This window comes from Rana temporaria, chromosome 1 (assembly GCF_905171775.1).
Source record: "Rana temporaria chromosome 1, aRanTem1.1, whole genome shotgun sequence".
NCBI lineage: Eukaryota > Metazoa > Chordata > Amphibia > Anura > Ranidae > Rana > Rana temporaria.
Genome location: NC_053489.1, coordinates 115,059,183 through 115,131,271, shown reverse-complemented (window position 1 = coordinate 115,131,271; position 72,089 = coordinate 115,059,183).

Here is a 72,089-nt window from a genome sequence, read left to right as displayed (position 1 = left end):
ATGGGCAGGAGTTGCCATGATGTACAGCAGTCTTAATAAGAGTATATAGAGTGTGAAATAACTGCTGACATAGGTGTATTGACTGGGCGGCAGCAGCAGCAGCAGAAGCAGCAGTAGTAGTATTAACAGTAGTAGTTGATACAGAGTCATATCACATGGGCAGGAGTTGCCATGATGTACAGCAGTCTTAATAAGAGTATATAGAGTGTGAAATAACTGCTGACATAGGTGTATTGACTGGGCGGCAGCAGCAGCAGAAGCATCAGTAGTAGTATTAACAGTAGTAGTTGATACAGAGTCATATCACATGGGCAGGAGTTGCCATGATGTACAGCAGTCTTAATAAGAGTATATAGAGTGTGAAATAACTGCTGACATAGGTGTATTGACTGGGCGGCAGCAGCAGCAGAAGCAGCAGTAGTAGTATTAACAGTAGTAGTTGATACAGAGTCATATCACATGGGCAGGAGTTGCCATGATGTACAGGAGTCTTAATAAGAGTATATAGAGTGTGAAATAACTGCTGACATAGGTGTATTGACTGGGCGGCAGCAGCAGCAGCAGAAGCAGCAGTAGTAGTATTAACAGTAGTAGTTGATACAGAGTCATATCACATGGGCAGGAGTTGCCATGATGTACAGCAGTCTTAATAAGAGTATATAGAGTGTGAAATAACTGCTGACATAGGTGTATTGACTGGGCGGCAGCAGCAGCAGAAGCAGCAGTAGTAGTATTAACAGTAGTAGTTGATACAGAGTCATATCACATGGGCAGGAGTTGCCATGATGTACAGCAGTCTTAATAAGAGTATATAGAGTGTGAAATAACTGCTGACATAGGTGTATTGACTGGGCGGCAGCAGCAGCAGAAGCATCAGTAGTAGTATTAACAGTAGTAGTTGATACAGAGTCATATTACATGGGCAGGAGTTGCCATGATGTACAGCAGTCTTAATAAGAGTATATAGAGTGTGAAATAACTGCTGACATAGGTGTATTGACTGGGCGGCAGCAGCAGCAGCAGAAGCAGCAGTAGTAGTATTAACAGTAGTAGTTGATACAGAGTCATATCACATGGGCAGGAGTTGCCATGATGTACAGCAGTAGGAATAGGAGTATATAGAGTGTCAAATAACTGCTGACATAGGTGTCTTGACTGGGCAGCAGCAGCAGAAGCAGCAGTAGTATTAACAGTAGTAGTTGATACAGAGTCATATCGCATGGGCAGGAGGTGCCATCATGAACAGCAGTAGGAATAGGAGTATATAGAGTGTCAAATAACTGCTGACATAGGTGTATTGACTGGGCAGCAGCAGCAGAAGCAGCAGTAGTATTAACAGTAGTAGTTGATACAGAGTCATATCACATGGGCAGGAGGTGCCATCATGAACAGCAGTAGGAATAGGAGTATATAGAGTGTCAAATAACTGCTGACATAGGTGTATTGACTGGGCAGCAGCAGCAGAAGCAGCAGTAGTATTAACAGTAGTAGTTGATACAGAGTCATATCACATGGGCAGGAGGTGCCATCATGAACAGCAGTAGGAATAGGAGTATATAGAGTGTCAAATAACTGCTGACATAGGTGTCTTGACTGGGCAGCAGCAGCAGCAGAAGCAGCAGCAGTAGTATTAACAGTAGTAGTTGATACAGAGTCATATCACATGGGCAGGAGGTGCCATGATGAATAGCAGTAGGAATAGGAGTATATAGAGTGTCAAATAACTGCTGACATAGGTGTATTGACTGGGCAGCAGCAGCAGAAGCAGCAGTAGTATTAACAGTAGTAGTTGATACAGAGTCATATCACATGGGCAGGAGGTGCCATCATGAACAGCAGTAGGAATAGGAGTATATAGAGTGTCAAATAACTGCTGACATAGGTGTCTTGACTGGGCAGCAGCAGCAGCAGAAGCAGCAGCAGTAGTATTAACAGTAGTAGTTGATACAGAGTCATATCACATGGGCAGGAGGTGCCATGATGAACAGCAGTAGGAATAGGAGTATATAGAGTGTCAAATAACTGCTGACATAGGTGTCTTGACTGGGCAGCAGCAGCAGAAGCAGCAGTAGTATTAACAGTAGTAGTTGATACAGAGTCATATCACATGGGCAGGAGGTGCCATCATGAACAGCAGTAGGAATAGGAGTATATAGAGTGTCAAATAACTGCTGACATAGGTGTCTTGACTGGGCAGCAGCAGCAGCAGAAGCAGCAGTAGTAGTATTAACAGTAGTAGTTGATACAGAGTCATATCACATGGGCAGGAGTTGCCATGATGTACAGCAGTCTTAATAAGAGTATATAGGGTGTGAAATAACTGCTGACATAATTGTCTTGACTGATCCAAAGGAGTCATGGGAGAAAATCATGTGGTCAGATGAGACTATAATATAATTTTTTGATCATAATTTCACTAACCGTGTTCGGAGGAAGAATAATGATGAGTACCATGCCAAGAACGCCATCCCTAATGTGAAGCATGGGGGTGGTAGCATCATGCTTTGGTGGTGTTTTTCTGCACATGGGACAGGGTGACTGCACTGTATTAAGGAGAGGATGACCGGGGCCATGTATTGCAAGATTTTGGGCAACAACCTCCTTCCCTGAGTTAGAGCTTTGAAGATGGGTCGAGGCTGGGTCTTCCAACATGAGAATGACCCAAAGCACACAGCCAGGATAACCAAGGATTGGCTCTGTAAGGAGCATATCAAGGTTCTGGCGTGGCCTAGCCAGTCTCCAGACCTAAACCCAATAGAGAATCTTTGGAGGGAGCTCAAACTCCGTGTTTCTCAGCGATAGCCCAGAAACATGACTGATGTAGAGAAGATCTGTGTGGAGGAGTGGGCCAAAATCCCTCCTCCAGTGTGTGCAAAGCTGGTGTAAAAATAAAAGAAATTTTTGACCGCTGTAATTGCAAAGAAAGCCTACTGTACCAAATATTAACATTGATTTTCTCTGATGTTGAAATAGTTATATTCAGCACTGTAAATACATCAGGTCCGGGGCTTCATCAGGGAATGCATGGCAAGGGACCCTTCAGCGCCCTGAACCGACGACGGGTGCCAGAAAGTCACCGCCGATCCAGGACTCATTCATCTTTATGAATGTGAGTCTGTCCACGGACTCTGTGGACAGACGGGTCCTCTTGTCCGTGACCACCCCACCTGCCGCGCTGAATGTCCGCTCAGATAGTACGCTGGAGGGGGGGCAAGACAATAACTCCAGCGCATACTGAGCGAGCTCGCGGCAGGTGTCCAATCTGGCAACCCAGTACTCCATGGGGTCGTCGGTGCTCATACTGTCAGAAGCACCGACGGACGCCATGTAGTCTGCCACCATGTGGGCCAGCCGCTGGTGGTGACTGCTGCTGCTGCTGCTGGTGGTGGTACTGGGTCGCTCGGTTTGGAAGAACATCCTCATCTCTTCCATTAGGTCCCCTGCTCGGCTGCAGCTGGGTGCAGCCACCTGCTGGGTGAGATGAGGGGGGACAACTGGAGGCCGGGGAGTTGCCTGCTCCAACCGTCTGACAATGGCTGCCTGCAGTTCCTCCATCCGGTGCTGCCTCCGGCTGGCTGGGATGAACTGCTCCAGTTTCCCCTTGCACCTGGGATCCAAAAGGGTGGCCATCCAGAAATCATCCCTCGTCTTGATGGTCTTAACCCGGGGGTCCCTCCTGAGGCATCTGAGCATGTGGGCAGCCATGGGGAAGAGCACAGCCCGCTGTGACTCCTCAATGCTGGCCAGGTGAATGAGGTGCGACTCTTCTTCCCTGAGGCGCTGCTGGTCAAACTCAGACATGCCCAACCCCCGGACTATCGGTGCCCCCAACACCGGCTCTCCCTCCTGACCAGGCCCTGACTCCGGGACGACACCAGCAACCACCTCCTCCTCCTCTTCATCATCATCCTCCTCCTCCTCCTCCTGGTCCTGGCCCTGGTCTCGGTGGAGCATTGCTGACTCCTCCTGCTCCACCAAGGCACTCTCCCCAGCCTCGAGCAGGCGATCTAGTGTCCTCTCCAGCATGAACAGTATTGGCAGCACGCTATTGAGGCCAATTTGCTCACTGCTGACCATCTTGGTCGCCTGCTCGAAGGAGGACAACACTTGGCAGACCTGGTTTATCTGCCCCCACTCCGCACAGGCGATGAAAGGGAGTTGTGGTGAAGCCCTCTGAGTGCCTAGTTCCATCAGGTACTCCCTCACCGCCCTTTGCTGCTCCCACAACCTCTTCAGCATGTGGAGGGTGGAGTTCCACCGCGTCACACTGTCCACAATCAGCCTGTGAAGGGGCAGATTGTACTTCCGCTGCAATTTGGACAGGGACGCGGTAGCGGTTGGGGAGCGCCTGAAGTGGCTGGCAATCCTACGCGCCTTTGCCACAATGTCACTCAACCCTGGATAAGTGCGCAGGAACTTCTGCACCACCAGGTTGAGGACATGTGCCAGACAGGGCACGTGCGTCAGACTGCCAGCATGGAGGGCGGCGAGTAGGTTGCTGCCGTTATCGCAGACAACCATACCTGGCTGGAGCCTTCGGGGTGTCAGCCACTTCTGGACCTGAGCTTGAAGTGCTTTCAGCACTTCTTCTGCAGTGTGTCTCCGGTCCCCTAAACTAACAAGCTGGAGCACGGCCTGACAGCGCACGTGCCCCACACTTGAGTAGCTACGGGGGCGCTTGCTGGGAGGCTCAGCAGCTGCGGAGACAGTGGCTTGAGGGAGACCAGCAGTTCTCCCCTGGACACCCCGGGGCGGCACCACAAGATCGGTTGCCGACGATCCCTCACCGACGCCTCGGAGGGAAACCCAATGGGCCGTGAAGCTGATGTAGCGTCCCTGCCCATGCCTGCTGGTCCAGCCATCCATTGTCAGATGAACCCTGTCGCTGACAGCGTGATCCAGCGACAGGGTTACATTCTGAACAATGTGCTGGTGTAGGGCAGGGACACCAGTCCTGGCAAAGAAATGGCGGCTGGGGACACGCCATTGGGGTTGGGCCTGCTCCAACATCTGCCTGAAGGGGTTGCTGTCAACTATGTTGAAGGGCAGCAGATGTTGGGCAATAACCCTTGCCAGGAGCCCATTGAGGGAACGCACACGTCGGTCTCCAGGGGGGAAGGGAGTGGTGCGGTCAAAGGCGTCTGAAATCGACGCCTGGCGCCGGACGGCAGTGCGGGACACAGACGTGGAGGGTGCTGTGGAAGTAGAGGTCTGGCTGCCGGTACCAGTACCTCTACTAGAGGGAGCGGGGGGGCATGACCTGCTGGAAACAGATGAAGATGTGGCAGGGGCTGCTGTACCCTGCTCACTTGTGGTGGTGGCGCTGCTACCACCACCACGCTTCATCTCCTCATACAACGCCCAGTGGTTTATCCTGAGGTGCTGGTTCAGGGCTGTGGTACCCACCCGAGCCAAACACTTCCCTCTCTTCACCCTCACTTTACAAATCCGGCAGATGGCCACGGTAGGGTTGTCTGCCACCAGGGTAAAGAAATTCCAGACAGGTGACTTCAGCACCGCCCTCCTGTCAGATGGGGTGACGCTTACTTGCACCTGCTGGGATTCGGTGCGCACAGGTGGAGCTGCCTGCTGCTGCTGCTGCTGCTGCTGCTCCTCCTCCTGACACCTCCTGCTGCCATCACCAGTGGAGACCCTGACGATGGTCTCCCTGGTGGTGACCTGGCGCACCGTTTCACCAGGGTGCCTACCTTCCCCGTTGTCACTGACGTAGTGAGCCGACGCGTCAGATGGCAACCATGATGGGTCACCCTCTTCGCCCCCAGAGATGTCAGACCAAGGGCTGAGATGTGTTGGTCTGAGGGAACCACGTGACATGGAGCCTCTAGCCTGGCTCCGCTGTCCCCTCACCCACGCCTGGGTCTGACTAGGTGCTGCTGTTTCCTGCACCAAAACAGCAGCACCAGTTTGAAGGGATGTCTCTGGGATACTGCCAGCAGGTATCCCATCCTCCTCATCCATCCCTTCAAAAAGGTCCTGACCATCAGGACAGAGCTGGAGGTCTGCCTGATGCATGGCCTCCCCCAAGAGATCCCTATCACTGTCGCTGTCGAACAGTAAGATGCTGGACTCTTGGGGGCTGGGGGGGGGTAGTACAGGCAACGGTGTAATGGTGGTACTACTGTGAGTCGGGACCGACGACTCAGTGGCACTGCTGTGCCCCATGTAGTCCACCACTACTTGAGCCTGAGATGGCAATATCGGGCGGCTGCCCGATGGGAAGAACTCCCGGATCAGGCGTACTCCCCTTGCACCCGATCCTCTACCACTAGTAGGGGCACGAGAGGTACCCCGTGCTGGCAGCGATCCAGCACTGGGAGTAACTCCCCTACCCCTACTGCCACGGCCACGGATGCCGCTCATAATTGCTGATATGTGTGTGGGGGGGTTAAACTTTATTGGGGGGGAAAATGTGAACAAAATGTGTTTTTGTGTTTTTTTTACAAGACAGGCACGCAGACAAAGACGTACACAGACAGCTACTAAACTATAAGAAAAGTAGTACACCAGACAAGGACTACAAAATTAAAGAAAAAATAAAAAAGCACTAAACAAACACTAACTTTTTTTTTTTTTTTTTTTTTAAACACAAAACACAGACACTAAACACACACTAAGCTAAGCTAGATGAAATAAATGTACACTAACAGTGTGTACACTTACTACACAAAATTTAACTAAACTGAACACAAAACTTAGCTTTTATAAAAGCTCTTTAGGGAAAACTAAACAAAATTTGAACTGAGATGCCTATCAAATATCACTGAACAGTGAACCTGCAAGATCTGACAGTAACACAAGATGAACAAAACTTAGCTTTTAGAAAAGCTCTTTTATAAAGCTCAGATCAATATGTGTTCTGAAATCTCTTGCAAATATAACTGAACAGGGAGGATTGCAGGATCAAACAGTAACACAAATGAAAAAAACAGCACAAAACAGCACAAAACGTAGCTTTGAAAAAAGCTCTTGGGTCTATTGCTTTGAAAAAAGCAGTTGATATACTGGAAAAGATCCACTGGAATCACTAAATAGCAATGCTGGTGATGATCTAAATCAATCAAGAACAAAGACACAGGAAACCAGGAAACCAGGAACACAGAAACAGCCTCCACACTCTATAGCAAGCTTCTGAATCTGCAATGAAATGGTGCTGGGAGTGAGCTTATATAATGTCCATGCAGGCAGGTTCCTATTGGTTGCTAACCTGTGACGAGTGTGGAAGGAGAACTCTGATTGGCTCTGATGCAAAAGGGCGGAGCAAATAATCGCGCAATATTCCTATTGCCGAATATTCGCATTGCGATTATTCGGCAATATAAAATGATCGCTTCAGCTACTCGGCCCAATGGCTCTAATCATACCAGCAATGCTTTCAGACGTCTATGGAGATCACTAGGATGTGATCTGTTTTAAAAATGAAACTGTAAAAATCGCTCTGATGCGGAAGATCGGGGCGAGGAAAATAATCGCGCGATATTGCGTTTGCCGAATAATCGCATTGCGATCTTTCTGGAAAATTCAATGAACGCTTCAGCTACTCGGCCCAGGGTCTCTAATTATACCAGCAATGCTTTTAGACGTCGATGGAGATATCTAGGATGTGATCTGATTCAAAAAAAAAATTGTAAAAAATCGAATATTCGGAATTGCGAATATTCACCGCGAATTTCGAAATATAGCGCGATTTCTCGAATATGCTATATTCGAGTCGAATATTCGCAATGCGAATATTCGTGAGCAACACTAGTGCTGATGACTCAGCAATTCTCTTTTTCAATCTTCCTTGTAAGGGTTTTTGCTGTTGAATAAAGCCCATTTCAACAATTTCAGGTGTGTTGGTGGTTCCAGGTCCGGGGTGGGTCACCTCTGTACAGGTCAGGAGGACCTAAACAAATCCTACAGCAGACAATAAGATTATTGTAAGTGAACAAAGCAATCATCAGCCCAAAAAAATGGCTAAATGTGCAATGTGGATCTCCCAAACTGTTTAAAGGCTAAAAGTTGTAGACCTGCTTTAGCTTTCTCCAAACATAAATCCATGTGGATGTACTGTAAGAAGAAATCTGAGCCATCAAATGATAATACTACACTAGATTATGTCCATTTGTATGCTGGCCTTATATACAAACACAGTTTTCAAAATGGTGGCCCTGACATAAATTCCAGTCATATGTCATCATTATTTTGGCTGCTATTTTTGTTGACCTGTTAAACGATTGTGTTATTTCTTTCTTTTTTTTAACTGATGCACCTGCAATTTAAGCACTAACTATTTAGCCTGTTTGTAACTCAGCTGTCTTTTATTGGCTTGATAAATCAAATTTTAAAGCGCTAATTAAGACACCTCTTTTACAGCTGACATATACTGATAATTGGCAATCAACCTTATATCCCTCACCTATACAGCTGTGTCGTGTGTCTTAATTTGTGATTTAATCACTTCATTGTTGAAAACCTCTTTCATGGGGACTGGGCAAGAAGCACCGCCAATGGCACCACCCCAATGAGCAAAAAGGAAATTCCTGATGCCCACCCAGAATAACGCCCCGGGCATCCGTGTGATCACCTAATTCCAATCAAAACCCCCCATTTGTTATCCCACAAAGGACACCATTTAGTGTGTAGAAATGGAAATTTCTTTCTAACTTGAGAAATTTTCTCAAGCTTGTTAATCAATTTAATATACCTTGATTATGGAGCATTTTTTTTGTGTTATTAAGACTTGCATTGATTACTTATATTATAATCTTCCTCCCAGATGGGCCAATAGTGGGCGTTATTGTGCCTCTCCATGTGATTTCACAAATTATCCATGTCTGTTTATCCCTGTGGTCTTGGAGCCAAATATCCACTGGATTTTAAAAGCAAAATGCTTATCAACACTCAGGTAATGGAGACCTATGAATAATGCACAGGCCTTTGCACATTTGAGATATAGGCAACAATATTGTGATATAAATGCATGCTATTGTCAAATTATAAAATGTTGTATGTATTTTGTCAATACATACAACATTTTATAATTTGACAATAGCATGCAGCATATGATTTTGCTTTTAAAATCCAGTGGATATTTGGCTCCAAGACCACAGGGATAAACAGACATGGATAATTTGTGAAATCACATGGAGAGGCACAATAACGCCCACTATTGGCCCATCTGGGAGGAAGATTATAATATAAGTAATCAATGCAAGTCTTAATAACACAAAAAAAAATGCTCCATAATCAAGGTATATTAAATTGATTTCTCAATTTATAGTGATCATATATGCAGTATCTGATAAAAGTTCTCCTGAAGAAGCCATCATTTCATTTGGCGAAACATGCAGAAATTAGAATCAGCTGCATTTGTTCCATGTATTGTATGGTAATTTATGATGACAACTGGTTGACTTTTAGATGTTTCTAAATAAAACTTTGCTATATGTTTATATATTACATGTGGCTGTTGTGTTTTGCCAACTTAAAAACCCAATATTTAGTTCTCTTGTTATGTATTTATAAAATAAAGCGATGTGGTGCTGATGACTCAGCAATTCTCTTTTTCAATCTTCCTTGTAAGGGTTTTTGCTGTTGAATAAAGCCCATTTCAACAATTTCAGGTGTGTTGGTGGTTCCAGGTCCGGGGTGGGTCACCTCTGTACAGGTCAGGAGGACCTAAACAAATCCTACAGCAGACAATAAGATTATTGTAAGTGAACAAAGCAATCATCAGCCCAAAAAAATGGCTAAATGTGCAATGTGGATCTCCCAAACTGTTTAAAGGCTAAAAGTTGTAGACCTGCTTTAGCTTTCTCCAAACATAAATCCATGTGGATGTACTGTAAGAAGAAATCTGAGCCATCAAATGATAATACTACACTAGATTATGTCCATTTGTATGCTGGCCTTATATACAAACACAGTTTTCAAAATGGTGGCCCTGACATAAATTCCAGTCATATGTCATCATTATTTTGGCTGCTATTTTTGTTGACCTGTTAAACGATTGTGTTATTTCTTTCTTTTTTTTAACTGATGCACCTGCAATTTAAGCACTAACTATTTAGCCTGTTTGTAACTCAGCTGTCTTTTATTGGCTTGATAAATCAAATTTTAAAGCGCTAATTAAGACACCTCTTTTACAGCTGACATATACTGATAATTGGCAATCAACCTTATATCCCTCACCTATACAGCTGTGTCGTGTGTCTTAATTTGTGATTTAATCACTTCATTGTTGAAAACCTCTTTCATGGGGACTGGGCAAGAAGCACCGCCAATGGCACCACCCCAATGAGCAAAAAGGAAATTCCTGATGCCCACCCAGAATAACGCCCCGGGCATCCGTGTGATCACCTAATTCCAATCAAAACCCCCCATTTGTTATCCCACAAAGGACACCATTTAGTGTGTAGAAATGGAAATTTCTTTCTAACTTGAGAAATTTTCTCAAGCTTGTTAATCAATTTAATATACCTTGATTATGGAGCATTTTTTTTGTGTTATTAAGACTTGCATTGATTACTTATATTATAATCTTCCTCCCAGATGGGCCAATAGTGGGCGTTATTGTGCCTCTCCATGTGATTTCACAAATTATCCATGTCTGTTTATCCCTGTGGTCTTGGAGCCAAATATCCACTGGATTTTAAAAGCAAAATGCTTATCAACACTCAGGTAATGGAGACCTATGAATAATGCACAGGCCTTTGCACATTTGAGATATAGGCAACAATATTGTGATATAAATGCATGCTATTGTCAAATTATAAAATGTTGTATGTATTTTGTCAATACATACAACATTTTATAATTTGACAATAGCATGCAGCATATGATTTTGCTTTTAAAATCCAGTGGATATTTGGCTCCAAGACCACAGGGATAAACAGACATGGATAATTTGTGAAATCACATGGAGAGGCACAATAACGCCCACTATTGGCCCATCTGGGAGGAAGATTATAATATAAGTAATCAATGCAAGTCTTAATAACACAAAAAAAATGCTCCATAATCAAGGTATATTAAATTGATTTCTCAATTTATAGTGATCATATATGCAGTATCTGATAAAAGTTCTCCTGAAGAAGCCATCATTTCATTTGGCGAAACATGCAGAAATTAGAATCAGCTGCATTTGTTCCATGTATTGTATGGTAATTTATGATGACAACTGGTTGACTTTTAGATGTTTCTAAATAAAACTTTGCTATATGTTTATATATTACATGTGGCTGTTGTGTTTTGCCAACTTAAAAACCCAATATTTAGTTCTCTTGTTATGTATTTATAAAATAAAGCGATGTGGTGCTGATGACTCAGCAATTCTCTTTTTCAATCTTCCTTGTAAGGGTTTTTGCTGTTGAATAAAGCCCATTTCAACAATTTCAGGTGTGTTGGTGGTTCCAGGTCCGGGGTGGGTCACCTCTGTACAGGTCAGGAGGACCTAAACAAATCCTACAGCAGACAATAAGATTATTGTAAGTGAACAAAGCAATCATCAGCCCAAAAAAATGGCTAAATGTGCAATGTGGATCTCCCAAACTGTTTAAAGGCTAAAAGTTGTAGACCTGCTTTAGCTTTCTCCAAACATAAATCCATGTGGATGTACTGTAAGAAGAAATCTGAGCCATCAAATGATAATACTACACTAGATTATGTCCATTTGTATGCTGGCCTTATATACAAACACAGTTTTCAAAATGGTGGCCCTGACATAAATTCCAGTCATATGTCATCATTATTTTGGCTGCTATTTTTGTTGACCTGTTAAACGATTGTGTTATTTCTTTCTTTTTTTTAACTGATGCACCTGCAATTTAAGCACTAACTATTTAGCCTGTTTGTAACTCAGCTGTCTTTTATTGGCTTGATAAATCAAATTTTAAAGCGCTAATTAAGACACCTCTTTTACAGCTGACATATACTGATAATTGGCAATCAACCTTATATCCCTCACCTATACAGCTGTGTCGTGTGTCTTAATTTGTGATTTAATCACTTCATTGTTGAAAACCTCTTTCATGGGGACTGGGCAAGAAGCACCGCCAATGGCACCACCCCAATGAGCAAAAAGGAAATTCCTGATGCCCACCCAGAATAACGCCCCGGGCATCCGTGTGATCACCTAATTCCAATCAAAACCCCCCATTTGTTATCCCACAAAGGACACCATTTAGTGTGTAGAAATGGAAATTTCTTTCTAACTTGAGAAATTTTCTCAAGCTTGTTAATCAATTTAATATACCTTGATTATGGAGCATTTTTTTTGTGTTATTAAGACTTGCATTGATTACTTATATTATAATCTTCCTCCCAGATGGGCCAATAGTGGGCGTTATTGTGCCTCTCCATGTGATTTCACAAATTATCCATGTCTGTTTATCCCTGTGGTCTTGGAGCCAAATATCCACTGGATTTTAAAAGCAAAATGCTTATCAACACTCAGGTAATGGAGACCTATGAATAATGCACAGGCCTTTGCACATTTGAGATATAGGCAACAATATTGTGATATAAATGCATGCTATTGTCAAATTATAAAATGTTGTATGTATTTTGTCAATACATACAACATTTTATAATTTGACAATAGCATGCAGCATATGATTTTGCTTTTAAAATCCAGTGGATATTTGGCTCCAAGACCACAGGGATAAACAGACATGGATAATTTGTGAAATCACATGGAGAGGCACAATAACGCCCACTATTGGCCCATCTGGGAGGAAGATTATAATATAAGTAATCAATGCAAGTCTTAATAACACAAAAAAAATGCTCCATAATCAAGGTATATTAAATTGATTTCTCAATTTATAGTGATCATATATGCAGTATCTGATAAAAGTTCTCCTGAAGAAGCCATCATTTCATTTGGCGAAACATGCAGAAATTAGAATCAGCTGCATTTGTTCCATGTATTGTATGGTAATTTATGATGACAACTGGTTGACTTTTAGATGTTTCTAAATAAAACTTTGCTATATGTTTATATATTACATGTGGCTGTTGTGTTTTGCCAACTTAAAAACCCAATATTTAGTTCTCTTGTTATGTATTTATAAAATAAAGCGATGTGGTGCTGATGACTCAGCAATTCTCTTTTTCAATCTTCCTTGTAAGGGTTTTTGCTGTTGAATAAAGCCCATTTCAACAATTTCAGGTGTGTTGGTGGTTCCAGGTCCGGGGTGGGTCACCTCTGTACAGGTCAGGAGGACCTAAACAAATCCTACAGCAGACAATAAGATTATTGTAAGTGAACAAAGCAATCATCAGCCCAAAAAAATGGCTAAATGTGCAATGTGGATCTCCCAAACTGTTTAAAGGCTAAAAGTTGTAGACCTGCTTTAGCTTTCTCCAAACATAAATCCATGTGGATGTACTGTAAGAAGAAATCTGAGCCATCAAATGATAATACTACACCAGATTATGTCCATTTGTATGCTGGCCTTATATACAAACACAGTTTTCAAAATGGTGGCCCTGACATAAATTCCAGTCATATGTCATCATTATTTTGGCTGCTATTTTTGTTGACCTGTTAAACGATTGTGTTATTTCTTTCTTTTTTTTAACTGATGCACCTGCAATTTAAGCACTAACTATTTAGCCTGTTTGTAACTCAGCTGTCTTTTATTGGCTTGATAAATCAAATTTTAAAGCGCTAATTAAGACACCTCTTTTACAGCTGACATATACTGATAATTGGCAATCAACCTTATATCCCTCACCTATACAGCTGTGTCGTGTGTCTTAATTTGTGATTTAATCACTTCATTGTTGAAAACCTCTTTCATGGGGACATTATTTTGTCCATTGCCTAGAAAGAGTTAGCGCAAACAGAGCTGGCTGCAGATATTGAGCAGAGGGGGCGGTACCCTTACCATGGCTTGCCTTATTACAGCACTGCATATTCCTGTTATGCAGAAAATAAGTGTCTCTAAACATACCAATCATGTGAAGTATTAAAGTGGTTTTAAATAAATCTTCCTACATAAGTTGTACCTGTTTACCTGTAGCGGTCTATTCTCTACAGTCTTGTATTTCTCAGCTTCAGGAGGCAGGGTGAGGGATCTGATGTCACACACTCTATAGAGCTAGAGTAAAGGATTCTGAGACACAGAAAATCGAAACCCTAATTGGAGGGAATGAACACACCCCCCTCCGCACAGTTCACAAGAATCAATGCACAGCCAAAGCTGTCAATCCCAGGCTGTATGCTGGAGCTCCCCATCCCCCTTTACCTCTTATGCCTTGTAGACACAAGTGGAATTTACGACGGAAAAAGTCAGACGGAAGCTTTTCATAGGATATTCTGTCTGTGTGTATGCCCCATCTGACTTTTTCCATTGGAAATTCCGACTGAATTAGATAGAGAACATGTTCTCAATTCTAGCAGAATTTCCGCTCGCCTGGATGCAATTCCGACGGACTAAAAACCCTACGGATGCTTAGAATCAAGTCAACGCATGCTCGTAAGCATTGAACTTCATTTTTATAGGCTCGTCGTAGTGTTGTACATCACCGCATTCTTGAAGCTCACAATTCGGTGTGACCATGTGTATGCAAGACAGCTTGAGCGGAATTCTGTCGGAACTCCGTCGGAAAAACAGTCTGAGTTTATTCCGACGGGAAAAACGGTCGTGTGTACAGGGCATTAGAGTCTGGAAAACCTGTCAGAAGTGAATAATGCAGACAGCAGAGGAACTAGACAGAAGAGAAAAATCACAGTGAATGCTTTGGATAGAGGCAAGTACACACTATAGAATGACATTATTTTTTCATGTTTTATGTCAGAGGTTTACAACCACTTTACGACAAGTATTCCAGCTCAAGTTTGTTTAATATCTTCCTGTAGGATGACTTTATGGTGGCTGTTTACTAAAACTGGAGAGTGCAAAATCTGGTGCAGCTCAGCATAGAAACCAATCAGCTTCCAGTTTTTAGTGCCAACGCCTAATTGAAAAAGCTGAAGTTAAAAGCTGATTGGCTACCATGCACAGCTGCACCAGATTCTGAGTGAACCAGTTTTTGTAAATCTCCTATTTGTCAAAGTACCATAGGCTCTGCAGTCCACATGAAGAATTACTGCTTGCAGGTAGCGAGATACCATGGGATATGTAGTTCTTAGAAATGGAAATTAAACTGTATAAATGACCAAAGGGGAAGCTGCAAAGCATTCAGGGAATACTGGCAGTTGTGGAAAGAGATGGCCAACAGACAGGCAGTGCTCACAACAATAGAGACTTTTCCAGTAAGCTTATATTGGATTGTCAAAAGTAACTTGTGTTTGTATTGCTATTACAGTGACGATGAGTTTGCTTTTGTAGCACCAAATTAAAGAGCATGGGAGGGGGATTTGGCATTGTTGCCCTGGTTACCAAGGGACCTAGCATTGATTGCAGAAAACCTCTTTGGCATCTAAAGACCCATTTGTATGTACCAAACACTTAATCCACTCCCAGGCAACTTTTAAAAGGTGAATGATAACAGCCTCCAAATTTCTCTTATAAGGTTTACTTAGTCCTGATTCACATTTGTAATTCTAGGCGTATTGTTAAAAAACCTGAGCACTGTGGGACACTGGGAAGCTTGGCCAGATGATGGAGGTTGAAAAATTAGGCAGGTTGGTAACTGCTCAGCAAACTTGTCTCTCCCATGAGCTGAAGGGGGCAGATAACTAGGTTTGGCAAGCCATTGCATTTCATTACCTCCCCAGGACACCGCTTCTGAGTGCAAAGAGCATGGATAATGAACAAAGCAAAGTAATCCACAGCGGCCAATTGGATTTAGGTTTACTAAAGTCTGACCAATGAAAGATAACTTCTGATTGCTACAGGTTAGAACACATTGCTGTTTGCCACAGAGCTTTGTATGTGGGTGCCAAGCTGGTTTTATAGACAGAGCATGATTTTTTAAGAACTAAGATTTGTGTTAACTGATATGTTTTTCATAACTAGCCAACAGAGCGCTATAGATGCAAATGTGGCCCATTAGTATTAGGGACTTGAATTTAACAACACAATAGTGCCTATAAAGACCAAGCACACATCCTGTGTGCATTGGTCCCTGACAGTGTGTTTATAAAACTAATGTAAGGAACCATTCTAAATATCAAATTTTAGTTACAGCAAATAGACCTGGTTCATGTGTGACAGGTCATTAATAGAAATTGTAGATGTATTGCCCTAGTTCTCACAATACATATACTGTATATACAGTATCTCACAAAAGTAAGTACATCCCTCACATTTTTGTAAATATTTTAATATATCTTTTCATGTGACAACACTGAAGAAATTACACTTTGCTACAATGTAAAGTAGTGAGTGTACAGCTTGTATAACAGTGTGCTGTTCCCTCAAAATAACTTAACACACAACCTTTAACCACTTAAGCCCCGGACCATTTTTCAGCTAAATGCCCAGGCCAGGTTTTGCGATTCGGCACTGCGTCGCTTTAACAGACAATTGCGCGGTCGTGCGACGTGGCTCCCAAACAAAATTGGCATCCTTTTTTCCCCACAAGTAGAGCTTTCTTTTAGTGGTATTTGATCACCTCCGCGGTTTTTATTTTTTGCGCTATAAACAAAAATAGAGCGACAATTTTGAAAAAAATGCAATATTTTTTACTTTTTGCTATAATAAATATCCCCCAAAAACATATCTAAAAAACATTTTTTTCCTCAGTTTAGGCCGATACGTATTCTTCTACCTATTTTTGGTAAACAAATCGCAATAAGCATTTATCGATTGGTTTGCGCAAAATTTATAGCGTTTACAAAATAGGGGATAGTTTTATTGCATTTTTATAAAAAAAAAAATTTTACTACTATTGACGGCGATCAGCGATTTTTTTCGTGACTGCGACATTATGGCGGACACTTCGGACAATTTTGACACATTTTTGGGACCATTGGGACCATTTAAATTGCATTGTTTATTGTGAAAATGACAGTTGCAGTTTGGGAGTTAACCACAGGGGGCGCTGTAGGAGTTGGTGTTCACTTAGTGTGTGTTTACAACTGTAGGGGGGTGTGGCTGTAGGACTGACGTCATCGATCGAGTCTCCCTTATAAAAGGGATCACTCGATTGATACGCCGCCACAGTGAAGCACGGGGAAGCCGTGTTTACATACGGCTCTCCCCGTGCTTGAGCTCCGGGGAGCGATCGCGACGGAGCGGCTATAAATGAATAGCCGCGCCGTCGTCCCGGATCACTCCCCGAGGGGATCCGCCGGCCGCATGCAGCGGAGGGGGTCCCGATCGGACCCCCCACCCGCTAGAAGGCAAGGACGTATATATACGCCCATCTGCCTGTCCGTGCCATTGTGCGGACGTAAATAGTCGTGCGGCGGGCATTAAGGGGTTAATCTCTAAACTAGGGATGAGCCGAACATACCCGGGTTCAGTTCGCACCAGAACGTTCGAACAGACCGCGGGTTCGCACGAACATTTAGAACCCCATTGAAGTCTATGAGACTCGAACGTTCGAATTCAAAAACGCTAATTTTAAAGACCAATATTCAATTTAATGTTGGAAAACGTCTTTTAGAACCCGGGTCTTGCCCCAGGGAACATGTATCAATAGAAAAAAAAGTTTTAAAAACGGCCGTTTTTCCGGAGCAGCGATTTTAATGATGCTTAAAGTGAAAAAAAAAATGAAAAATTCCTTCAAATATCACACCTGCTGTGTGTCTATAGTAGTGGCACGTGTTTAGAAATGTCCCTGCACAACATGAAATTATTATAAGAACAAAGTAATTTAATACTGCTTGCGCACGTGCTGTGTGTCAACAATATCTCGATTATTTTAGGGGTGGTGGGGGGGGCCATTATTTTTTTGTGAAAGCAAAATTGTAGAAAAAAGGGTACCCCTCAAACATACTGTAATTGGAGCGCAACAAAGAGCCACGTGCAAAGTATTGCCCCTGGATACAGGGGCACAAAAATTTGTCCGTAGGCCACGTGCAAAGTATTGCATCAAACATTGTTATTAGACGCCCCTGTTACACAGGGGCACAAACATTTGTCCATAGGCACAACACAACACTGCAACCCCTCCCAATATCTGTAATTGGAGCGCAACAAGGAGCCACGTGCAAAGTATTGCATCAAAAATTGTTATCAGGCGCCCCTGTTACACAGGGGCAGAAAAATTAGGCCTTAGGCACAACACAACACTGCAACCCCTCCCAATATCTTTAATTGGAGTGCAACAAGGAGCCACGTGCAAAGTATTGCATCAAAAATTGTTATTAGGCGCCCCTGTTAAACAGGGGCAGAAAAACTAGGCCTTAGGCACTGGTGGCGGAGCACAGAAAAACAACATTTCTTACTAGCTATCAGCAAGAAAAGTGAGGAGAAGGATATTCCATCAGCAGCATAACAGGACAGTCACTCAGCATCAGCAGTCTCAAAGGGATCTGACATTTCAACAAAAAATTATTATTCAGTAACATCAGCATCAGGTGCTTGGTAGCTGGTGTTGATCCAAGCCTGATTCATTTTGATGAAGGTCAGTCGATCAACAGAGTCGGTGGAGAGGCGCACCCTGTGATCGGTCACAAAGCCTCCAGCAGCACTGAATGTGCGTTCTGAAAGAACACTGGATGCAGGGCAAGCCAGTAGCTCAATTGAGTACTGTGCAAGCTCTGGCCAGTGATCCATCCTCAAGACCCAGTAAGCCAGAGGATTTTCCGTGGGGAAGGTGTCCAAGTAGGATCTTGCCGCTAGGTATTCCCGGACCATGTAAACCAGACGCTGGCGATGGTTGCTGGAACCGGTCAGACCTTGGGGCTGCGGACTAAAAAATTGTCTGAACGCATCGGTCAGATGGCCACCTTCTCCACCGCTCCTTCTCTGACTCACCGAAGCCTCAGTAAGACGTTGTCCAGGGCCAGGTTTTGCTAATCCCCCCGGTTCTGGGAACGCATTGCACAGACCCTTCTGCAAGGCCTCCCGCAGAAGTTTCATCTTCTGCTCCCTCTGCAATGGCAACATAAGGTCTGCTACCTTACTCTTGTAACGTGGATCAAGGAGAGTTACCAGCCAGTAATGATCCCTCTCCTTGATAGCACGTACACGAGGATCCTTACGCAGGCTTTGCAGGATCAGGGAGGCCATGCAGTGTAGGTTTGCAGAGGCATTCGGGGCAGAGTCCTCTGGGTCACTGAGGACGACAGGATCCGCAGCCACCTCATCCCAGCCACGTAAAAGTCCACGTGTTCCTTGGGACTGTAAATGATCCCTTGAAGACTGCTGCTGTTGATGCTGAGTGCTAGGCTCCACCTCCATGCTGCTGATACAATCATCCTCCTCCTCCTCCTCCTTTTCCTGTGTTCTAGGTGGGCAAGCAGGAACAGTGTCTGGATAAAGGGGGCCTTGAGAGGTAAGGAAGTCCTCCTCTTCCTCCCTCTGTTCTGCCTCAAGGGCCCTGTCCATTATTCCACGTAGGGTGTGCTCTAGATATGTGCATTCCCGTTCGTACGAATGTTATTTTCGTACGAAAATGTTCACGCGTACATACGAAAAAATTTAAGCACCAAAATATGAAAATGACGGGATTACGAATGAGTCGCATAACGAACAACCGCAAATACGAACTAACGATCCGACGAAAATACGACAAAACGGCAAAAGAACGAATATGACATCTATAACAAAAGACTTGCATTCTGTATTTTGTTTGAATCCTTGTTCTGTTCGTATTTTGATTTTCAGTCGTATGTTCATATGACATCTAACAAAAGATTTTCATTCTGTATTTTGTTTGAATCCTTTTTCTGTTTGTATGTTCATATGACATCTTATAACAAAAGATTTGTATTCTGTATTCTGAATTCCTTTTTTCTGTTCGTAATTTGGTTTCAAAATACAGAATGCAAATCTTTTGTTATAAGATGTCATTTTCGTTTTTTTGAATGGACAGTGAGTGTAGTTAGTTAGTGAAGCAACTTCTCTTTTGTGCTGAGTACAGTAGTACAGTCCGTTAGCGGATGGAGCATCCGCTAGCGTCCGCGTCAGTCGGGATCCGCTTTTCCGAATGGAAGAAACCCTATTTTTCTTCCGTTTGGTGGAACGGACCGGATGCAGACGGACATGCGGTCCGTCTGCATCCGGTCCCCCATAGGGGACAGCGGAGCAGAGACAGGGCGGTCCCTGCACTGTGTGCGGGGACCACCCTATCCGCCGACAGCTCAGCTGAGCTTTGGCGGACACACGGAGCGGCACTGCAGCAGCTGGGGCAGGGAAATTTGTCTGGTACTATCAGTAGATTGCCCGCATGTACTACCACTACTAGGTTGTGACACACCTATTTCTACAACTTCAGTGCAAGCTTCAGAGAGGACTGGGGGTCTAGTGGGGTTGGAGGTCACAGAAGGGCAAGGGGAGGTGCGCTTTGGTCGTTTGTGTGGGTCTTTCTGGTATGCTTGCCAACGAGTTGCATGGCAGCTCGACATATGTCTGGACAAGCATGTGGTGCCCAAGCGGGTGATGTTTTGGCCACGCGAGATACGCTTGAGACATATGTTGCAAACAGCAAAGGTACGATCTGATGGACATGTTTCAAAAAAGGCCCAGACCAAAGAACTTTTGCTGTACCGTTGAGACACAGTAGTGCCACGTAATGCAGTTGGTGTGCTGCCCTTAAGCTGAACCCTGGAGGGCATCCTGCCTCTTTGGAGATGTGCATGTGCCTCGTCCTCCTCCTCCTCTTCCTCCTCCTCTCTCCTATCAGGCACCCAGGTAGAGTCAGTGACCTCATCATCCCCTCCCTCCTCATTATCACTGTCGACAACCTGGCAGTATGCTCCAGCTGGGGGAACATCACTCCCAGATTGTTGTCCCTCTCTGCCACCCCCTCTCCCTGGGTTCACATCAATGCCTTTCTCTATCTGTGTTCCGTCATCGGAGTCTTCAAAACGATGCGCATCTTCATGCAGCATGTACCCAACACTATGTTGAAACAGTTCGGGGGACTCCTCAGGAGGACACGGTGGGACTAGGGAAGGATTGTGTGATGTCATTGTGCAGAGGGAAGAGGACGCCTTGGCAGTTGCTTTGCCAGACAAACTATGATCAGTCTGTGTGAGAGAGGATGAGGAGGATGAGGACGGCTTGGTCATCCACTCCACTAATTTCTCTGCATGTTGAGGCTCAACACGGCCAGCTCCCGAAAAGAAGGATGAGCGGCCACGGCCACGTGCTGAAGAGAATGCACCACATCCACCACTAGCGTTACCTCTAGATGCAGAGCCTGCTTGCCCTCGTGACTCTCTGCCTCTCTTTGTCCTTCCAGCCATATTTATGCGTTCAGGTGCTATGTAACAAAACAGACGCAGTCACACCAACTGCGTTCAGGTGTTAGTAAACTGCACACACGCAGTAAGAGCGACTGCGTTCAGGTGCTATGTAACAAAACAGACGCAGTCACACCAACTGCGTTCAGGTGTTAGTAAACTGCACACACGCAGTAAGAGCGACTGCGTTCAGGTGCTATGTAAGCCGGAACACACTACACGAGGCCGCCGTGCAGGCTGCCTTTTATAGTGTGGAGCATGTACTAATCCCCCTGAGCCATAATTGGCCAAAGCCACCCTGGCTTTGGCCAATTATGGCTCTTCGTTTTTTGCGCGCTGTGATTGGCCAAGCATGCGGGACATACAGCATGCTTGGCCAATCATCAGCGCTCAAAGCCGCAGTGAATTATGGGACGTTTTGCGTCACTCGAATTTGGCGCGAACGACCCGTTTTGTTCGAGTTTGTACGAACATACGTTCGTATCGAACGCGAAGCTCATCGAAGCTCATCCCTACGTAAAAAAAATGGCCGAATTGGGCCCAATTAGCCATTTTCCCTCCCCGGTGTCATGTGATTTGTTAGTGTTACAAGGTCTTAGGTGTGAATGGGGAGCAGGTGTGTTAAATTTGGTGTTATCGCTCTCCCTCTCTCATACTGGTCACTGGAAGTTCAACATGGCACCTTGTAGCAAAGAACTCTCTCAGGATTTAAAAAAAAAAAAAACTGTTGCTTTACATAAAGATGGCCTAAATTGTCAAGACACTGAAACTGAGCTGCAACACGGTGGCCAAAACCATACAGTGGTATAACAGGACAAGTTCCACTCAGAACAGGTCTCGCTGTGGTCGACCAAAGAAGTTGAGTGCACATGCTCAGCATCACAGCCAGAGGTTGTCTTTTGGAAATAGACGTATGAGTGCTGTCAGCATTGCTGCATCAAATTGGTTTGCATGGCTTTCATCCCAAAAAGAAGCCTCTTCTATAGATGATACACAAGAAAACCCAGTTTTCTGAGGACAAGCAGACTAAAGACATGGATTACTGAAACCATGTCCTGTGGTCTGATGAGACCAAGATAAACTTATTTGGTTCAGATGGTGTCAAGTGTGTGTGGCGGCAACCAGATGAGGAGTACAAAGACAAGCGTGTCTTGCCTATAGTTAAGCATGGTGATGGGAGTGTCATGGTCTGGGGCTGCATGAGTGTTGTTGGCACTGGGGAGCTACAGTTGATTGAGGGAACCATGAATGCCAACATGTACTGTGACCTACTGAAACAGAGCATGATCCTTTCCCTTCGGAGACTGGGCCGCAGGGCAGTATTCCAACATGATAACACTCCCAAACACACCTTGAAGAGGAACATTGCCTTGCTAAAGAATCTGAGGGTAAAAGTGAAGGACTGGCCAAGCATGTCACCAGACCTAAACCCTATTGAGCATCTGTTTGGCATCTTCAAATGGGAGATGGAGGAGCACAAGGTCTCTAACATCCACCAGCTCAGTTATGTCGTCATGGAATAGTGGAAGAGGACTCCAGTGGCAACCTGTAAAGCTCTGGTGAACTCCATGCCCAAGAGGGTTAACCACTTCCTTACTGGGCACATATACCCCTTCCTGACCAGGTCAAATTTCAGCTTGTGGCACTGCGTCACTTTAACTGACAATTGCGCGGTCGTGCGACGTGGCTCCCAAACAAAATTGACGTCCTTTTTTCCCCACAAATAGAGCTTTCTTTTGGTGGTATTTGGTCGCCTCTGCGGTTTATATTTTTTGCGCTATAAACAAAAATAGAGCGACAATTTTGAAAAAAAAATAATATTTTTTACTTGTTGCTATAATAAATAGCCCAATTTTTTTAAAAAAATTTTTTTCTCAGTCTAGGCGATACGTATTCCTCTACATATTTTTTTGGGGAAAAAAAGAAGCGTCTGGTTTGCGCAAAAGTTATTGCGCTTACAAAATAGGGGACAGAATTATTATTATTTTTTATTATTTTTTTTTTACTACTAATGGCGGCGATCAGCATTTTTTTCATGACTGCGACATTATGGCAGACACATCGGACACTTTTGACACATTTTTGGCGCCATTCACATTTATACAGCGATCAGTGCTATAAATATGCACTAATTACTGTATAAATGTGACTGGCATTGAAGGGGTTAACACTAGGGGGTGAGGAAGGGGTTAAATGTGTACCCTAAATTGTGTTCTAACTGTAGGTGGAGGGGGGGTGACTGGGGTAGGTGACCGATCTATGTCCCTATGTACAAGGGACACAGATCGGTCTCCTCTCTCCCCTGACAGGACGTGGAGCTCTGTGTTTACACACAGAGCTCCACGTCTTGTCCCTGTATCCGCCGATCGCGAGTCCCTGGCGGACATCACGGCCGCCAGGCACTCGCATCTCAGCGATGCGGCGAGCACGCGCGCGCCGCCGTCGGACGCGCGCGCAGGCCATCTTTTTACGGCCTGTTAGAGATTCAGAACCACCCCGCGGCCGTATAAAGTCGTACGGCCGTCGGGTAGTGGTTAAGGCAGTGCTGGAAAATAATGGTGGCCACACAAAATATTGAAACTTTGGGCACAATTTGGACATTTAGGGGTGTACTCACTTATGTGACATTAATGACTGTGTTCAGTTATTTTGAGGGGACAGCAAATTTACACTGTTGTACAAGCTATATTGTAGCAAAGTGTAATTTCGTAAGTGTTGTCACATGAAAAGATATAATTAAATATTTACAAAAATGTGAGGGGTGTACTCACTTTTGTGAGATACTGTAGTTCCAAAACTTTATTAAATAGAATAAAATGTATTTTCAATGATATATAAATATACAGTTAAAGAGGATCTGCTAATGATAATACTGTTAATAATGGTCCAGATTCAGTATGCAATTGCGCCTGCGTAACCATAGGTTACGCAGCGCAATTGCTTACTTGCGCCGGCGTTATGAATGCTCCTGATTCAGGAACATCGTAACGCCGACTGCAGCCTAAAATCTGCGTGGCATAAGGCTCTTATGCCACGCTGATTTTAGGCTGCATTCTTGCGTTGGCCGCTAGGGGGCGCTCCCATTGTGATCAGCGTATAGTATGCAAATTGCATACTAACACCGATTCACAAAGTTGCGCGGGCCCTGCGTTCGCAAGTTACGGATTTTCCGTACGGCATCTTTAGCGTAAGTCTGCCCCTTCTAATAGTAGGGGCAGCCAATGCTAAAGTATACTGCCCTTCCCGCGTCGCGACGTTCAAATTTTACGTCGTTTGTGTAAGTGATTTGTGAATGGCGCTGGACGCCATTCACGTTCACTTTGAAGCAAATGACGTCCTTGCGACGTCATTTGCCGCAATGCATGTCGGGAAAGTTTCCCGACGGAGCATGCGCTCTACGCTCGGCGCGGGAGCGCGCCTAATTTAAATGATTCCCGCGTGGGCGCAGGGCAAAATCGTTGCCCTGTGCCTCCGCAAATAAAACGAAAATGTACCTGAACGAAAACTTCAAAACATTTGTTAAAGTGGACCTGGATTCAAAAAGGGAAGATTTGTTATTTTAAAGGGAAGTTTTGTTATTTTGAAGGGAACATTTTATTGTGATTAAGCAATACTCTGAATCATCTACTTCTTGTCTCAAATTCCTACTAGTAGAGCACTTCCTATGTCTTGGTATTAATGTGCCTTGGGCCTCATGACTATATATCTGCAGTGTGGGATCATCTAAGCCTAAGGTACTACTGCCTTGACTTGTACATGACGGAAAATGTTGCATTGTTTCGTGTTCATTTGTAAAATACATAATTCCATTCTGTTATATTCGTTATGTTACGTTAATTTGTTTTTGGATAATTTGTTCTTTCTGTGGAGTATAGATATTCATTATAACAAATCGATTAATTCTAATGTCTAATTGTTTTGTTTTCGGATATTAATTTTTTTGTATGTATATTCCTGATAACGATTTGTAATTTGGAAAGTCGTTTAACTTACTCTGTTTGATTTACTCCATGTCAGTAATCCAGCCCCCAACACAAAAGGAATCAATTTATGGACTAGAAAACTGTAACTCGGATGGTTCAATTCCTTTCTACTTGCTCAGTTATTAATAGAATAAAAACGAATTGATACGATTTAATTCAGATCATTCGTTATGTCATTACTAGTCGACCTGCTGTTTCTTTAGACTATAAAGGAACCATGCCAAATTAATCTGTTATTTTCATTATCATTTCTTTAGTATTAGTTAAAATTAAATTAAAATTAAAATTAGTTAAAATTCATAATATTTTTTTTCTTCGGATGCTCAGATAAACCCGAATGTCCGAAAGATGCAACATTTGCCCAAATTTCGAAACAAATTGCACATGTCTACTACTGCCTGTGACTGATAGTCTCAAGAGATTTTTAGTGAGATCTAGTAATGTCACTAATGTTCTGCTCACTGTTCTCCTTGCTGGAGAGAAAGCTGCAGCAAGGAGAACAAAAACTGATTTTTTTTTATTTTTTATTTTACGAATCTGTGCTTTCTGAACCTCTGCTGCTTCTTAAAAATTCCTCTGCCAGTCATGAATAGTGATGAGCAAACCTGCACCAGGTTGAATTTTTCTTGAGTTCAGTGAATCCTGTTGACAATCTGAAGAACTTGAATTTAGCAGTGAATTCCATTGAAGTTTATAGGGGCAATTCTGTTAGTAAAATCTGGCCATTGTCAAAAAAAAAGCATGGAAAGCTGGGTCCTACATTTTTATAAATTAGGTTTGGGGTCTGGGGTATGTTAAAACTGTATGTGGTGCTATGGAATATTATGATTTTCACTGACAGCCTCAGTAGCAATATACTCTGGCAACACATAGGCCCCGTACACACGATAGAATCCATCCGCAGATAAATCCCAGCAAATGGGTTTCTGCGGATAGATCCTATGGTGTGTACATGCCAGCGGATCTGTTTCCGCGGAGAAATCTCCTCTGGGATGGATTCCAGCAGATCGGATATTTGCTGTGATGCACAACAAATCCATCTGCTGGAATCCATTCCAACGGATGGATCCGCTCGTCTGTACAGACTTACCGGATCCATTCGTCCAAAGGGATTCCCCGCACGCGTCGTAATGATTTGACGCATGCGTGGAATTCCTTATATGACAGCGTCGCGCCCGTCGCCGCGTCATAATAGCGGCGACGGCGCGACACGTCATTGGCAGAGGATTTCAGCGCGGATTTCAATGCGATGGTGTGTACACGCCATCGCATAGAAATCCTCTGAAATCCTCGAGAGGATTTATCCGCGGATACGGTCCGCTGGACCGTATCTGCGGATAAATCCTCTCGTGTGTATGGGGCCTTACTGTAAATGGCAGTGGAAATTGCTTATCTTAGCTTAAGTTACAAAAGCTTTTTTCAGATCATTTTAGCAGTGACATCAATTCAATGAAATAAAGGCAGCAGCTCGGCATTGTCCATATCATATCAATCATCAATTTTAGCAGTGACACATGCTTTTTCCTTAGTATAAATGGAACATCTTTGGTATATGATCTTAGTTTGTTGCCAACACCCCTGAAGAACAAGGAAAGCGAGGAGTCCCCCGGTGTGGGGCTTTAAAGGCAACAGTAATTAAAGTAAAAATAATATATGCAAAATAATTTTATTATTGAAGAAGAAAAAGACATAAACAGCATAATGATTAAAAACAAATGACGTCAATAAAAGAAGTTGAAAAGATAATCCACAGAGTGAGTACAAGGCCCGCTTTTTCCTTAAGCGGTTATAAGCCTATTTTAGCACGTGGATAGAACTTGGCTAGTGGATTGCTGCAGCTGTCCCTGGTATTTTTAATACCAAACTGTACTGCCACTGGACTTTTTCTAAGACTAAAGAGATGGCAGACTATAATGCAGTGCAAAAATTGGCCAGTGGTAGGACATTTTGAATAAGAGATGATTGGCCAAAATGTACTAGAGACACAAGGCAGAGGCAGGTGCTTTTCTTTTATGAATGTCAAATCAAAGACGATATAGCTCAGCTGTGTAAAATTGGCCAACACCATCAGTTTTAATGATTTAGCAAGCATTAAAAAGGAACTAAAGCATTTCTTAAAAAAAAAACTGCAAGAGAAAGGCATAATGAATTACTTTCCTGAGATCGAAGCCCCCAAAGCGACTCTCGTTCCTCACCTCCACCGCTGCCATTGATACCCGAGTTACTTCGCATGTGCGCTGGAGCTGTCAGTGAGGGCACGATCGCCCTCACTAACAGCACGCTCAGTGCGCCTGCGGTGTTGTCTATGGCACGCATGCGCCGTAGACATCGGTGCAGGCTTTTCTGCAAATATAGCCTAAACCGCAAAGGTTTAGGAGATATTTGTTGCACCTACAGATAAGCCTTAATCTAGGCTTACCTGTAGGTTAAAGTGGTCTGTATGGGTTCCCAGACACTTTAAAGAGACTGCAGCTGATAAAGCAGTGTAAAAATTGTCTAGGGCAGTTTTAATGAACAAGGCTACAGTGTACTTTAGAGAATGGCTGCACAGGTAGGTGTAATCCTACAAGAATAAAGAGACTGATGATGACAAAGCAGTGAAAATGTGTCCAGCACAGGACATTTTTAATCAGAGGAAGAGGCCTAAACAGTATATTTTTACTAAAGGAATAGATGGGTGTGGCAAATATGAGTGAGAGAGTGGGAAGTAGTTAAAGCGGAGGTTCCATTAGAAAAAAAATAATAAAAGTCAGCAGCTACTAACACTGGAGCTGCTGACTTTTAATAAGGACACTTACCTGTCCTAACCGCCAGCGATGTCGGCCCCTGCCGAGGCCGATCCTCGATCCTGGCCGCTCCAAGCGCCGCCATCCACAGTAAGGGAAACAGGCAGTGAAGCAGTACTGCTTCACTGCCCGTTTCCTACTGCGCATGCGCGAGCAGCGCGGCGCTTTGTAAATGGGCCGGCTGCTTTCTGGGACACACACAGTTCCCAGAATGCAGCGCGCCCCATTCACAAGAAGACACCGAGTGTAGGAGGAGGAATAGAATCCGCCGCGGAGGATGAAGAGGCAGATTCGGCACTTCTGCATAGCAACAGCTATTTAGGGTAAGTAAAAAAAAAAAAAAATTCCATTTATTTTTCTTTTATTTTTTTTTAGATTTCTAGTGGAAATTTTTTTTCAGGTGGAACCTCCACTTTAAGATGTTTAGATGACATTCTTCTTGCAGTTTTTTTCAAATGATACAGCAATGTGCTGCAAACAAACGGTAGCTCCAAGAACAGATGGTCAACAACGAGTGAATGCTTTGAGCATCCAAACTTCAAATAAAGGTCTATAAAAACAAAATAAAACCAATTTTCAGAGAAAAAGAAAGAAAACTCAAAAATGTTCCCTCCCTCTGAAATAAAAGACTTAAAAACAGAACCCAATATTAGAAAAAAAAAAGTGGGCATATGCCCAAAGAACTAGCAATCAGATTTACATATACAGCGCTAATAAGGAATTTGTGGTTAAAGCCTAAATCTAGGTTTGATTGAACTTTAACCACTTAAGGACCACCTCCTGCACATTTACGTCGGCAGAATGACACGGCTGGGCACACGCTCGTACCTGTACGTTGCCTTTAAGAGCCCAGCCGTGGGTCGCGCGCAAAGCTCCATGACCGCGGGACCTGCGGACCCAATCGCCACCGGTGTCCCGTGATCGGTCACAGGAGCTGAAGAACGGGGAAGGTGTGTGTAAACACACCTTCCCAGTTCTTCTCTGTGGCAGTGACATTGATCGTCTGTTCCCTGATATAGGGAACGACGTTTAGTGACATAACGCCTACAGCCACACCCCCTACAGTAAAAATCACTCCCTTAGGGCACACTTAACCACTTAGCGCCACCTAGTGGTTAACCCCTTCACTGCCATTGACATTTTCACAGTAATCAGTGCATTTTTATAGCACTTTTCGCTGTGAAAATGACAATGGTCCCAAAAATGTGTTAAAAGTGTCCGATGTGTCCGCTAAAATGTCGCAGTCACTAAAAAAATTGCTGATCGCCGCCATTACTAGTAAAAAAAAAATATTAATAAAAATGCTATAAAACTATCCCCTATTTTGTAAACGCTATAACTTTTGCTCAAACCAATCAATAAACGTTTATTGCGGGGTTTTTTTTACCAAAAATAAGTAGAAGAATACGTATCGGCCTAAACTGAGGGAAAAAAAAGTTTTTTTATATATTTGTTGTGGATATTTATTATAGCAAAATGTTTGCATTCTTTTCAAAATTGTCGCTCTATTTTTGTTTATAGCGCAAAAAAATTAAAAAGCAGAATTGATCAAATACCACCAAAAGAAAGCTCTATTTGTGGGGAAAAAAGGACGCCAATTTTGTTTGGGAGCCACGTTGCACGACTGCATAATTGTCGCGACGCAGTGCGAAATCGCAAAAAGGGGCAAGGTCCCAAGCTGCAAGAACAGAGTGCTTTATACTGTATATAGCTAATGCTAGTTCATACAGCACTGACAGCAAGTGCATCTGTTAACCACTTGAGATCCGCGCTATAGACGAAATACGTCCGCAGCGCGGCTCTCAAGTGCCAAGTGGCCGTTTAAAAACGGCCTTTATGTGCATTACCCGCGCGCGCCACTGGGTGGCGCGCGGCGGGTAAAAACTGTCCCGACGCATCGCCGAAGACCCGATGCTTGTACCTGGCGGCCGCGATGTCCGCCGGGTACACGCGATCGTCGGTGACACGGTAGGTGACAGCAGGAACGTGGAGCTCTGTGTGTAAACACAGAGCTCCACGTGCTGTGAGAGGAGAGGAGACCGATCTGTGTCTCTTGTACATAGGGACACAGCATCGGTCCCCTCCCCCAGTCACCCCCCTCCCCCCACACAGTTATAACACACCCAGGCTACACAGTTAACCCCTTCCTCACCCCCTAGTGTTAACCCCTTCACTGCCAGTCACATTTATACAGTAATTAGTGCATTTTTATATCACTGATCGCCGTATAAATGTGAATGGCGCCAAATTTGTGTCAAAAGTGTCCGATACGTCCGCCGCAATATCCCAGTCCCAATAAAAATCGCAGATCGCCGCCATTACTAGTAAAAAAAAAAATAATAAAAAAAAACATAATTCTGTTCCCCATTTTGTAGGCGCTATAACTTTTGCGCAAACCAGTCGCTTATTGTGATTTATTTATTTTTTTTACAAAAATACGTCGAAAAATACGTATCGGCCTTAACTGAGAAAAAAAATAGTTTTTTAAAAAAAAATTGGGATATTTATTATAGCAACAAGTAAAAAAAATATATATTTTTTTTAAATTGTTGCTCTTTTTTTGTTTATAGCGCAAAAAATAAAAACCGCAGAGGTGATCAAATACCACCAAAAGAAAGCTCTATTTGTGGGGAAAAAAGGACGCCAATTTTGTTTGGGAGCCACGTCGCACGACCGCGCAATTGTCAGTTAAAGCGACGCAGTGCCGGACGCTGAGATTTCGCCTGGGAACGAAGGGGGTTTATGTGCCCAGTAAGCAAGTGGTTAATAAAGGAAATAGTTACGGTAATTTGGACCAACTTGCCCACATAGCTGCGTCATTTATTCATAGAGTCCTAAATGAATGAACTACAAGTTAGATCTTCCACCACTACTGAACTGCAAGTCCCATCAATGAACTGCAAGAGCCCCCTTATTTGGCCTTTCTAAGCCAGCTGGCCATGGTTCAAAGGCCATTCAAAGCATTTTGGTTTAATTACAGATGAAATTGCAGTAGGAATTTCAAAATAACAGGATTCGCTGCAAACCCAAGGTCAAGGCAAACCCAAACTTCATAAGATCATGATGGTCATTAGGAAAGGCAGCACGTGCAAGGATTTTTGTCTACTTAGGAGGTCTCCCAATTTGAATATGGAGGAAGAGGGGTACGTTTTCAAAGAATACTTGCAGTGGGGGGAATACTATGTGCTAGGGGGTGCTTTGGGAGGAGAGAGAAGGAAGGTTGGACATAAAATCTGTCTGTCTATATTGTATAGGAGAACAGCAGAGCTGGGAAGGAGGAAGGGCTTTAGTCCTTTCTGCACGGTGTGCTTACTGTTCCGTGGAATATTAGGGAAGAAACAATATCAAGCAAGTGGACATTGATGGTCAGACTTTCAGGCCAAGGAAGTATGGTTTTGTAAAAAAATATATAATTTAATGGCATATAGATAAATTAAACAAGATATACAGAAGATAAAAATAAATACAAAAAAAATAATCATAAATTGATTAACAGCAAGTGACCACTGTACATTCCTCGGAAGTCGCCAACGCACGTTTCGCCGTGGGGCTTCTTCAGGGCGAAGATGAGGAATATAAATTTAGCAGAGAGATAGAGACTTATATGACTGATGGTCCTCTGGCGGATGCATCCATGGGGCATATAAGACACAGGTGGAGACAAACATGTCGTGTTACCGTGTGTACACCCTGGGACACAGACGCATTGCTGCAATCAGTTGTATGGCCTTTACTTAATGCCTTCTGCAAATGCTGTTAAGTAAGGGTTCCCTTGTGAAAGCTCCCTTACACTGCTGCTTTGCTGCCATCTGCTGTCCCAGTTTGTCCAGGACCTCATAGAAATAGTCTACGCTAGAGTTACAACTCTCCCTGTGGTGTATAATTTCCAATCCCTGGATTTCTATTCTTGACCCTTTCGATCTACCCAAGATTCTCGATATGTGAAAACCTTTACTGAAGCTTATTTCTCGACCTGTTTGTCTCCACCTGTGTCTTATATGCCCCATGGATGCATCCGCCAGAGGACCATCAGTCATATAAGTCTCTATCTCTCTGCTAAATTTATATTCCTCATCTTCGCCCTGAAGAAGCCCCACGGCGAAACGTGCGTTGGCGACTTCCGAGGAATGTACAGTGGTCACTTGCTGTTAATCAATTTATGATTATTTTTTTTGTATTTATTTTTATCTTCTGTATATCTTGTTTAATTTATCTATATGCCATTAAATTATATATTTTTTTACAAAACCATACTTCCTTGGCCTGAAAGTCTGACCATCAATGTCCACTTGCTTGATATTGTTTCTTCCCTAATATAATTACAGATGTGGCCCATGTGAGTGCTATCCTCGTGTTTCCACTTTAAACTTCCCCCTTTTCTTCCCCCCCCCTCTCTTTTCTCCTTTTCTTTTTCTTCTTTTTTCCTTCCTACTCTTCCTCTTGGTCCTTCTCCCTCCCCCCTTTTTGAACCATATGTTCCGTGGAATAGATGCCAGCTGCCATGTGGGACCCGAGGCACCCACACAAGCTGTGAGGCAGGTGTCACTGGTGCCCCAACCAGCATACCCCTGCCAGGCACTGTTCTATCACTGGGCTCTGAACTTCAGCTCCTGGGGATTGGATTTTATCGCCCTCCCCTCCTGGTGCCCTTAGGCGGCTGCTTAAGCAGCCTATTGCTTGCCAGGCCCTTGGTTTAGGGCTCCACTGACAAATTAAACAATGTGCTGCCTATACGACCTAAATTTTATATCAGCAAATGACCTACATAGAGGTTGTGTAACTGAAGTAAAACAGAGAGCTTTCTCAACTGTCTACATTACAGTTCTTTATATTTAATACAATAAGAAAAATATGGAAATGTAAAAGTCATTAAAATGGTTCTAAGGTAAATACTGCAATAAGTCAAAATGTGTATTCACTTAAAATGCGCTATACTTTTTCTTCATAAATTCAGCAAGTATACTACAATGTATCAAAGATGCGAATTAGGATTTTTAATTCACACATCTCATTGTGCTTAAATATTGGTGTTTGCAAAATTAAACATCACAGTACATGTGCAAATTAAAAACGATAAGCTCTAGGCACAAGTAACTTTGAATAATTGTCTAATTTATGAAATTTACATTAAAAAGTTGTTATGCCAAACAATTCTGTGGCAAGACACATGAGACTATATTAGCATGCATTAGAAACATATTTGAAGCTATTCTTATTCTCACATTTTTTAGCATACAAGGATTACAAGGAAAAGTTGAAGTTACGTAAAAAAAAAGTAATCTTCGATGATAAAAATTTAATTTAATTTTTAAGTTTATGGATGAAAATTAAGAAAACATGCTTCATGTAAATGAAAATGTTTAATGTAAACTTAACCTCAATCAACACCTGGGTCATGATGTTTCCTGGAGGTAACATTTAATGTGATTAATGAGCCCGTGTGGCAGAAAATATGTTTGTAAGATCTTGATAATATGCATTCACAATGAACTGAGATCAGCATGGATTTCTTATCACAGGATCACATATAATTTATCAAAAATCATGTTTTCAAAACCAAAACCTCAGCCCTAATATGTCAAATACAAAGTCCATTCAACAAATACATAGCCCTTGACAGAGTATCCAAATATATAAAACTAATTCAACACACTAGAATAAAAAATTCATGAAGATTAACCAAAATGATCAGGTTCTCACTCATTGGGTGAAATAATTCTAAATCCTTCTAATAGCCAGGAATAATTAAAAATATATATATATTTTGTACACATCTAAGATTTAGCTCTACTAGGCTGTCTAAACAAAAAAAAAATGCTAGGCTAAGAACCACCCAGCACCAGGTAATAACAAGATATGGCTGCCCTTGCCATATTGTGCAAAAATGCATAGCATATGCATAGCATATTTGCACATTATGACAGACTTTTCTCTGGGCTTGACCTCCTGCAGCACTGATAGCTCTAATGTTATAATTATGGCTCCATCTGCTGCCACTGCCATTTCTTTCCATCATGTCTTTAGATTCCATCACCTTCCCTCTTCAGCCATTGGATGCCCACTGAGGTTGTAACTCCTTCCCACACACACTGAAAATACGTCATCCTGGCACTGGGTTTAATTCTGGGCATTTTACAGGTATTGGGACCAGGCCAAAGGTATACTGAAGGCATTTTTCAAGCACAAAATAAAATTCTAGACACAAGAAAGCGTTATGTTTGTAGAAGAGGCATGCAAACTCTTTCTGTCTAAAAGCCCAATCACCTACAGTAGCAATTATTTTAAGGTTCAGTGCACTGCTCTCACTGGATTGGCAGTTTGCCATTGCCAAGGCATAAGCCAGGTACACCCTAACTTAGTGTGTAATCCAGTTAGGTGGGTTTGCACACCTAATAATAAAAACTGACAGCTCCGGTTGGAGCCGCTGTACTACCCATACAAGGTTAGTCCAGGGATCTCCCTGAGCTGTTGTATTCTGAAAAATGGACACCCCGCCAGAACACTCCGATCAGCACTCTCTGCCATTGGCTGATAGCACTGATCGGGAGTAGGTCAGAGGCTGGTTTTCCATGTCCGACAGTCCGAAATACACATGGGCAGAATGTTGGACTTTTTTTTAACCGGCATACGTCTCCCAACATTCTTCCTGTGTGTACGGGGCTATTGCCTAGAAGTCTGAAAAATTGAGTACCACGTAAGAAAGTAAAACGAATTCGCATAGGTGATTATCATTGTACACCTTAAGCCATGTACACACAGCCATTTTTCATGTCATGGGAAAAACAAAGTTTTTCTCGATTTGATTCTTGTCAAACCTGCCTTGCATACACACGATCGTGAAAAAAAAAACGCTTGAGCAAAGCGCGGTGACGTACATCACCTACGACAGCACTATAAAGAGGAAGTTCCATTCGTATGGTGCCACCCTGTGGGCTGCTTTTGCTGATTTTGTGTTAGTAAAAGTTTGGTGAGAGACGATTCACGCTTTTCAGTCTTCGTGCTTTTCAGTCTGTTACAGCGTGACGAATGTGCTATCTCTATTACTAATGCTAGTTTTACCTGAACGAGTGCTCCCGTCTCATAACTTGCTTCTGAGCATGCACATTTTTTTCCTGTCGTTAAAGCCTACACACGACGTGAAAAACAACGAGAAAAAATAGAGCATGTTCTAAATTTTTAATGGCCATTTTTCACGACGAGAAAAATGCTCTGGTGCCTACACACAGTCGTTTTTAATGACCAATTAAAACATTTGCATTTTGCTCATCATGAAAAATGGTCGTGTGTACACAGCATTAGGGTCTATTCACATCTATCTGGTTCATTGTGGTATGTTAACACATGTGTGTTACGTTGTTCATTGATATAAAAGAGCTTCCGAAGCGTCACAATGCACTGAACATTGGACATGCTCCATTTTTTCTAATGCGGGCACTGCAGAACACATTAGTATGTTGCTGCGCATTGTGGTGAATTCCCTTGGTATATGTTATTGCAACACATAGGTGGGAATGAGCCCTTAAAGTATAACTTCAGGCAAAAGGTTTTATAGCTTTGGGTAGAGTAGAGAGGGCTTTAACCACTTAAGACCCGGACCAAAATGCAGGGGATAGTTTTAGTGCATTTTTATAAAAAAATTTTTTTTACTACTAATGGAGGCAAGGGGCGCTATATCAAAATAGTGGATGCGTGTCACAATGTGCGTTTGAGTAGTACACAGTGTAACTGTGTGCCCAAATCTATGTGAAAAACCAAACAGATTATAGTCTAAACTCTATAAGTACAATAGTGCCAAATGCCGTGAAAAAAAAAAAAAAAAAAAAAAAATTTAAAAGAATGTCCAGCAAATAAATAGTTAAGTGCAAAATGGATCCAGTGTTGTATCAAATCCAGGTGCAAAATGCAAATAATCAAATCCCAAATCGCAGGGAAAAGTGCAAATGCTAAAGTGCTTGTGAAACTTCAAAATAGCCAAAGTGCGAGAAAGAAGTGATCCGCCTTCACCTATAGGTCACCAGAATAATAATGGATGGCTCCTTACCACACGGTGTTGACCAGATTACTTAAAATATGGTCAATCAGGCTTGTTTTAAATGAGGATCAGCAGGGTCTCATTGGATTCCAATGTCAGCGATTGCAGCAAATGGTGTACCAAGAAAGGAGTATGTATACGTATGTATACGCTTCCTGAAGACGGTTTAACTGAAACGTGACGTCGAGGCGGTATCCGAGCGCGCACGCACAGCCACGCACTTCCGGTCTCACTGGTTGATGGACAACTAGCGGTGGAACGCACGCTAGTGGACCAGGACGCGGCCATCTCTTATCTTGTCTTACTATCCCCACCACCTACAGCCTCAGTGCCGGGAACGGGCACCAGCAACAGTAAGAGGCCATTTGGCATTGTCATTTTAACTTTTGTATATTAAATGGTTTTACACTATGGTGGTATCTCTTCTCCTTTCTTGGTACACCATTTGCTGCAATCGCTGACATTGGAATCCAATGAGACCCTGCTGATCCTCATTTAAAACAAGCCTGATTGACCATATTTTAAGTAATCTGGTCAACACCGTGTGGTAAGGAGCCATCCATTATTATTCTGGTGACCTATAGGTGAAGGCGGATCACTTCTTTCTCGCACTTTGGCTATTTTGAAGATTCACAAGCACTTTAGCATTTGCACTTTTCCCTGCGATTTGGGATTTGATTATTTGCATTTTGCACCTGGATTTGATACAACACTGGATCCATTTTGCACTTAACTATTTATTTGCTGGACATTCTTTTAATTTTTTTTTTTTTTTTTTTTTTCACGGCATTTGGCACTATTGTACTTATAGAGTTTAGACTATAATCTGTTTGGTTTTCCACATAGATTTGGGCACACAGTTACACTGTGTACTACTCAAACACACATTGTGACACGCATCCACTATTTTGATATAGCGCCCCTCACCTCACTACACAATATATGCAAGTCAGTCACCTGATTTTATTTGGGAGCAGCTTCACTCAGTTAGTCACTTGATTTATCAAGTATATAATTTAGTGTAATTCATTTGGCGCGAGATTTATTTTTCCTGTATACTAATGGAGGCAATCAGCGATTTTTTTCGTGACTGCGACATTATGGCGGACACTTCGGACAATCTTGACACATTTTTGGGACCATTTAAAATGCATTGTTTATTGTGAAAATGACAGTTGCAGTTTGGGAGTTAACCACAAGGGGGCGCTGAAGGGGTTATGTGTTCACTGAAGTGTGTTTACAACTGTAGGGGGGTGTGGCTGTAGGTCTGACGTCATTGATTGTGCGTCCCTATATTAGGGAACACACAATCGATGACAGCGCCACAGTGAAGAACGGGGAAACGTGTTTACACGCGGCGCTCCCCGTTCTTCAGCTCCGGGGACCTATCGCGGGACTGTAGCGGCGATCGGGTCCGCGAGTCCCGGGACCGAGGTCACGGAGCTTCAGACCGGGTCGCGGGAGCGCGCCACGGGCGTGCACCCACGACCCACCGCTGGGCTTTATACAATCACGTTCAGGTACGTGATTGTGCCCAGCGGTGCCATTCTGCCGACGTATATCATCGTTAGGCGGTCCTTAAGTGGTTAAACACCTATTAGGTTTTTATTGCTGTCTGTGCCCCCATAAGGGAGATTCCCCCAGTCTAATTGGTCCTTTTTACCATTATCATTGAAAGTGAAATTAATGCCTTGTACACACGATCAGACTTTTGACCGTGCAAAAGTCCGCCGTGATTCCGTCAGAAGTCTGACTTTTTGTCTCGTAAAGTCTGGCCGTGTGTACGAGGTATAAGAGAAAACCCCAAAATGTGGCCTGTCCCCAGAAAAGTAATAGAAGAAAAATCTGCCAATGGGGACACTAAGTCTGGTGACCTGGGGGCACCCAGGGTTCCCATTAATTTGTAGGCATTTTCTCTCATTTCCTGTTTTGGCTGTGGGACAAGAGGCAAAAGTTAAAGTGGTATTAAAAGAGAAGTTCAGGGTAAAAAAACATTTGTACTTACCTATGTGGATGCATCCTATGTCCGATGCTGCAGCTGTCCATCGCCACCTCTGTAGTGAGAATCTTTCAGTTCTCGGCTCTGCTCTGAGCAGAGAGCCGTGACTGTCAGTCACCGGCTCTCTGCTATACTCTCTAGTTCTCACTGAAGCACTGGGCTGTGGAGGGGGCAGGAGCAGCTGGCTCAGGCAACTGTGATGTCAGCCAACAGTGGACTTGAGCCCGCTGTCAGCTGAAAACAGATCACCGGAGCGCAGAATGAACTGAACTCCTGTGATCCATAGGAAAAGTATGTCCAAATTTTTTTTGGCTGTACTTCTCCTTTAAAACCGAAAGCAAAAAGCAAACATGTATTATATTGCAGCTTAACAATTCTTACATTGTGTGTTTTTTCTTTCATTTCACCTAATTATCCAGCCAGTAAGTCGGCTATTTTTCCTCCAAATGTAGCAGTCTAGAAGGTTGAGGCAATCATTTACCGCTGACAGGGGTGCTTACAAAGATCAGCTTTTATTTATTCACTAAGTTGTTTATCCTAAAAGAAAAAAGAAAATAAACTGTTTCTGTAACTGCTTGTCAAACAGCAGTGTGAGCTGGAGTTTGGCTTCAATTTGTTTAGTGTATCTAAATCTGCTAGTACATCTAACATTACCCTCCCCTCAGACTGACAATGCTGCTATCCAAAGGTGCCACCTGATCTCCTTCATCCAGAGTGGAGGCACTCTATGGCCCCTTTCACACATTTTATTTCATCAGTATAGTCAAAAACTGAAGCTTATATCAGTTTTCATCGGTTTTCATCCGTTTTTCTATCCATTTTTACATGAGTTTTTGACATCCTCCAGCTAGAGTGCTTAACTACTTAAAGGGGTTGTAAAGGTTTCACACTGGGGCGGGAGGTGCAGTGGCGGTAAAGCACTGCTATTATTAGCGGCACTTTACCGTCAGAATTGTGGCGGTATTCGGCTGCTAGCGGTGCGGTTTTACCCTCGCTAGAGGCCGAAAAAGAGTTAATACCGCCCGCAATGCGCCTCTGCGGTATAGCCAAGTTTTTCCATTGCTTTCAATGGGAAGAAGCGGTGGAGAAGCGGTAAGCACACCGCTCCTTCACCGCTCCAAAGATGCGGCTAGCAGGACTTTTGGAGCAGTCCTGCTAGCGCACCGCTCCAGTGTGAAAGCCCTCGGGCTTTCACACTGGAGAAACAGCAGCCGCTGTTTCAGGTCGGTTTGCAGGTGTTATTTTTAGCGCAATAGAGCCTGCAAACCACCCCAGTGTGAAAGGGGCCTAAGTCCCAGCGCCATTTTTTCCATGCAAAAAAATGATTGTTTGTTTATTTACATCCATTTTTCATCTGGTCTGTTTTTTTAACAGACCAAAAATAGGTCTTTAATCTGTTCCAAAATATGGATGTTGACGGAAGTGGATGTAAATTGATGATCATCCATTTACATTTGTTTTCCCGTAGAGATGCATTGATATCCGCTTTTCATTTGTCAACTGATGGATGAAAAATGGGCAAACGGTCCGCATGTGTGAAAGGGGCCTAAAACAGAAGATGTTACTGGACAGATCACCGTTCTGTCAGGGAAGTAGAGAGAGATCTGCTTTTCCTAGTGATCAGAAACACGGATCTCTCTCTACTCCCTGTCACTACACTCCCCCCACAATTAGAAAAACCTCCCTAGGATACATTTAACCCCTTGATCGCCCCCTAGTGTTAACCCCTTCCCTGCCATTGCTATTTTTAGCTCTGATCGCTGTATAAATGTCAATGGTCCCAAAAACGTGTCAAAAATGTCTGATCTGTCCGCCGCAATGTCGGAGTCCCACTAAAAATTGCTGATCACCGCCAATTACTAGTACAAAAATAAATAAAAAAAAATGCCATAAAAATATCCCCTATTTTGTAGACGCTATAACTTTTGCGCAAACCAATCAATAAACGCTTATTGAGTTTTTTCTTTACCCAAAAATATGTAGTAGAATACATATTGGCCTAAACTGATGAAGACTTTTGTTTTTTTTTTGTTTTGGGGGATATTAATTATAGCAAAAAGTAAAAAATATATTTTTTTCAAAATTGTCAGCATTTTTTTGTTTATAGTGCAAAAAAAAAAAAAAAAAAAAACGTAGAGGTGATCAAATACCACCAAAAGAAAGCTCTATTTGTGGGGAAAAAAAAGGAAATTTTTTGGGGAGTGACTCCCTGACTGTTGAGGATCCTGATCAGATTCCCTGGATATAGGACTCAATAGTGGAGAAAGGAAGAGGGGGGGCTCCATAGTGTAGTAGATAATAATAATGTATTTAATCAATCATAAAATATTGCACTTATTAAAGGGGGCACCCAGATTCCGATAAGCCCCTGCCCGCATACCCCGACAACCAATGGCCAGGGTTGTCGGCAAGAGGCCCTTGTCCCCATCAACATGGGGACAAGGGTGCTTTGGGGTGGGAGGTGCAGTGCCCCAAAACACCCACCCCCCCATATTGAGGGCATGCGGTCTGGTATGGCTCAGGAGGATGGATTTTGGAGGAACCCCTTCGCCGTTTTTCGGCTTAGGGGTTCCCCCTTAAAATCCAAATCAGACTTAAGGGCCTGGTATGCTCCTGAAGGGGGAAACCACGCCATTTTTTTATTTTAAAATTTGGGGCGGAGTTTCCCTTCATGGTCAGCGTAACTTAAAAAAGATTCGGCCATTCAGGTGCGCCTCGTCAACTCACGCAAAGGCAGCTACGCCACTTGACATTTACCAAGATTTTGTTACCATGTACTAGCAGGCGCAGCGGCTGCTTTTTACAAAAGTCATTTTCACTTTCTATTCAGGCCGTATACGTTACATGAACACATGTCACTACAGTTCCCCACATCATCCCACATCCCCCCCATAATAAACTCACCCCCAAACTCTTTTTATTTAAATTTCTAGATGCCATGCACCAGGTCCATAGTGGCGCACCGTGCGCCCCCTCCTGGGCGCATTCGGCATTATAGTAAATTCGGAATCACGCTGCATTGCCGGCGCATTCCATTAGTAAATACCATAACGGCCATTGCGCACGCCGATCAGCCTCATTGTGTGTCCGTCATTCTTGGTACATTTTGCATTATTGCTTGCTGGCACAGTTGATATATATTTATTTGGCTATTTGCACATGTAATATTTTTCACAGTTATTTGCATATTGCCTTATTTGCACAGTTGATGTGTATGTATTTGCCATATTTGCCATTTGCACTTGATTATTTGAAGGATTGAACACTTTTTAGGAGTTATTTGTTTTAATTTTTAGCAAGCGCCACATCTCCCCTTACTTTTCATATTATTATTAGTGTGTAAACACCTTGCTGTGGCTGCTGCTGATTTAGGTTGTCAGATTACCCGTTTGATTTGCGCATTAGTTCCACTGTTTTAAATTTTTCATGTCCTCACACAGTAAAAACACCTGTCCCCCACATATGTACCAGTAAAATCACATGTCCCAATAATCATCTGCACAGATGTTCGTGATCACCTGCACACATCTGGACATGATCATCTGCATACATATGTCCGTAATCACACAAACCAATTATTATACACTTAACAGGATTTTTTTTTACCAAAGACATGTAGCAGAATATATTTTGGCTTAAATTTATGACAAAATTAGATTTTATTGGATTTCTTTTAAAATAGAAAGAAGAAAATATTGGGCCAGATTCACAAAGGACTTACGACGGCGTATCTCCACGTACGCCGTCGTAAGTCCGAATGTGAGCCGTCGTATCTATGCGCCTGATTCTTAGAATCAGTTATGCATAAATTTGGCCAAGATACGAGTGGCGTAAGTCTCCTACGCCGTCGTATCTTGGGTGCATATTTACGCTGGCCGCAAGGGGCGCTTCTGTAGATTTACACGTCGAATATGTAAATTAGGTAGATACGCCGATTCACGAACGTACTTGCGCCTGCTACGCCGTTCACGTTAGGCTTACGTCCGGCGTAAAGTTACCCCTGCTATATGAGGCGCAGCCAATGCAAAGTATGGACGTCAGAACAAGCGTATCTTTTTACGTCGTTTACGTAAGTCGTACGTGAATGGGGCTGTGCGTAGGTTACGTTCACGTCACAGGCATTGAGCCGGCGTATCTTAGGGAGTAAATTCGACGTGATACTGAGCATGCGCGCGCATGCGCCGTACGATCGGCGCTTCATTTACATGGGGTCATGGCTAATTTCTATACAACACGCCCACCTCTTCCACATGAATTACGCGGGCTTACGCCGGCCCATTTACACTACGCCGCCGCAACTTACGGAGCAAGTGCTTTGTGAATACTGCACTTGCCTGTCTAAGTTGCGGTGGCGTAGCGTAAATAGGATACGCTACGCCCGCACAAAAATACGCTCTCCTACGAGAATCTGGCCCATTGTTTTTATTTTCAAATTTCTGCTTTTTTTTCGTGAATAAATACCACCAAAAGGAAGCTCTATTTGTGCGAACAAAATGATAAAAATTTCATTTGGGTACAGCGTTGCATGACCGCGCAATTGTTATTGAAATTGCGAGAGCGCTGAAAGTGTAAAATTGGCCTGGGAAGGAAGGGGGTGAAAGTGCCCAGTATTGAAGTGGTTAAGGAGGCAAATCTGGCAGTCCTTAAGTGGTTAATACAAATGTAATCTCCCCAATGGTACACTGATGCAAACCAAAAAAAAATGACAAGGGTTATAAACCCTCCTTATGCTATCCAAAATGAAAACAAGTTTTGACTATACAGGTACTTCTACTTTATAGTTTTACTTGACAATATTTAAAATGGCTGACAAGTTCACTTTAAATTTATAAAATAAAGCCTGTCTTATTAACAAGTAAAGCGCTGCAGAATTTCTTATCCGTTTTTTATAAGCTGCTGCCATTGCAGAGATGAATTGGCAGCCTGCTAGAATAGAAACAGAAATGTAACATTTACAGAATCGTTTCCCTGGCAATGCTTGTTTAATTGATCCATCCCAAAACTACAGCACTAATCAACTTTTCTTTTATCACAAAAACATCAGTGTTAAGCATTATTAAGATAATTATATTCCAAAAGTGAAATGTCTATACTCATTCTGATCTAAAAGCCTAAAAAGATCAATAGAAAAAAATAAATAAATGTGTAACTCTCGGCTTAGTATGGAACGTAAAGTGTTATTGTTGCTTGAAAAAAAATATATAAGACATACAGTCATAGTTTGGGTGATTTCATGTCGGCAGTTACACAGTTAATGTCTATAATTAGTGCATGAGCTAGTTAGTGATTTCTCAGTCCCTGATTAGCAATTATTTGTGCATCAGTTGTGCTTCATTAAAGTCTTTATGGTTATTGCTATTACAGGCTAGTGAAGATCTCCTAAAAAAAAAAAAAAGAAGGGGGACGCACACCTGTCACTGTCCTTGCTGGACAATTAATACCAGCTTCTTTCCAGATCAAAGATTTCCCCTTTCACTTAAATATCAGACTCAATTGGGCCTATTCAATAAGGGAGTGCAAAGAAGATCCCAGTAGCCTATAAAAAGATATTTATTTTAAACAGTTAAGAGATTGCCCCTCTGAATGCCAGAATGCCTGGCAGCAGAATGCTGCCTAAAAAAATAAGCTAAAAGCCATGTATTGCACAGACATCTAGTGTTTGAGTGTTCATGTATTCTATTGGCCAAAATATTATTTTATTCTGACCCTTAGAATGAATTAATGCTCAAACGCTAGACACGTAGACAGGTGTAGTCTACTTTCTCCACTGCTGGTGGCTCTACTCCGCAAAGGTACTGCGGAGTGTCCCACTCTAAACAGATAATTAAGCCATAACACCTGCAAATGGTTCCTGAGCCTTTAAATGGTCTCTCAGTCTGGTTCAGTAGGAATCACAATCATGGGAAAGACTGCTGAACTGACAGTTGTGCAGACAAGTTTATAAAAAGGAAAAAGGTGCGCTAAAAAAAATTAGGCAAAAAATTGCATAAGAGTGTTCCAAAAATGGCAAACAATAAATGGAATCAAGTGTCCTTGATCATATCCCAAAAAACCATGTGCTATGAATAAATGAGTCCTGTCACAAACACATCAATGTGCTGGCTCATATATGATCTCAATCCTCCGCTGAAAAACTGGATGAATGCAGGTAACTTATAAGCAACAATTCCCACGTTAAAGAAATGGATGTCTGCTTACCAGATCCGTTGGACCCCCACAGGGATCAATCAGGCTCTGTGTTTAGGATATCCGTCACTGGATCCAGGTGGCTGCTTCGGGTCTTCTCCTCTAATGGAAGCTCAGGAACAAACCTGCTGTTATCTCCCACCGGTTAATCCAGGATACAGCAGCCTCTCCAGATCATGTAGGAACGTGTGGGTTCAAAAAGAGAAAAAGTGCTTCATAGTGCAGTAGTTTCGTTAAAAAGTAGTTCTTTATTCCAATCAGACTGACATTTTAAAAACCGCACTGTTACAAAGTTTCAAAAGTTTCAAGGCTTTAGAAGCGTGTGCGAATCTAACCAGCATCGGCTCAGACCGATCAGCTGGGAGCGTGGTGACGCCAGTGATACTCGCTCCACCCGACGCTGCGTTTCTCCTAAACGGGCATCGACAGGGAAGGAGGCGTAGTTGTGCAGAAAACCATCATTGACACCCTCCATAAGGAGGGAAAGCCTCAAAAGGTCATTGCAAAAGAAGTTGGATGTTCCCAAAGTACTGTATCAAAGCACATTAATAGAAAGTTATGTGGAAGGGAAAAGTATGGAAGAAAAAAGTGCACAAGTAGCAGGGATAACCGCAGCCTGGATAGGATTGCCAGGAAAAGGCCATTCAAAAGTGTTGGGGACTTTCACAAGGAGTGGACTGAGGCTGGAGTCAGTGCATCAAGAGCCACCACACATAGACGGATCCTGGACATGGTCTTTAAATGTAGTATTCCTCTTGTCAAGCCACCTGGTCTCTTGTCAAGACCTGGTCTGTTGTTCAGTGGTCCAAAGTCCTCTTTTCTGATGAGAGCAAATTTTGCATCTGATTTGGAAACCAAGGACTCAAAATATTGAGAAAGAATGGAGAGGCACACACTGCAAGAGGCTTGAAGTCCAGTGTGAAGTTTCCACAGTCTGTGTTGATTTGGGGAGTCATGTCATCTGCTGGTGTTGGTCCACTGTGCTTCATTAAGTCCGGGGTCAACAAAGCCGTCTACCAGGAGATTTTGGAGCACTTCATGATTCTTGGTCTTCCATAACACCTCAGCAGTGCCACAGGCTGATCGCTTCCATGCCACGCCACATTGAGGCAGTAATTGCTGCAAAAGAGGCCCAAACCAAGTACTGAGTACATATGTATTCTTATACTTTTCAGAGGTCCGATATTGTTCTATGTACAATCCTTGTTTTATTGATTGCATGTAATATTCAAATTTTCTGAGATTGTGGATTTGGATTTTCATGAGCTGTAAGTCATAATCATCACAATTATGACAAATCACGGCTTGAACTATCTTGCTTTGCATGTAATGAGTCTGTCTCATATATTAGTTTCACCTTTTAAGTTGCATTAGTGAAATAAATGAAATTTTGCACAATATTCAAATTTTTCGAGTTTCACCTATACTTATCGGGTATATTTTTGTCTAAATTCCTGAGAGTTGAACCATGTCTCTTCGCACTGGGAGCCACAAGTGAGCTAGTCTGTAAATTGTTTTTTCCTTACCGCTTTGCTCACTTGGGCAAAATCATTTCGGTTTGAAAGCTAATGTCCAATACTTTAGTCCTGTGGGGTGGGTGGGTGTGGTTTAACCACTTAAGGACTGCCTCCTGCATATATATGTCGGCAGAATGGCACGGCTGGGCACAAGCACGTACCTGTACGTCCTCTTTAAGTGCCCAGCCGTGGGTTGCAGGGTACGCGCCCGCGACCCGATCTGAAGCTCCGTGACCGTGGCCGCGGGACCCGCGGACCCGATCGCCGCCGGAGTCCCGCGTTCGGTCCCCGGAGCTGAAGAACAGGGAGAGCTGTGTGTAAACACAGCTTCCCCATTTTTCACAGTGGCAGCTTCATTGATCGTGTGTTCCCTAATATACGGAAACACGATCAATGACGTCACACGTCCAGCCCCGCCCCCTACAGTTAGAAAAACATATGAGGTCACACATAACCCCTACAGCGCCCCCTAGTGGTTAACTCCCAAACTGCAATTGTCATTTTCACAGTAAACAATGCATTTTAATAGCATTTTTTGCTGTGAAAATGACAATGGTCCCAAAAATGTGTCAAAATTGTCTGATGTGTCCGCCATAATGTCGCAGTCACGAAAAAAAATCGCTGATCGCCGCCATTAGTAGTAAAAAAAAAGAAAATGATAAAAATGCAATAAAACTATCTCCTATTTTGTAAACGCTATAAATTTTGCGCAAACCAATGGATAAACGCTTATTGCGATTTTTTTACCAAAAATTGGTAGAAGAATACGTATCGGCCTAAACTGAGGAAAAAAAAACGTTTTTTTTATATCTTTTGGGGGGATATTTATTATAGCAAAAAGTTAAAAATTTTGCATTTTTTTCAAAATTGTAGCTCTATTTTTGTTTATAGCGCAAAAAATAAAAACCGCAGAGGTGATCAAATAACACCAAAAGAAAGCTCTATTTGTGGGGGGAAAAAGGACGCCAATTTTGTTTGGGAGCAACATCGCACGACCGCGCAATTGTCAGTTAAAAACTGGCCAGGTCCTTTACCTGCATAAAGGTCCGGGTCTTAAGTGGTTAAAGTGTAACTGCATTGTGTTATTTTGCCTTTACTCTGTGGTGTTTTGCCATTTGAACTATTCAGCCAATTGGCTTATTTTGCCTGTTTTGACATTTCTGTGACCCTAATTCAAGTTAAACATTTATCTCATCAGTCTGTATGTGTTTATCCTGTGTTTATCCTTTGTATGTCAACTGGCCAAGGTATTTTGGTGGGGTCAGCAGGGGCAATACTCTGCTTAGGGCTCACTAGTGAACAGGGTACCCAGAATACTCAGCGGCTCCTAAGGGGGTAGCTCTCCATTTGCAATTCTAGTACGGTAACTATTCTGTTGGTAGAATATTTGGAACAATATTCGATTAGCATAGCTCTAGTTCCATTTTTTTTTTAAATCATTACCCTGTAATTTTTTCAGTAACTAATCCTGTCATTTTAAAAGAATACAGAAAATTGGTTATAGTTTCTATGCAGTGAATTTATCTAATATTATGGGTCATGAACAGACAATATGACATCTAATCTAATACTGTTAAACACGGCTGAGCACTAGGATTAAATATGATTTTACTTGTAAATGGTTGTATAATTGCTCTGTATTTTCTTTAATACGCTCTTCATGCAAATTTGTTTTTTTTTTCAAACTGCCAGTGTAAACATGGGGAAACACTTGGATGCTACTTGAAACAATTTGGATCCGAGGGTTGTGTGCTGTGAATACTGATAATTGCATCACACTGAGCGTTCTGACTGACAGCCAGAAACGATGTATACTGCAGGCTCCCTGAGGCTGCTCACTCTTGTTCCTTTTCTTCTCTTTACTGCTCTGGAAACAACGTACAATGTACTTATATAATGCATAGCTCCTTTTTTGTGTCAGATATTGCCGCATGACACTGATACATGCACAAAGGAGATTGACAAGGAAAAAGACGGATAGTGCGATTAAATGTACACTATGTTATTGCCAGGCTCCAGTTTGTGGAAGTGTCAATATCGTAGCCTCTGGGGTTACAAATGCTGATGCAGATTTTGCAGTACAGGGCGCTTTGTAAGTGACCTGCTAGAACAAAGCATTTACTGTAAGTTAGGGCCAGGTTTCGTGATAGGTAACATTAGAACATTACATGTATATTGATTGGTAATTACTCTCTGAAGCTGTGCTTATTCCCGCAGGCAGAAAATGTATTCAGCAGATGTCCGCATTGGAGGACACACTTAAAAAGTTGAATTATTTCAAAGTTATTAAAGTGTTTCTAAAGTCACAACTTTTTTTTCATAGTATTGTTGTTTTAGTAGTATACTGTTTTCTTTTCTATAGTAGAGAAGGGTTACAACAACTGACAGTTTTTTTTAATAAGCCCCAATGGGGAGCTTTTCCTTCAGTTCCACATCTCTCCAAAGTAAATTCTCCTCTTAGAAAGTTGTTACCAGAACAGGTTTCCCCCCTGGAATATTTCCAGTAACAACAATTACATTGTGCATTTTTCATCCCAGTAACAATGGTGACCAGGACAAGAGAATGAGTCTCCCCAGGGGGACACAGATGGCAATAAAAGCCTAACCGAAGGACTCCAGACTGCACTGCTAAATTCCACCCCTCCAACTTGCTTTTAGGGATGAGGAGAACTTAGCACACGGAGCTGAGATGTGTCAATAGAAAGACAGGGCCAGTTTGGGAGTGAGCCCACATGAGTGCCCCCATAGAGAGTGGCATACTATTAATGCAAACACTGAAGAAAAGGAGCCAGGAGTCCTGGCGGGGGACCCCAAAAGACGATCACACAGAGCAGGTAAGTATGATATGTTTAAAATGTTATATATATATATATATATATATATATATATATATATATATATATATATATATATAAAATCTCTGCATTAAGGTGTTAAAAAAACTTCCAATCTCAGCTTCCAACCCCCCCCCCCCCCAAATACTTACCTGAGCCTGATCTCTGTCCATTGCTGAGCTGTGCTGCTCTCTCTCTCCTCACAGGATTTAGAGGCAGCAGCTCCTGCTGCTGCCAATCAAATTCTGTCAGGAAGGGGGAGGGGGCTGAGCTATGCTGTGTATGTCTATAGACGCACACAGTCCAGTATGGAATGGATTTTCTTTTACATGAGTGCCTCCATAGCGATAGGCTTGCTAGGAGGGCACTCTGAAGGAAGGTGGAGCCGAGAGCACCGACAGGGGACCCCAGATCCGAAACCCAATCCAGAACCCCTGGGAAACCTTGTTTCATGGTGAATGAAACACTTACAGCTGTTCTTAACAATGCCCATCCCAACTTTCTCAAAACAAGGTCCACGTGGCTAGAGTACAATTGCAATATGAATCCAGATGGCACCTTGCTTTCGCTTTGAGCATGACACCTAACTTTGGTGGTCCACATCTTTGATTGGATCACACAAAAATCCCACTAATACACCCCCATAATCTATGCATGTTATTTCTGTGCAAAAGACAGGATCATTCTTGTGCTTAGTGCTGACTGTGGCAGCAATTCAGGTGAAGTTGAAAAGTGCTATAATCTGAGAGTTAGGAAGTCAATTGTAGAAGTTGAGAAATTAATTTGCATAATTTTCCAAAACTTGAGAAGTGGATAAAAACTGCCTTTGTTCACACCAGCCTGCATAATTTATGCTCCATATAACACACAGGCTGGCGTGCAGGACAATGTGACACATTGTTTCACACTGTTTAATGTTTATTTATTTTTTACTTTATTGAAACTTTCAACTTTATGCACCACAATTCATTGCAGAGTGTTTACTTGTGGTGCCTTGCATGGTGTACTTTTAGGTCCTAGGGCAGCAAGTGTAAAATAGGATAACTCTAGATTTAACTTAATATTTAGCTCTCAAAGCTTGGAAAGTTTTAATCATGTTAAGTGAGAAGAAATTATGACATATTAAACGTAGTGGTGCAAATATAAGTGGGGTAGATTATGTATTAAAATTTGTATGCTTCAGCAAAATAAGATGAAACGTCAGCTCACTAATGTTGATAGACTCTACATTAGCTTGATGGCAGCAAATTTGTTTTAATGTTTGTTACCATAGATTGATCTCAAATGGTATATCTAAATTCTATTTTTTATTTTCTGCTCTCTGACAGACACATAATGATCTTTTTTATGGACTGTTTTTAACAGTTGGCCAGATACATTATGGCTATTCTTTATGCAAAGTCATTGAAACACTAATACAGCAGATAACTGTTGTAATCGAATGAAGAGGTGTAATCATATAAAAGTAGTTAAGCTCCGAAAAAATAAAAAAAGATTTTATCCATGAGTAATAAACTGTTTCGTAAAACATATATCTATTTTTTTTTTTTACAGACATTGACTAGAAAATGTAATCTTTGTGCCAATTTTTCAGTCATAGTGTAATGATTGCATTCTGGGACATTCTCCAGCATCAAATAAAATGTAAATAACGACACTCTACTACAGGAACCTAACAAAATGTCTCAAGGGGAAGCAAAGGGAATAAAACAACAAACTTTACTAACTCTAAGGCCGAGTACTCACGACCAAACATGTCCGTTCGAAATGTCCGACGGGCTGTTTCCGGCGTACAAGGCTGTTTTTTCATTTGGCCCGCTGGCTTGTACACACCAGCGGACGATATTTCCCTGCGGACCTGAACGCGTGCACGTAATCCACGTTTGACGTCACTATAAAGGGAAAGGCCAAAGTCAATGGCGACGCCCTCTGTTCCGCTTTTGCTAGTTACGGCTTTGCTCGTGTTAGTGAAGGTTTGGTTAGAGCTGATTCGCGCTTCTCGGTCTCCAGGCTTTAGCAGGTAGTATTTTCTCGTTCAGTGCGTGTGCTTGTGGGTACGTAGTTGGCATTCGGGTACAGGCGTGCAGTTCGTTCTGCTTAGCAGATTCGTACTGTGCGTTCGTATCTGTGTGTCGTGCGTTCTTTGCAGGTACCGCTGGATTTGATTGTGCTTTCTGTTGGAGTGTGTTCTTGACTGACCAGCCGGCCGGTTTGAAGCCATGATGGAGCAGCAGCGTCAATTTTCGCGAGTTGGTGCTGTTTATGGGATGGCTGCTGGATATGTTCATTATTCCAGTACTTTGGCCAGAAACAGGGGGCGGAGGCGTTTCTGGACCAAGAATTGGTTGCGCCAGCGTGACCAGTTCTCTCATATGCCTCTGCTTAGGGAAATCCAGGAGAATAATCCTAATGACTATAGGAATTTTCTCCGCATGACGGACCCCGTATTCAACAGTCTGCTGGATCTTCTGTCCCCCTATATCACGAGGCAGGACACTGTGATGCGCCAAGCCATCACGGCCGAGCAGAGGCTTATTGCCACGTTGCGGTACCTGGCGACTGGGAGGAGCCTGCAGGACCTCAAGTTCTCGACAGGCATCTCTCCGCAGGCGCTTGGGGTCATCATACCGGACACGTGTGCTGCCATCATTAAAGTTATGCACGAGGAGTATATGAAGGTAAGTTTCCTCATTTTAACCTCACAATGTGTCTTTAATAATGTGGCAAACTAACTTTTTATTTTATTTCCCAGATATGCTGTGTGTTTAACTAACGTTCCCTTTTCTCACTATGCATGTTGATATCAGCTTTTACATGTTCTTTTTATTTTGGCCTACCTGCATATTTTGATCTTACCCAATATTAACCTGTCCAGCATGCTATCTTCGGGCCAACCCCCACCATGCCACTTTTTATTTTTTTTTTCTAAAAACAGTTTTAACACCCCCCACCCCCCCTTCAAAGTGTTTTTGTCCCCATCAGAGGGCTGTGGAGTCTCTTATTAATTAAGTGGGCCTATATATTTGTGCCCCGAAATTCTCCATTCATAATTTGCAAATGCTATTTTAAAAATGTAAAGTTGCACAAGGATGCTTGTAGGATTATGTTTGCAATGTTTATGTGCCAAAGTACTAAATCTCTTTTTTTGTTTGTCCCCACAGCTACCCTCCACACCACAGGAATGGCAGTCTGTGGCTTCCCAATTTGCCGAGCGGTGGGATTTTCCTAACTGCGGTGGAGCAATAGATGGGAAACACGTCCGCATTGTGCCCCCACCCCACTCGGGGTCCTACTATTATAATTACAAGGGTTATCATAGTATCGTGTTGATGGCGGTGGTGTCGGCACAGTATGAGTTTCTATATGTGGACGTGGGGAAGAACGGCCGGATGTCAGATGGGGGAGTGTTCGCACGGACTGATTTCTATGATCGTCTCCAAACTGGTGGTCTGGCATTGCCACCAGATGAAGATAATGTGGAAGGACTTCCGTTTGTGTTCCTAGCGGACGAGGCTTTCGGCCTTGGACCTCACCTAATGCGGCCTTTTCCCCAGAGGACCCTCACCTTAGAGAGGAGTGTGTTTAATTTTCGGTTGTCCAGGGCTCGGAGGGTAGTCGAGAATGCCTTTGGGATCCTCAGCAACCGGTTCCGCCTGTTCCTGACATCAATACATTTGGCGGAATATAAATTGAACACCATTATATTTGCCTGCTGCATTTTGCACAATTTTCTACGCAGGCACTCCCAGACGTACCTAGCCTCCATGGGCTCTGAGGCAGGACTACCCTCAGAGAACATTCCTGGCCTGGACACTGGTCGCGCTGGCTTGGCCCCCCAATCTGCTCGTGAGGTACGCGACAAATATGTTGAGTACTTCATGGGTCGGGGGGCCATTGCTATGCCAGATCATATTTCTTTCTAATTCGGCCCCCAAAGAAAGGAATATTCTCACAACTAATAAATAATTAGACCATTGGACTTTATACAGTTGTTTGTCATTACTGCTTTTTCTATATTTTTCTGTTTTCCAGGTTATCTCCAAAAATCATGCACTTCTAGTGCCAGTTTTACTTTCTCAGATGTATTAACTAACCACATTTGCACATTATTCACTCATCTACTAACTGGGTATTCAGTCTAGAAATAAGAAGCCACTCATTTTTCTGCTTTTGATGTCTCATATTTATTTTTTTAGTTTATTCATTTTTTAACAAGAAATGTGTATTTTTAGGCATAAAAAATTTTCTGCAAATTCTTGAGACAAAATATTGGCTTTTAATTATTTATTTTTTTGTCTTTATTGACAGTGATTATCAATAATAATGATCGAAACACAATGTAAGAATAATTTCACTGAAACTATACGCAAGAATTTTTGGGCTTGTCATTTGTTTGTGTCTAATTTTTTCAAGAAGATTTTAACACAACAAAAAGATTTTTTTTTTTGTAAAGAAAATTAGTTAACTTCTTTCTTTAGGTGAGATTTATTGTTCGTTTTGTGATCTGAAACTGGAAACATTTACAAACCAAAAAAGATCAACACCAAACAAAACTTAAAAAAAATAACAGCAGTCAGTCATATGGATGGTGTGCTTTCACACTGGAATACGCCAAAATTTCTAAATGCACACATTCAGTGCAAACTCGCCAAATGTCATTGGTTAAACAGACAAATGGCCACATGTGCTATCTGACATCATGGGTGATCAATGTCTGTGTTTTGTGGGAGCAAACCCTTCCTCTCAACTACTTGAGGATCGAGGAGGGGTTTGTACCCACAAAGCACAGACAATAGATAGTCTGTGATGGCAGCTAGCACATATTGGCACACTGTGTGTGCATTTAGAAATTTTGGCGTATTATTAAGTACAAAAATTAAAAAGGGTTTTGTGGGCGGGGGATGGGCGGGGGATGGGCTTCTGTGGTTCAGTCTTTGACACGGCCCATCATGTCCATGATATTTTTGTAATTTTGGTTGATGACTAGCATCCTTTGTCGCATGTTCTCCATTTCCGTGCTACACTCTGAAATGACATTTCGCACATTCTGCTCCATGACTAGCATCCTTTCCTGCATAATGTCCATTTCCGTGCTGCACTCCATTAGTTGCTGGATAATGATAGAAGCACTTGCACGTGAAAAATGTGCTACTCCATCTTGATCCCCTAAAAAGAAACAAATTGGCATTCAAAATATGTAAATAATTTCCAGCCTATCTGCATATGTTTGGCCCTATTAATATAGGGGTGACACTGACCTGATGGGCTGATAATTTCCACATCCCCAATTTCTTCATCTTCTATCACTCCTCCTTCTTCCACCACCTCCCCATCATCTTCTATCACTCCTCCTTCTTCCACCACCTCCCCATCATCTTCGACTCCTCCTTCATCCATCAATCCACCTTCTTGCAATTCGCCAAATTGTTCTTCCGCCACTTGCCCTTCATCTGCTATAAATTCTAAGTCCAAAATTACTTCTTCCTCCTCTCTTCCTTCCTCCTTTCTTCCTTCCTCTTCTCCTTCCACATCCTCTTCTCCTTCCACATCCTCTTCTCCTTCCACATCCTCTTCTCCTTCCACATCCTCTTCTCCTTCCACATCCTCCTCTCTTCCTTCCCCAGCCTCCTCCTGCTCAACATGTGGAGGTGTTTGATTTTCCGGGTGTCTGGCCCTCTCTGCCTCCTCCAATTGCTGGCGTCTTCTTTCCCCTATAAGAAATAATAAAAAACAAAAGGTATACTCATCAGCACACAGATATTGGATATCATAAATCGCACACATTGCATAGACGATACATTTATGATGATTTTTGGTTGTTTATTCTTTCAGCAATCCTCCATTTTTGGCGTAGTTCTAGGCCAAGCTCTGATCCTGCCCCTTTTTTGCTAAGAAGTGACACAAATGGATGTCACCCCAAAACATTAATTCTCGTCGACCCTCCAAATAAATATACTTAGATTTTTGAGACACAGGTGCTTTGCATTTCAAGATGTTAAAACATCAGCTTTATTTGCATTTTGGAGAATGAATCTTGTTTGCCTGTCACAATCACTCAATTTAATTTCTGTGATTTTGCTAGTCAACAATGTTGGAAAACCAAGTTTGGGGCCAGTCAGCCATGTCCAGGTGTGTTGTTCCTGGAGTAACGTCACATTTTTGCTAAACAATGTCATATTACGCGTGTTTACTATTTCACAAAATTTGTTTAAGGTTGTTATTTGACATAAACACAATACAGTATCTACACGTGTTCAAAAGTACAAGCAGGCCAAGGAGGCAGATGTGAAAAAATACATGTCAACACATTATTGCAGACATTTCCCCCCCCCCCTTAAATAATATGGACTTACTTTTACGCAGAATTTTTAGTATCTTCTTCATGTGATGTGGCTCCCTCAATTTTAAATCGGACCAACGCTTCCGTAGTTGCTCCTTTGACCTGGTGACACCAAACATTCTTCTCATTCTCCTTGCCACCTTGTCCATTATGTGCGACTTCCTACGGTTCGGTGTTTTGTAGGGCCCACATTCACCATCATAATCCTTCCTCCTCATGATGTAAACCAACTCCACCATTTCTTCGAACGCCATATTAGTGGCTTTATATCTTTTAGGCCTGGATCGAGACGGTCCAGCCTCTGTCCCTTCACTTGCGCCATGAGAGCTCCGTGCCCGCTCGTGTGACATCGCCATCTTTCCTTCCCACAGAGATTAGGGGCGTGGAAACGAGGAAATGTCCCGTCAGGGGCGGAGATGAGGGCGGGGATTATTGCATATGCGGAGTGTCGCGAATGCCAACAACGTATTGACGTACGTTACGCGGAGAATATTCGCGCGATTACAGAACCTACACAGTTAACGCCATATTTACTTTTTCAATTGATTAGGGGCATGGCAAAGGTGACGAGGGCGGCGTTTCATACATACGCGGAGTGTATAAAAGGCGCTTGACGTGATTACGTAGGTTACGTGTTAATTCAGCGAGCGGAAGAAACGAGGATTGTGAGAGAGGCAGGTAAGAAATTTAAACATGGGATCAGCAGCGGGCTCTAAAATGTAGAGCAATGGGATGGGGGTTTGGTCTGTTGGTTGCACAGTTTTATTAAGCTATTATGTCTCTTGGATAACAGAATGTGATTTTCATACCCAAATGCTTTTGTAGACATCACAAAATAGAGAGATCAAAAATGCTGTGACTCATTATCAATTATGTAGGGTGTATTCAGATCAGGCCAAGTATTGTTCTGTGTTGGTTGGACAGAGGTCATTAGGAAGTTTCTTTCATGTAATCAATGCTGAGGGGCAGGATATCTACACATGCAATAGTGCCTTGATGAATGCTGTCATTTGTAATAATTGTGTATGGTTGTAGATTTATATTATTTCCTGCAATGTAACCAAAGGGGCGGCATGTATAAAAAAAATGTTATCTAAAACCAACCAATGGGGCAGAGCTGGCCAGCATTTTCTAAACAAGAGACACTGTGTTTGTATTTCTATATAGGTACGACTTTTTAAAAAACATATTCTATCAATGTAAATGCTGAGGCTTTTTTTAATTGTGTTTTTGGTTTCTTTTTATTTATTCAATCTAGAAAAAAAAAGAGTAAATCCTAATTTCCCAATGGATCTCCTGCAGAGCCAAGACATTATCCAGCATTTGCTGGATAAATTCAGGGAAATGCCCATCCTGTGGGATTCAAAGCAGGACCATTACCACAATAAGGACGTACGAGCGGCAGCACTTGAACAGCTAGCAGCATACATGAGGACATGGGTGCCAGAATGCAGTGCCAACATGGTGAAGGATAAACTTGCCAACCTCAGGGGCACATATAGGAGAGCGTACAAAGCTCACCAAAAGCAGCTAAGATCTGGAGCAGCAGCAAGACCACCAAAGGAACCCAAGCTGTGGTATTACAACCAGATGTCATTTTTGCGGGATCAACTGGAAGGCAGGGCATCAATGTCAAGTCTGAATCCCAACCTTTCCTCCACGCTACCTCCCAGCGGGACTTCCCCAGATCACCACAGCCCTGCAGAGTCAGATGAAGAGGGCCTGGCTGACAGAGAGGCAGATCTGCGCCTCTACGATGATGAGGTATAGTAGTTTCATAACTAGTTATGTAATAATCTTAATTATTGTTTGATTCTTGACTTGATATTGGTTAATAAAATACAAGCTGGGAAGTAAAAATCTAAAATCGTGGGCAAACAAATAGGTGTCAGGGATGACAACTGCAGGGGTCAGAGGGTGAGTCTGTTTTCAAGTTTAAATTCAAGGCAAAAAATAAGATTCAAGCATGAAAATGTGAGTGAGTATATTCCTAAATATATTACAACATGTCACTTTTTTTTACACAGGAAGAAGAGACCAGCCAGGAGGTGGCAGATCCTCTCCTCACTGTCAGCCAGGACGAAGGGGTCAGTGGCAGCCAGGAGGAGGCCGGGCCCAGTGGCGTTCAGCAGCTCCCCAGGACAAGCACCACCAGCCAGGCTCCTCCCCTTTATATTAGGCCACCAGGCCGTAAGAAGAAATTGGGGGCAGTGGAGGAAGCCAGCCTGAAAATGATTCAGGAGGCGAGTGCCATCATGAGGGCCCCCCTCAACCCCACTGAGGCCTACAGTGCCTCCGTGGCATATGACCTCAATAAAGGCACGGAGGAGCAGAGGCAATTGGCCAAGGGCATCATCAACCAGGCCCTTTGGTGGATGCAGAGGGAGCTGCTGACCCCAGACACTGGGCTATGTGACCCGGCCCGGCTTGCTGAACATCATACTCCTGCTGCCACATCATCCCCACCTGCAAGGGCCCAGGGAAGACCCGCTGGAAGGCAGCCTGGAAGGAAGGTTGCAAGGAAGAGGAGACGTTGATGCCCTGCCTTCCATTTGATCCCCCACAAATGGCATCTTGTTTGGACTACCACAGCTTGGGTTCCTTTGGTTATGTGCTGCTGCTTCAGATTTTATTTGGTGTGCTTCCTGAGGTTGGCTAGTTTATCCTTCACCATGTTTGAAATGCAAGTTTGCATGTATGTTGCTAGCTGTTCAAGTGCTGCCATTCTGTTTTTGATCCTTTTTATAATTTGCTCAAATAAAAGCCTTTTTGTTGATTTGAAAAACGTGCCTATTGTTTGTAATACTGTGGGTATTATTTTAGGCATCAAACATTACAAACAAATAAAATGTTTAATCTAAACTATTCACTAACTCATGTGGGGGGGGGGGGTCATTTGGTGTGCCAACATGGTAGACAATTTAAACAACCTTCAAAAAAATCATGTTAAATATACAAACAAAAGCTAAATCAAAACTATTTCCTATTAAAATATTCTAAATGGTGACATAACTATAAACACCTAAAGAAAGTGGGAAAGATAACCATTAAACATTAAAAGCAAAAAATTTGAAATGTGGAGGATCACTAAAAATATGATACGTCGGGCCAATAAAAGTTTGCAAAAATCTTACTACATCACAGCTAACAAATGTCACTTTTCAGTATGGAACAACTCAGTTGAAATAACATGAGCTAAATAACTGATTAGTTATAGCAAGAGAAGAATGAATAAAACGACGGCATCAAGCATTGGTTATTGTGTGTTTTGCTTCAGTGTTCTATTGCTAGAATTAATCTTTCTATTGACGAATGTGCCATATCCCAAAGAAACGTGAGTTTTACCTGAACGAGCGCTCCCGTGGCCTCATTTAGTCTGAGCATGCGCGGGGTTTTTGTACGTTGGTTTTGTGTACTCACCACCAAACATGTACGTTCGGACAGGATTTGAGCGGACGGTTTTAAAACAAGTTTGGAAATAAATGTCTGCTGAAAAACGGCCCGGCGGGCAAATGTACGGTGAAATTCTGTACGCTCGTAACTACACACGACCAAACATGTATGCTGAAACTGGTCCGCGGGCCAGTTTCAGCAAACATGTTTGGTCGTGAGTATGGGGCCTAAATCTTTTCAGATCTGCCTTGTACATGGTTTGCGCTATTTCAGAAAATAGACTGATCCCAGCATTCTCAAGTTTGTCTTATTATAAAACACATGAAGGATTTGTCTTTTCATTCCGATAGGAACCCAGCAGCACAATTTCTCTGGTGTGCAATTTTTATTGATGTGAAAAACCTTCACTAAGCACTATCTCTATTCACATAACATAATACTTTTAACATTTTAGGATATCAACAACCATTTGTGTGAAAAGGTGGTGTTCCTCTGCTTGAGAGTGTTAGGCAGATGTGCAGAAATCTGAATGGCAGAAAAAGGTGGACTATCGAGTCTGCCCCATTTTTTTTGTATAGCTCTATAGCTGGGTACACATTACAGTTTTTAAAAAAAAGAACTGTAAGCTCCAGTTGGGAGCCGCTGTACTAACCATGCAAGGTTAGTCCAGAGATCTCCCCTGCTGAGCTGTTGTGTTCTGACAGGGGGACGGACCCTCCACCAGAACACTCCAATCAGCGCTCTGTGCCATTGGCTGAGAGTGCTGATCAGGAGTCGGTTGAATGGCCGGTTTCTGTTGGACAGACCGACATACACAAAGGCAGAATGTCGGCCGATATTTTTTGTAGCGGCAAATGTCTTCCCGCATTGTGTAAGGGGCTTTAATTTGTCCCAAGCATGTTTGAATCCACTTACTGTTGACTGACTCACTAAAGTTCACACCTAAAGAGGATCTGAACTGTGGAAGTTGTGCCAAATTAATGGAAGCAAAGAATAAATGGACCAGTTGCCTGTATTGCTTGTAGTCTCCCAGCAGCTGATATTTCCCTTATCACTGACATGTCACGTTTTGTTCCATACTGTTGCTGGTGACTAATTAACTGATCAGTGGGATAATATTCAACAAATATCAGGAGAGATGAAGAAATCACAAAGGGCATCTGGTGGGAATGTTTTTTAGGCAATGCTGTGGTCAGCTACTTGTAGTACAGAGCACTCTTTTTTTAGGGGGGGGGGGGTGCTTGCCATCTGGCATGGGTTTTTTATGTTCATTTTAATGTGCATCTAAGGCCAAAGCCTTAATGGCAATGAAAGGCAGGAGGGAAAATGCAAACCGATATGTAAAAATCTTCAAATGGAGTCACTTGTCCCAATGAAAATTGTGTAAGAAGGCATTTCCCACACTTTGCAGAGATTTCCTCTCACTATCTGTTGTTTTAAAAAAGACAAGAATTGAGGGGAAATCTCCCCAGTCACATTTCCTACTCTATCCAAAAATGAAAAAAATGTTTGGCTTTAAATATACTGTGGGCCAGATCCACAAAGATCTGCCTATCTTTAGGCAGGCGTAGCGTATCACAGATACACTACGCCGCTGTAACTTAAAGCATAGTTTCCGTATCCAGAAAGAATTTGCGCCGTAAGTTACGGCGGCGTAGTGTAAGTGTGTCAGCGTAAGGGCGCGGAATTCAAATGACTAAGATGTGGGCGTGTTTTATGCACATAAATGACGTTTTTTTTAACGCCGCATGCGCCGTCCGTGGGGGTATCCCAGTGTGCATGCTCGAAATCACGTCGCAAATAGTCAATGCTTTCGACGTAAACGTAATTTACGCAAAGCCCTGTTCGCGAACATTTTACGTAAACAACGGAAAATTCGACACTGTCCCGACGTCCATACTTAACATTGCATACGCCTCATGAGGCAGGGGTAACGTTACGCCGAAAAAAGCCTTGCGTAAACGACGTAAAAAAATTCGCCGGGCGGACGTACGTTCTGAGAATCGGCGTATCTAGCTAATTTGCATACTCTACGCGCAAATCAAGAGAAGCGCCACCTAGCGGCCAGCGTAAATATGCACCTAAGATCCGACGGCGTACTAAGACGTACGTCAGTCGGATCTAGACCACATTCAGGCGTATCTTGTTTTGTGGATACAAAACAAAGATACGCCGGCGCATCCTAGAAGTTACGTGGCGTATCAATAGATACGCCGACGTAACTTCTTTGTGGATCTGGCCCTGTATGTTTAAGTTTAATAAACTTTATTGCCACTAAAACCTCCAGAACTTCTGTGTAGTTAATTCAGGTACTAATTTACTATAGCGATTCTATCTATAATAAAATTCTGAAGATAATTCCAATAATAATAATAATAATAATAATAATATTAATATAATATAATATAATATAATATGATAATGCCAATAGTGATAAAGGCAAATCTAAGCAAAAACAATCAGCGCAAACAATTTATAGATAAGGAAACAATGTTGCAAGCTGTACGCTAGGAGAAGATTTCACAGCTCCTCATAAAATACAAATTATTAATCTGTGCAGCACAATTAATATTAATGAATATCCATTCCTCAATAGTGTTGCTCACGAATATTCGCATTGCGAATATTCGACTCGAATATAGCATATTCGAGAAATCGCGCTATATTTCGAATTTCGCGGTGAATATTCGCAATTCCGAATATTCGCATTTTTTCAATTTGATTTTTAAAACAGATCACATCCTATCGACGTCTAAAAGCATTGCTGGTATGATTAGAGACCCTGGGCCGAGTAGCTAAGCTGAGGCGATCCTTTTATGTTGCCAAATTGAAAAAAAAAAATTGCGATTTTTCGCTATTGCGAATGCGAAAATGATTGCGAATTTTCGATAACTGTGGTAGGAGAACTCTGATTGTCTCTGATGCAAAAGGGGGGGGCTTTGTGTATGTTTCTGTTATGAATATTTGTATGTTTGATATTATTTTTTTTTGTAAGAAGGAAAAAATTGCGCATACCTTAAAAAAAGGGGAGAATACAGCAGCAACTCAAAAATGTTATACAACATAATTTAATACAAGACAGAAAATGGAGTCGCTCTACAAGAATAAAAAATATGTCTAGTGACAAGACATGTGGGCAAATTATAAAATAAGCAAGCGCAAATAACTTGTGAAATACACAGTGAAACAAATATATAAAGAAATATAGTCCCAATAATAGAAAAATAATCTTTCATAAAAATGTCTTTGATATGTGAAGTGAAAAAAAGTCCAAAGCATGCAGCATGAACGTGTTCAATCTTCAAGGTGTTTGATTGACAAACGGCTGTGACAGATGGATAGAGTAAAGAATCACCACCAATGCAAAACACTTTTTATTTTCTATTGTAAAATATCAAGAATATTCTGAGCCAATCAGAGTGCTCCTTCTGCATTTGCCGAATATTCGCAATTATTTTGTATTGTAAAATATCAAGAATATTCTGAGCCAATCAGAGTGCTCCTTCCGCATTTGCCGAATATTCGCAATTATTTTGTATTGTAAAATATCAAGAATATTCTGAGCCAATCAGAGTGCTCCTTCCGCATTTGCCGAATATTCGCAATTATTTTGTATTGTAAAATATCAAGAATATTCTGAGCCAATCAGAGTGCTCCTTCCGCATTTGCCGAATATTCGCAATTATTTTGTATTGTAAAATATCAAGAATATTCTGAGCCAATCAGAGTGCTCCTTCCGCATTTGCCGAATATTCGCAATTATTTTGTATTGTAAAATATCAAGAATATTCTGAGCCAATCAGAGTGCTCCTTCCGCATTTGCCGAATATTCACAATTATTTTGTATTGTAAAATATCACGAATATTCTGAGCCAATCAGAGTGCTCCTACAGCATTTGTCGAAATTGCGCAGTAAATATCGCATTCGCATGTTGCGATATTTCGATAAAATATCACGAATATTCTGAGCCAATCAGAGCGCTCCTCCAGCATTTCTCGAAATTGCGCAATAAATATCGCATTCGCATGTTGCGATATTTCGATAAAATATCACGAATATTCTGAGCCAATCAGAGTGCTCCTACCGCAGTTATCAAAAAATCGCAATTATTTTCGCATTCGCAATAGCGAAAAATCGCAATCATTTAATTTCGATAAAATATCACGAATATTCGAATTTAGCGAATATATCTCGAATATTCGAATATATATTCGAGATATATCGCGAAATCGAATATGGCATATTCTGCTCAACACTATTCCTCAATATGGATCATAAAAAAAGTCCATAAACCAATCAGAACTCCGTCCGATGACGCCAATATGGAAAATGCAAAGGAACACCTGGGGTGACATACTCCTACCACCAATATAGAGACTGGAAGCTCACCTGAAAATATAGACCCCTGAATGAACAGGATGGTCTAATAAGCATGTCCCACCATGGGGTACGAGTGCTCAGAGGTGTCCGGTCTTAATAAGGAAATTAAATCCTAAGTCACATATGAATAAAGCAAAGAAGACTAATAGTGCTCTATGTATACACTCGATAAACTTTTATTCCATGCATATAAAGTGAGTATTTTTGCATTTTCCATATTGGTGGTGAAGTTCTGATTGGTTTATGGACTTTTTTTATGATCCTTATTAAGGAATGGACACTAGTTTTTTTTTTTTTTGTTTTTTTTTTTTTTTTTTCACGTCAGACTCTGCTCACATATAGCCGAGAGGCTAGCTCACGGTTCGCCCGCCCTTAGCATCTCTCTTGCGGCTTCGCATCATTCGTGGGTTTTTTTTTTTTTTTTTTTTTTTTTTTTTTTTGACATTACGAATTTAACATTTTTAAGCTGTTAAGTTAATATTTTCCCGCTTGACGAATCTGACTACATTCTTTGATAGCGTATCATAATTAGCTTATATTAATTAATCCCTCTTTTTTTTTTTTTTTTTCCCCCCCCCTTTTTTCTCCCCCCTTTTTCCCTCCCCCCCCCCCCCGGATCTGTGTGCCATGCAATCCTCTCCGCGATCTCTCAGCTCTCTGCTTCTATCGTTCCCTGGACGAACTTCTCTGTGGATTTGAACACTTTCCACTTTTCCCAAACCATCCTGTTTTTGTCCTCTTCTCCTGACTCTCTGCATGCAAGATACTCCATCTCTTCTATATATTCCACCCTTTCTATCCATTCTTTAATTGATGGCCTCTTTGGGTGTAACCAATTTTTAGGGATCAGAGCCTTAGCTGCGTTTAACAACACTGGGACCAGAGTTGTTCCATATTGTTTTTTTGTTTTTTCAGTTCCGTGAAACAAACAGGTCAGCGGGCTACATAGAATCGTTTCTCCTGTTATTTCTACGATGTATTTCAAAATTTCTTTCCAAAATTCCTGCATTCTCGGGCAGTCCCACCATATATGTATCGTTGTTCCTTTTTGTTTGCAGTTTCTCCAACATAGCTCTGAATTTCTAGGGTGGATCTTATTCATTCTTGATGGGGTCATGTGCCATCGCACCATACATTTATAGTTTGCTTCTATGGTGGTAATATCCGCAGCATGGTTATAAACTGCACCTATCATTTGTGTTTTATCAATTTTTTTACCAATGTCGCTCTCCCATTTTCCCAAAAAAGGCAATGCTTCCTGGGTCTCAAGTTCTGTTAGTATCCCGTATACCTTTGATATACCGTGTATCAGGGGCTTGTCCATGCTGCATATTTTTTCTATTGGGTATAGTGTCTTATCTTCCCTAATTGGTTGTGGTAGTGTGCTCACGAAATGTTTTAACTGCATATACTCCCATTCACTCATGCTTTGTTCCCCTTCCCCTATTTTTATCTCTTGTCTAAGTTTAATTTTTCCCCGTGTAACAATATCTTTTAATTTTTTCTCCCCTAAGTGTTTTCCAAAACGTGTTCCGTTACCTGGTGGGAAAAAATTTGTGCCTGCTAATGGGATTAATGGGGAGTTATACTCCCATTTTTCCCGTCTCAATATTGTGTCCCATATCCTAAATACGTTCCTTGTTATGTTGTGTGTATTCGTGCTCATTTCCCTCATGTTCGGTGGTATCCATACATTTCTTTTTAATAGTGTCCCACTTAATATTTCTTCCATACGTACCCATTTTTTTTGTGTATGTGCGTTTGTCCATTCTACCAGCCTGGCTAGGTTTACAGCAAAATAATATCTTTTTATGTCGGGGAGCCCCAACCCCCCTCCTTTTTTTTTCATGCTCAACAATGAATAGCTTAGTCTAGCCTTTTTACCTGCCCATATATATTTCAAAATTACTGTTTTGATTACTTTAAAGAAGCTTTGCGGTATTTTTATTGGGAGCATTTGAAGTTTGTATGTTATCTTTGGTAAAATCATCATTTTAAACGCGTTAATCTTGCCTATCCAGGAGATATGTTTTTTTGCTAAGTTTTTCAGGTCTTGGTTAATGTCATTAATTAAAGGGACAAAATTGGCCGAGTATAGTTTTTCCACTTTAGATGTAATTTTTATACCCAAGTACGTTATAGCTTCTTTTTCCCATGTAAATGGAAACTCTTTCTGTAGTTCTTCTGCTTCTTTTTTTTCTATCCCCAGATTCAAGATTACCGTTTTTATCGGGTTTATTTTAAAATTTGAAAGTTCTCCATATCTTTTTATTTCCTTTATAACATTAGGGAGGGATACTCTAGGCTTGGTCAGATATAGGAGTATGTCATCCGCATACGCCGCCACCTTGTGTTCTTCATCTCCCACTCTCACCCCTCCTATCCCCGGATTTTCCCGGATTTTTGCTAACAACGGTTCCAAGGCTATTACATATAAGAGAGGTGAGAGCGGGCACCCTTGTCTGGTTCCGTTTTCCATGTTGAACACAGATGACACACTCCCATTGACCTTCACCCTTGCCGTCGGGTGGCTGTACAGATTTTTTACCCATTTCATGAACCTTGGGCCCAGGCCTATTTTTTGTAAAGTTTCCATCATAAACCCCCAGTCGACTCTGTCAAATGCTTTTTCGGCGTCTAAAGACATGAGTACGACTGGGGGTTTCTTTTTTGGGTCTTGTTGTAACAGTAACAGGGTCCTTATACTATTGTCTCTTCCTTCTCTGCCTGCTACAAAGCCCGCCTGATCTGAGTTTATTAATTGCGGCATTAAACCTTTTATCCTGGTTGCTAATATTTTCGCGTATACTTTCAGATCTGCGTTTAACAGTGCTATTGGACGATAGGAGGAACACAACGTTCCATCTTTTCCCGTTTTATGGATGATAGAAATATTTGCCAAAAGAGATTCTTTTCTTATTTCTTCTTCCTCTCCTATTTTGTTAAAATAGTTACACATCTCTGGGACCAGAAGTTCGCTAAATATTTTATAATATTTGATCGGCAAGCCATCGGGGCCTGGACTTTTCCTGCACGGGGTTTCCCTGAAGGCTCTATGTACCTCTTCTTGAGTTATTGGGGCCTCTAGGGATTTAATGTCGTTTTGAGAAATTTTAGGTAATTTTGTTTCTTCTAAGTATTCCCTGATTTTCCTTTTTCTCATCTTTTCTTGCTCTTGTGTTTCCTTGGTTCTTATCGAATATAATGAACTATAGAAAGTCCGAAAGGATTCCGCTATTTCAGACGTCTTATATTTCATAAGGCCGTCTTGGTTCTTTATTTTTTCGATGTAGTTTTTTTTTTTTTTTTCCCTGGATATTTTGGCTAAGTGTTTCCCTGGTTTGTTCCCCCATTTATACCTCTCTTTTCTAACATTTTTGAATATGTCTCTTGTTTCAACCTTCATCAGATCTCTAAGCTGGGTCCTCTTTACAATAATTTCATGATATATTTCATTTTCTCCTCGTTCTTTGTGTGTTTGCTCAAGTTCGAATAGCTCAGTTGTTAATTTTTTCATGTTTAGTTTCCTTATCTTTTTTTTCCCTGCTCCTATTGAGATTAATTTCCCTCTGATGTATGCCTTATGGGCCTCCCAAACGGTAGCTACCCTTACTTCAGGTGTATTATTAAGGGTGAAATATTGATCCAATTCCGTTCTCACTATGTTGTTTACCTCTATATCCTCTATAAGTTCTTCATTTAGGTTCCATGATCCTTTTCTTTGCTCTATTTCTTTGAATCTAATTTCCGCTATTACAGGAGCGTGATCTGAGATTGTAGATATCCCTATCGAAGTTTTAACTACCTCTTCCAATAACTCATGGTCTACCAATATATAATCCAGTCTTGAGTATGTTCCGTGCACGGAGGAATAGTAAGTATAGTCTCTTTTATTTGGATATGTAATCCTCCAGGGATCTATTAAACAGAAGCTATGCATTTTTTTTTTCAATATTCTAAGCTGTTTAATATTTCGCCTCTGAGCTCCGGATGTACTATCTAGTTGATAGTCCATTGAGAGATTAAAGTCTCCTGCTAGTATTACATGTCCTAATTTAAAGTCCATTAAGGCATTCAAAATCCCCCTCAGATATTTATGTGGTTGGCTGTTTGGGCAGTAAATATTTGCCAACGTGTATTTTTTCCCTTGGAGTACTCCTTTTAGGAACAAATAACGACCTTCCGGGTCTACTTTCCTATCTTCTACTGTAAAGGAGATATTCTTCCCTATTCCTATGGCGACCCCTTTTGCTCTCTTCTTTGGGGAGTTCCCGTAGTACCAACTAGGAACTGCCCGAGAATACAATCTGACATTAGAGTCCAGCGTTATGTGTGTCTCTTGCAGGAAAACTATTTCAGCGGAATACCTTTCAACTTCTCTTAGTACCATATGCCTTTTTTCGGGGCAGCTGAGACCTCTTACATTATATGTTAAAAATTTTATGTTTGTCATATTTTTTTTTTTTTTTTTTTCCCTCTGTCTTGGGTATATATGTTCTTTCCTGCTGCATGACACACAGATCTGAGTCCCTTTCCCCCCCTCTCTAATCTTCCCCTCTCCCTTCCCGCCCAGTCACCTCCCCTCCCTCCCCTCTCCCTCCCCCCCTCCCTTCCACCTGTACCTTGCCCCCTTGTTCTTCTATTGGGGCTTTCTCCTCCCCTCCCCCCCCCCCCCCACTCAATCCCTGACCTTCTGGTCATATTTAGAGCTTTTTTCAATTTGGCGCTCCTGGCGCTCTTTTGCTCCTCGGGCTGAGGTGGAGTTCTGTTTTAGCCCGGTCTCCTATCCCCCTATACTGGGGAACTGGTGAAGAAGCACTCTCTGGGTCTCCTCTCTCCCGGGTTCCACTCCGATATTTTACTATCTTGACCCTCCCCCTCTCCCCCCCACCTACGACCCCCCCCACCATTCCCCCCCTCCTCTACCGGTCGACACTAATAATCTTTGGTGTTGGAATGCTTAAACTTTGACAAAATTCTGGTGTTTCCTCCAGAAACCTCAGTCTTGCAGAAACACCATTTTTCCTGCCTATTAGGCACGCTGGGAATCCCCAGTTATACTGAATATCGTGCTCCTGCAAGACACCTAACAATGGTTTTAAGCTTCTTCTTCGTTTTAACGTCTCTTGTGACAAATCTTGATAAATTTGAATATTATGTTGATCATATTCTAACGGCGGCTTCCCTCTCAGTTTTCTCCATAGCTGGTTTTTCTCTTCCCAGCTTTCAAAACGCACAATAATGTCTCTTGGGTAGTCCTGTACTCTCTCCCTAGGACGTCTTATCCTGTGTGCTCGTTCTATTCTGAGCGGGGAAGTTGTTTCTCTCTCTAATATTGGGTTACAGATTTTTCTTATTATTTCTGGGAGGTCCTCAACCTGTGTCGTTTCTGGAACTCCGCGTATTCTAATGTTCTTTCTTCTGTCCCTGTTCTCTTGATCTTCTAATTTATACGCCTGTTCTCGTTGGTTTATTTTTAATGCTTTTATTTCATCTTCTAGCTTTTTAAGTGAGGTTACATTGTGGTCAACTTTTTTCTCCACTTCTTCCACTCTTTCCAATATATGCCCCATATTTCTCTCCATTTTTTCCATTTGCGTTTTAAGAGATCTTTCTAAAGCAGCGAACATTCCTTCCATTTCTCTTTTAGTTGGCAAAAGTGTCATATCCTGCGTTTCTCCCTTATTTCTCTGATCTAAATCTGTTTCTTTATCTGTTTCACTATCTTGGTCTGTTCTGCTCTCTAGGAGAGATTCTGCAAGTGTTTCTGAGTCCGCCAAGGTGTAAGCTGGCCCTTTTTTCTTATCTTTTTTCTTTTCTTTTTCTGCTTGGCCTGCTCTGCCAGTCGATGGTTTTTCTATGTGCTGGTTATCCCCGTTTATCCCTTGTGTCACAAATTTACACATTGGGCCTGGGCTTTGACTTAAACGGGGTACCTTTGGGATTGCCCCCCCTTTTACTATTTTTCCTCTTGTAGTCATCCTTGCGCCTGAATTGTAACTACGTCACCTTTAGAGAGGTTCTGAAAGAGAACCGTTTACACGTGTGATAGGTGTGTACTGCACAAGAAAAAGGAAACTTTTTAATGTTTCTTATATCACAGTCTAAAGTTGTTATAATGTTTCTTCTCTTTGGCTTCTCTTTGGCTTTGACTTAGAGCTATTTGGGGCACCCGGCTCATGTACTGGCCTCCCCTCTCCTGCCCGTCTCCGACACCCGTGTATCTCTAGGACCTCCTTCTATGGGTTTTCCTGGCTCTGTAGTCCGATTACCCCCCTCTTCTATCCGACCACAGTGTCAGTCTATCAGATACAGTGCACAACGATTTCCGTATGTCTTGTACATCAATTAATCTCCATAAGAAAAAAAAACAAAGAAAGTATCCAAAAAAGGGAACCTCCAGAGAAACTATGAGGTTGCCAACCTCCATACAGAGACCCAAAAAGACAGTGCTGATCTAATATCTCTTGTATCACCTTTTTTTTTTTCCTTGTTTTAAAATCAGTCCCAATCATTTATCAGTCTCCTCGGAGAGGGGTGTCCCATTTATTTAATTCAATTTTCTTAGTTGAGAAAAAAAATAAGGCGTTTGTACTCACCACTTCGATGGTTAGAGTGCACTGTGGGATGTACTCACCAGTCCAATAATTATCTGCATGAGAGGAGCTTACCCACTGCTGTAATATGTTCCAGGGTTTTCCCCACCTACTATTGTAGCTTGTGAAGTGATAAAAGATGCCTGGCGCAGACTGGATCCTCTTGGGGTTAATCTAGGCTGGTACCCCTTTGCTGGACTTCAGGGCCACAAAGCCAGATAGCCACCCAGCACTCCGTGACTCCCCCCCCCCCCGAGCCCCCCTCCCAGAGCCGCGCGACACGCCTGCACGGCGCATCCGCTCGCACGCTCCAGGGACCCGGGCAGACCAGGGAGAAGCTACACCGAGGAGCAGGCACCGCTGCCTGTCAGCCCGGAAAATCAGGGGAGACAAGGCAGATGCAGCGCCGCGACAGGCTAGTCAGCCGGGAGAGTCGAGGGAGACGGGGAAGCCGCCCACGTGATCGCCCACGTGACAGATGCACAGAACGGAGGAGACCCGTACAGGTCCGCTCCAGCCAGCGGGAAGCTAAGTTCCGAGGAGGGAAGGTAGGTAGAGGGGGGGGGGACCGGCGCCCTAGTGGAGGGAGCGGAGGGAGCGGGGGGTCCGGTTCTTGATCATTTCAGCGTGATCTCGGAGCGTGGCTGGGGAGCAGGCATCCCGTCTAGCTACTCCTCCACACTGACCGCGCCATCTCTAGACTCCTCCCTCTTTGAATGGACACTAGTTAATAGTAATTGCTTTGCACTGATTAATCATTAATAATAATAATAATAATAATAATAATGACTGTAATAATAGTAATGATATCCTTTTAAAAAATAATACCACTAAAGTAATTTAGATGATAGTTTCAGCCTGTATCAAAATTTTGATACTTGAGAAGCAGATCATGTGAAACCAAAGTTATTATACTGTAGTTTAATATAAATGTCTGGAAATGTGTATTGTGGTGGATCTCTATAATGGAAGATACTGGTGAATATTGGAATATCATAAGAAAATGGGATACGTGACAGCTTCCTGAGGTTCACTGGGCTTGTATCATTCTTCTTTTAACCAAAGTTACATGATTACCACATCCTATCATATTTTTGTTATGTACCACTCCAGGGAACCCATGTGAGCTGAAAATTGCTTTTAGATAAATTGTTCCATTACAAACCATTTATGTGAGGATCATAACACAAATACAATATATTAAAAATCCCATTTGTAAAGTAATGTTTCCCCTGTTTCTGTGTAATCCCGGATGTATTTTTATTTTCAGATCTTGTGACTATAAAGGAAAGAGTGTATCCTCAGGAATCATGATGGCCAGGTGAATTACATTACCTTGTTTTTAAATAACGAGTTCAAACATACTGCCAGCGCTTTCTGAGGACAGCTGATGTGAAACGTTGAGTCTTAATATACTGTACTATAATTTGAATTATTATAAGTGTTGTTTTATGTAACAGTATCTGCACAAACTTGAAGATCTCTTTTATATAGTTGTGGACATACAACTTATGTAAAAAAAACATTTTTTTGTGAATGATATTTTTTGAACTGCCAGATGATTGTGTGGGAGACAGTAATGCCGCGTACACACCATCACTTTATGTTTTTTTTTACTTTATTTTTAAAAACGTCACTTTAAATGACCGTGTGTGGGGGAAAACGTTGTTTTATGTCTTCTGAAAAACGACAAAAAAAATTGAAGCATGCTTCAATTTTATGTGTCGTTTTTCAAAACGTCGTTTTTTACTTCACAGAAATTGACCGCGTGTAGCAAAACACGTCGTTTAAAACAACGTTTTTACACCCGCGCATGCCCAGAAGCTAGTTATGAAGCGAGCTTCAATGGAAAGACGTGGTGAACGTAACCTCGCTTTGCTAGAACATTGTGAGAAAAACTATGGTGTGTAGGCAACTTCGTCTTTGAAAATTGAAGTTTCAAAAACGTCGTTTTTTACTTCACAAAAAATTACGTTTTTTTTCATCACATAAAGTGATGGTGTGTATGCGGCATAAGATCTTATTCCATTGAGACCATTTCTGGAAAGGATGCTTTTGCCAAAACCCAAAGCATGTTGTCACTTTCCTCCAGTTGGACCCTCCATCACCTTTCTGACCCATATTTACTTTTCTGCTCGAGGCAATTACAGTACAATCAACATGCTGGGGACAACTAATGATTTTGCTAAAGAGAAATACACAAGCAAGAAAAGGAAGCAAATAAGGGAAAAATAAAAAGGAGAGAGATTTGTTTCTATCTACATTTTCATTCTACCATCAGATTCTTATCTGAATGAATGAATGAATGAAAAACTTATATAGCGCGGCACATGCGAACTGAATCGCCTCTGGGCGCTTGTTGTTTGTGTCTCATGCCTTTCAGAAAAGCAGGGTTTTGATCTGCCTTCTGAAAGACAGGTGGTTTTGCTCCAACCGAATGCTGGTTGGTAAAGCATTCCAAAGCCTGGGGCCCTGGAAAGCAAACCTTCTTTCTCCTTTGGACTTGTATTTGGTTTTAGGAACCTTGACCAGATTTTGGTCGGTGGATCGCAGAATGCGGTTGCAATTGTGCGGTTTGATCTTGTCGCATAGATATCTAGGAGCCTTCCCATGGATGCACTTATGTGTCAGGCAGAGTGCTTTGAATGCAATTCTGTCTTTTACTGGCAGCCAGTGAAGGGATCTCAGTGAAGGTGAGATTGATTCCCAAGATTTTTTCCCAGTCACCA